The 72089-nt window shown below is 46.4% G+C and overlaps 1 protein-coding gene across 1 annotated transcript; it reads left to right on the forward strand.

The window, feature by feature from the left end:
- The first annotated feature begins 24253 nt into the window (after window positions 1–24253).
- Window positions 24254–53366, forward strand: LOC125756884 (uncharacterized). Its single transcript, XM_049411905.1, has 4 exons — window positions 24254–24622; window positions 25913–27873; window positions 49945–50137; window positions 53133–53366. The coding sequence occupies exons 1-4, from the start codon at window positions 24254–24256 to the stop codon at window positions 53364–53366; spliced, it is 2757 nt and encodes a 918-aa protein (XP_049267862.1).
- The last annotated feature ends 18723 nt before the right edge of the window (window positions 53367–72089 follow it).

A 72089-nucleotide genomic window follows, 5' to 3' on the forward strand; every position in this document is an offset into this window, starting at 1 on the left:
GCGCAAGCACACATAACACACATAGCCCACACGTACCATGCATAACAATACAGCTGTGTAAACACAATTTACGCCACCGCTAAAGGCTTTTGCTTTTTATTTGGAAAGAGGAACTTCGAACTCTTCTTAGATGCAGGTGCGGGCCCTAATGCTCGAAAAGCTATGTTGAGCAGCGTCGTTTCGGCCCGTGGCACTCGAGGCGCAGTCACTTGTGCCACATCAGCGATACAATTTCACTGAAATTGGATCGCGCATCCGGAAATGCGCGCTGACGGTGGGGAGGAAGGCTTCTATGTACGTCCCAGTCATTTTACGGCGCATACCATTTAGCTTTGGCTGAGATTTGGATCAAAAGCAAGAAAATAGTCCCCCAAAATAACGTCACTCGCGATCAGATTATGCATGCTTAGAGGGCAAAACTCCGGGAACGAACGCTGTGCATCATTGTCTGCATAGATTCTGCCTTCGGAAGAACACGCGTGCGACAGACAAAACGGCCTCACCAACGCAAAACGCCCCGAAAACTCCATTTCCTCGCCGTTAAGCAATTTGCAATCCGCTCGCTGCTCTGAGCCAGGCAATGAGAGCAACGCGATCTAGCTCTGAGTATAAGGCACTCAGAAGGCGCGCGAAGTTCACAATGCGGCACTTTTGCGCAGATGGCGCCCGCGTCCTATTGGGGGGGGGGGGGGCTCTGTGGAAGCCACCTTCTATACACATTCAGGTGTTTCGGAAATACCTTTCAAAGAAGGACGGGGCGGGCATAATCCCTATGCGCATCGGCGTACACTGAGTGCGCCGTTGCCTTTGCGTTCCTGTTTTATTCATTTGCTTAGCGCCGTTGTACTTATTCATACTGATACACCGTCCTCGCGTCGTATACATGCAGAGAACAAAGACGTGTCTTCAGTGACTGAATAGTTTTGCTGCGCATACGATGGCTCCGTAAAACGACATACCAGGTGGCGCGAACTTACCTTCTTTGAAGTTACCTCGGGCAAGATAACACTTTGGACAACACCGTGCAGACCCGCTTAAACTGAGGGACGAAGTTTTTAAGTGCTGCTCGTGAAATGCTGGTTGTTGTGGCACCGTCACGTTGCGTGCCAGCATAGGAGAAAGCAGGTCCTTGACTTTTTCGAAATTCAGCACCTTTATTACCGCTGTAAAGCGTGGAAAAATGAGAGAGAAGGGGAGAGAAATCTCTCCATAGATGGTAAGCAGAGTGATTAGCCAGCGTACCTTTGCTTACTTGCTTCTGTACAGGGAACGATATTGACGGATAAAATGGCCTTAGGTGAATGTGTTCCGAATAAAGTAACGAAAAAAAATTAAGTATGTACAATATCGGTACGTTTAAGCTTTCTTTACGCAAATACGCAACAGAAGCTTCAAAATAGACTCTTCATATGGCTGTAGCTTGTGTTGAATCTGTAGATATAAATAAGTGATTCCACTGAGAATGAAACATTCAATCACAGGCCTTCCTTACTAGCGGCCCTTTCTTACTAGCGGTCCCTTTCGTTTCGAAAGCGCCACATGAACACCATGCAAACCGAACGAGTAACAGATCTTAAAAATTTTCTTTTACAATACTTCACTTGTTCGTGGCTTTTGTAGTATCAAAATGCGCGACGGGATGACATCAACAACAGTCATTACAAGAGCATAAATTAGTTGCTTATAATTGCATAAAGTTAACCTGCAAGGAACAGACCACGTCCACAACGCAGTAGCCTCATAATCATCTATATTAAGGCCTTTTAAGAAGTGCCCCCACTTTCGCCCCCCCCCCCTTTTTTTTGTATGAACAAATATGCATTCGGGGATTTTCGCAAAATCTTTCCTTAAGTGATATCTTTAGGTCTGTGTTTCAGGGTGGATATGGATATCAATTTAAATCATATTTTGCCAGAACACGCCTTTCTTCCTTTCTTTCTTTCTTTCTTTCTTTCTTTCTTTCTTTCTTCTTTCTTTCTTTCTTTCTTTCTTTCTTTCTTTCTTTCTTTCTTTCTTTCTTTCTTTCTTTCTTTCTTTTCGTAATGATGATTAGGCACACCAGCGGTGAGAACCGGGACATTTATTAGGCTTTTAAGCTTGGGAAAATTAGCGTAACCGAATGACATGGACGTAAAGGGGCGTTTGGATGGGACAATACTATTCCAGCGGTCGTTCCTCATTGTTTGGGGCCAAAATGCTTCACCGTAGCCACACGTAAGCACAGGCCGTGGCCCATTCGCCACGTCTACTGCCGTGGCCTGCAATCTCCTGCCCGGGAGCAGTTATATCTGGCTGTAATTTGCATTATTGCTAAATTATTACTTTTTTTTTCTTGCGCGCATGTGCACGAGCGCCCTGTTGGGGTGCGTTGCCGCAAGTGCGTTTGTTTATAAGTACTCCCCGTAAGCGACGGCTGCTTTACGTGGGGTGCATGCATAAGCACCTTATATTAGATTAGCATTTCCTAGAAGAACAATATCTTCAGACAAAGGGATGCTGCTGCAAGTAAACAACCGCCTCCTGCATGAGGACGTGCCGAATGCCACGAAAGAGCTTTTTTGCGGCAGAGATTCGGATGCGATGCTCCGAAACGAAGAAGAAGCAAAAGGACCGAATTCAAAGCACGCCGATATAGCGCACTTTCACCACTTCCATGAGCCTCAGTTTTCCCTATGTTTACAACAGCCTCCCGGTGAACCCTGCATGACTGGGGCTGAAGAGGATAGTAATTAGCCTAGGTGGATGCGCCGTTACTGTAGTTCACCTAAGACGAGTTTATGATGGAATATGTGATAATCGTTTGACTTGACCAAGTACTTTAATCAAATGAAAAAAAAAATAATCCCATATGACGAACAACAGGATTCAGTTGTGTGATGCGCATGCGTGTAACGGAACGGAGTCAGCGGTATACCTGACCAGGAGCCGTATTCGGAGTTGGAGATATCGCCATAACAACGCTTTCAATGCGCGTTGATTGGCTGGTTGAGGAAAAGCGGACTAGTAGTCGGTTCATTCATTGCGCACGCAAGATTCTATACGTCACTCAAAGTGACACTATCGTCAAAAGTGATTTAATCAGAGTTCGGACCCAGAGAAACAGGTAGGAACTTAAAGAGTCCATGTCTCGTTAAGCGGCGAACGAAACAGTGCGCTTGCTTCAATAATTTGACGTGAGTCTGTTTTTATTAACATTTATTCAAGTTTTCATATTGCATTAGTCTTAGAAAATTCAAAGAAAGGGAAGTGTTTTTTTTTTCTTGCTGATTCAAGCGTGAAGGACTCAAATGACTTTTTTTTTCTGTAGCTGTCCAGCTTCAAACGAACGCTCTCGTAGCATCCTTTTTTTTTCTTTTTTTTTTGCAGGTCCAGAAACCTCTCAGTTCGAAGCACGCTTCTCCTCTTTGTCCAGTACTACTTTAATGTAGTGCTACACAGATGAACACAGTGGCCATACCCACGACTCTGTCTCATGTAGAATGTATCATTAGTTGGTCATTTTTCTCCTTCCATTCTGCTTACGTATAACTCGCTTGTCATTTTATCTCCCAGAATGTGCACACTAAGTTATTTTGGTTCATTCTGGCATGGCTGCTTGAAGGCCGACTGCAACAAAATCTCGATTTGGCTAAATTAAGTTAGTGCCACACGTTACTTCCAGTTTTTAATCATCCCCTTAGATGACGACGTGTGCATCTGGCGGCTGGCAGATACGACGTAGGGAACCAGCACGGCACCTTGGAGACTTTCCAGCACACCGCGGAAAACCGCCGACAATAGCCAATATTTAATGTGATGCCAAGGAACGACGCTTTCTTATACTAAATTGAATACGTGAGTTCCGGGGAGCGCTAATGACGGCTGTCAAGCGTGCACGACGTAACGTTCGGACAGCGTACCATCTTGCATTCATGTCCGTTCTGTTGCAGACGTCGACTGAGCTATAACCGTGGTGTCACAAGCGAGCGCTTAACCAAGCGCGCGCTGCCACCTTCGAACGACAGCACGAAATCACGGCGCCAACAGTTAGCCTCGACAGAGGGTGCATAGAAAAAACAATTATCAAAAGGTGCCGAAAGCGTGCCTCCTCACCCCCCTCCGGCGAAGACGCCCGCCGAGAGAGCCTAGCTCCCGCGCAAGATGGAGAATTGTAGAATTTGACGCGGCTACCACAGACGCATCAGCCGATGGGGACGAGCATCCAGGAGCTTTCTCTCTCTGTTCCCAGCTTACACTGTGAGCAAATGAGTCATGTCGAAAATTGGCGAACCCGGGCACAGCCCAATATAAGCGCGCGGCGACAATAGTTCAAGTCAGTAAGTCAGTGAAGGAAGAAGTTATGATGTGCAAGTGAGTTCGGTCGGCCAGAGAAGACGTATTGTGTTATGATGTAGTGCTGTCAGTCGGCTTTGGAATAAGTGCGGAGTGATGACGCCGTGCGAGCAGTGAACAGTTTTTTAAGACAATGTCGCCGAGAGGAGACATGTGATCACCGACTGCGAAGGGGAGCCACTGGTCAGCGCTACAGTATATAGGTGGAGGGACTCGTCAAGCCGGTGAATATGAAAGGACTTTAAAGTGTTCTCGAATATTCTCGAGTGATTGTATTTGAGCGCACCGCACTTGATTGATTGTTTCCACATTGTTGTTAAATCCATCTGAGTTGTATTGTGATTGAACCAGGCAAGTGTGCATGTATGTGTGACATTTGTACTGCCTTAACTGAGAATATACTATTTCGTGTTATCAACTATTGGCTCTAACTCGGTCTTTGGAACAAAACCGGCGTTCGCTGGCCCGCTAAAAAGACCTGCTCTTAAACTGTCCTTGCTTTCGTGGTGAGTTTCGGGGGGCTGGTACGTCAGCCCTTGGAATCCTAATGGCGGCGATCGCCTCCCATTAACGGGGTCGTGACACGTGGACTGTTCGGCAAAGTGCAGAACGATCAGTCATATGCGATGGTAGAAGCCTATACATACACGGGGGTCCGCACGCTCTACCACACTTCCAGCAGGGTGCTAGGGTCAAGGCCGGTGATGCTACAAGACAAGGGGGCCGCCGCGCCATTACACAGAATGCATCATCAGCAATAGTGAAGGGCTGGAGTTGCAGAACAGCCATATAACTTGCAACGCACTGTACGTGTGTATTCGCTCTGCTTACGGTTTTTTCGTCAGAAAAGCGTATCTGGCACCAAGAAAGGTGCGCGCTTACCTGGAAGGTATAATGAGTGCTGCTTGTGCAGGCGTCTTCGCCTCCAATAGGCGTCGTTTACGGTAAAGCGATGCTGAAGGGTCGAATCCTCAGAGATGCGCCCCGCACTGATGTCGACTGTTTAACCGATATCTGCAGGTGTGTGCGGGGAAAAGCTATTTGTGCATGCAGGCTCTTGTTTTGAGAACGAACGACAACGCCCGCATACCAGTGGTGACTCTCAGGCCGTGATGCGCCTGTGGGGGCGGACGAAGGAGGTAGCGAACGTCCTACCGGAATTTATAATCGCTTCGGTCGTGCCACGAGAATGAATACTATCAAGTAAAGGACCACGCCTACCGGGAAAGACAAAGGCCGTGGTATATGGAAAACATCGAGACGTATCACTAACTGATTGGATATCACTCTTATCTTTATTCGGAAAATAATATTTCAGGAAAATATCCAATTTTTTTTTTGTGAAATAAACATCTGAACATTGTCTCTTTCTTGCGTGCAGAAATATTTCTTTTGAGCTGGCAGAACAAGAACCAATCCGTTGCAAAGAGGCAGCGTTACGAGCAGTAGTCTGCAAACATAAATGCCGTGACGTGTAGGGTGATCTAATGTCCGGGTTTCAGAACGTAGCTTCGCAAACTGGTATGAGTGAATCTTGGAAACCGCATAAGGGCAGTTATAAATAACCTATCGTAAAGATGCGGGATTGAAATTGCATCTACGCGAGTCTCACCGTAACGAAAAAAAGAAAAAAGCGATTATCGTGAGGATAACTTGTGATCAGCCACTATTTCACGCTCCATTCGGACGATTCCTCTGTCATTGGAGCCTGCATTAAAGGTCATTATCTTCCTGTTGTGCATCTGCGCCCTCTTGTCAACTTCGCGCGAAACCAAGGATAGGCACCGCTTACAAGGCTGGTTCCCCGAGTTCCATTACTTCGGAGGGATAGATCAACCTAATTCTTTATATGAAGCTACGCTTTCAAGGACGGACAGAAGAGACTAAACTGGAGTAGGATACTGTGTAGACACAGGTTGTTTCAAGGAATGCGTCCGAAAATCGTAAATATATAAGGGAAAGGTAATATTTGCAAAGGTGCAAAGCAAAGAACCATACGGCCTCTTTCACTCCTAAGTAATAAGTGACGTTTCTGTATGTATTGCACCAGCTAATCGCTGAAGTGGAGCGTGTAGACATTTTTTGTGTGCATGTGCGTGCGTGCATGTGTCCTTTTTTATTACTACTTAAGTTACAAATAGTTCATGTTGAGATCGCCATATTTGACAGAACCTTACCTCTCACATTTTGACATGTAAATAATGCAAGAAATGCATGCGCCAAAGCAGGAAAGAACATGATGAATAAGTGTGTTCTTAGAACAGATTATGCTAGGAACAGCGGACGCCCACAACTGTAGAAGATTTATGTTTATACGGAGAGCGGCAACCCCGAGGTCATTCTGGTGTTAAGAGCACATGCACGCGCTCGGATTATAGCGACGTACATGAGTGTACTCTATGCTCAGCTGTTGGTCAGACATGTGTCCAGAAACGATAGTACGCGCCAAGCGGAGAGAAACTGAGGAAAAAAAGTTAGTTTGGTCAAGCAGAAGCCGAACACACGTAGAACACCATGGAAGGGAGCGTATCGTAATTGCTCCTTTTTGTTTCGGTGATTCGAAAAAAAATATATATATATTTGCGCTTCAGCTGTCCGTAATTGCTCTTGGTTGTCGGCGTGGCCGCCTTCAAGAAGCGGGCCGCAAGCCTCTAAGGATTATGCAAATGAGGCTGCTGTCACCGAAACTTCGAAGTTCGCCAGAACGGCTTCTCGCTCCAAATGCAAAGCAGCTAACGCTCGTGTATAGTTGGCGACCTGGATCGACGTGTGGGAGGCGTCCTTATACCGAAAGCACCGCACGATGGCTAACTATTTGTATAGGCAACGTTGACAGCCCGCTCAAATGGGAAATGAGATCTAGAAAAGGGCAGGCGGTAAGCAGAAGCAAACTTTTCCCCGAGTGCCACTTTTTTGTCGGCCAGTTTTCCTCCTTTAAATTTGTATATCATTCCTTCAGCTACCATTAGCCGTTTCGCTACAAACGACAGCGCCGTACATTACAACACTGGATGCCCCCCCCCCCCCCCCACACACACACACGTGTGGTTGGAGTAAGCGCAGGTATGGGATAAATATAAATAAACATGCTGATGTTCCCAAGGCTGCCTACCTTTGGGCCTCTAGTACCGAAGCCCGCGGCTCTGACCACTACAAAACAGGCGCACGTTTTGTCTGGCGCAGTATTCCACCTTTAAGAATGTTCGGCCTGCAAGCAACTGCGTTCTGACGCTTTGCTGTTTCTTACAAAACTGATGATTTCCTGAAGAATTTCCCTTGGTGCAGACCAGCGCGCTGATAATTTTGACTCGTTTTCACAAAGCTGACAGAGTGTCCTCGAGTCGCAGTTCAATCGAACGGGGTGCAGATAAGTACTTTAAAGGGGCCCTGCAACACTTTTCCAGGTAATCATCGAATGGCTTCACTGAAGGAGTTTATTGCCTCACGAATCGACTGCCGCAAAAAAAAAAAAAAATTTAGAACATGTCAAGTACGAGCGGAGTTACAGGGATTTGTCGCACGCTTTAAACGTTTTCTCTCGTACCCGCGAGCGCGCTGAGAGCTTCGCAGGGGAGGGGAGGGGGGAGGGATTCTTGACAAGGGGGCCAGAAGGGACGTCCGTTCGTGAGCGCGCGTCATGACCTTGAGCACGTTGTTTTTTGTTTTGAGCGCGCGCGCGTACATGTGGCGGTTCACGAGTCAGCTCACGATGCGCAAATCAGCCAATGTCCGTGGACTTTGTGTTTATGGCGCGGCCATTTGGATTTGTGGTATAATTTGTCGAGATATGAGCGAGTGATTTCTAGCTGACTTTGAGAATTAATCGCGAATTCCAGGCTGCGTGCTGCGCTATAATGTTTGGCTCACGTGTTCTCACCAGTCTCGGCTACCAACCGGCAGCGTTTTTTGATCATGCTGAAAAAGTGTTGCAAGGCCCCTTCAAGAAATACTTCCTCAACGACGACTTCGGCGTGCGGTGTGATTAGCCCTCATTCGTGACAAACGCATGTGCCTTAACGTGCTTATACGCCTTGACTGTTGCAAGCATCATAGAAGATTTCTGCCCTAATTCTTCTTCTCTTGGCGCTCCTGGTGACGTTTATTTATGTTTTGATCACACACAACGCAGTCTGGCCACATTTCCTCATTTTTTTTGTATTGTGTTTCGTCTGCGCTTCTTCAAAAAGGCCTCTGCTATCACAGGAGTCGGCTACTGCTCGGTTTAGAGATGATGAGAAATTATGAGACCCGGATGAAAAGAGTCGTTACAATATACACAAGGCCTGTGGTTCACCTTTCTGTTCACCACAATATACTCTTGAAATCTCATATCACCTTTTCGTGTTTTTATATCATGGGAGAAGGCAATATATAGACTAGGAAGGAACCTTATTGTGCCACGCAGCAAGTCTTGGCAGGCCAAGTCTTTACGTGAGGCCATTTCCTTCGCGTTTTCTTCTCATAATGTCTACCTAAAACGTGACTTCGACGTTTGGGCTGATAATGTTTGTCTCGCGGCAGCTTTTCATCAACGCGACCTGCATGGCTCCGTTTCTCTGCAACGGGAGCACTACAACGTAATGCGCACAATCTGCAAAATGCTCTGCTCAAGAAGAATTACGCCTGTGTTCGAGATCTACATAATCTTTACGTTCTGTAAATACACGAACCGCTCCACGCGAACGCACTTGAAGAGTAGTAGTTTTGTGCCACGTCTTTATTTTCAATTTTTGCCCCAGAACGTTTGAAAGCACGTTTTAGAAGAAACGTATACATGATGTATCTTTGATCGGAAGCTTTATCGCACGCGTTGTAGCTTCTCTGTAGCTAGTCTACATTTTCTAGTCCGATGGTGAATCGGGACCTTTTTATGAGACGAACGTTGACATAAGTACAGCGATAGAAGGGCATACATTAGCCTTTCTGCCTGTGAATTCCTTGTTGTTTGTGTTGTCGGAAGTCGCAGCTTTATTTTTATATAATCTTTACAATGTTCCTCTTGATTTAGACCTTTGCTGTTCTGATGTGTATTGCCTATCAATTCATTTCTTTTTTGTATTTATTAATTGACTCATTTTTTTTTCAGCTCACCTGCTTTCATATGCGGCATAATTTTACGGTGGTATAACATAACTCCGGCAAACAAAAAAAATGAGCATTCGAGACAGCGAAATCACGCCCGGCACATTTGCTCGCGCGCAGAAGATAATGAGCCGAATTTACAACACTCGTGTCATCGGCCTGCTTCTTCACTGCGCTTTTTATTCGCCATCAGAATTTGTGAACGTTCGTCTTTACTTACCTGTCTTGCGCGCGACCAGCTTTTCGATGCCGAGCGCATACGTATGCCATATAAATATCACAAACGCAAGGCCTCTTGGATGATTGATGAAAGGGGGCAAGAATTTACAAATGTGGCATCGCGATTTGACAAGTACATTAGGGCGAGAAAATATGGGGCGTATTCTATAATTGGAATTTGCGTGACCTAGCAATACGGCAATGCTAATCCAAATTGCTTGAAATCGCTCAAATGACTTGTTTGTACCATAAGCACGTCGTAAGACAATTGACCTGGGTGACCATGCGGTCGAACGTCACTTAAGTACCTCAGCACAACTTTCTGTCATTCTTGCAAACGGAAGATGCACGCGCGCACCAGCAGCGGTGCCTGTGTGCCCATTGTCTTTCGCTGCAGGGCAAGATCTCGCGGGTTCGATTTGCTATCATGGTGGTCGCATTCTGATCGGTGCGTTATGTAAGAGTACCTCCTGAATAGTGCTGAAACTCAGAAGGTAAATTCAGAACCAGTCGGAAATTTCGCAATACGGCAGCGCACCCTTCCTCCTCCACCTTCCGTTTCTTCTGCACAATGTAAACATCGCACAACGAATGGCCTAACCCAACAACTGATGCTGAAGCGACAGGTTTGAGCGCCGACTACGATTTGCCCTCGATAATGACTTTCTCATTGATTTACACATTCACTTACTCGCTCGCGCACTCATTCTCTAGACCATTATGGACTTTTTCATCGGGAAACGGTATGGTACCCAGCGCGCGGCGTGTCGTTCCTACTGTCTGGTTTGTACGAGTCAATGCGATGCAGCTTGAATAGCGTTGTTATCGCGTTCTGCGAAACGATTTGGAGATGGCTTAACTCGTTAAATCAAATGGTTGTATGGTGGCAGTTTATATGATGTAGTCGGGGAAGCTCTGCGTAAACTGCGGGCGCAACGTTCAACGCAATATACTGCATCTGCTACTGTCCACTTCCACGGCGAACACCTGCAAGACCTCGCTGTGTGCGAGTCACTAACGGGCGCGATTCGCAACACACTGGCAACTCCATCAGCTCGAAGCGGATTGCGAATTCTGCATACCTTGGAACCAGTCCTCGTACTTCTTCATTAACCGTCGAACAGCAACACAGAGTATGGGAGAAGAGCGCACAAATTCACTTATAACACAGGCGTTGCAGTTGCAGTTCAGCACATGCAAGCGCTGAATTCGAACGACAACGCCTGTGTTGTGCGTAAGTCGCTCTGTTCCTCCTTGGATGAACGAAAGAAGGGGGATTTTTAACGGCTCGTTTTTCTTTGCCAGACACAAATTAATCAGAACTAACAGACAACAAAACCAAGGAAAGTATAGGGGATGTTATTTGTAGTAATAATATGTAAATATGAAGCAAGTACAGTGGACGTAAAGATAACGTGCACGCCTCCGGCAGCGACCGAACCTACGACCTTCGAATAACGCGTCTGACGCTCTACCACGGAGCTACGGCGGCGGTCATCCCCCCGTCCAGCGGCGCTAACACTCCTAGGTTTAAATGCACATATATACCTCATGCACATACATACCCCATCAGCGATTCGCTGATGACATTGCATTGATGAGTAACGCGGGAGACGAATTACAGCTCATGATTACTGAACTGGATACGGAAAGTAGAAGAGTAGGTCTGAAAATTAATATGCATAAAACTAAAGTAATGTGGAACAATCTTGGCAGAGAACAGCGCTTTGCGATAGCTGGCGAGACGCTGGAAGTTGTAAAGGAGAACGTCTACTTAGGACAGGTAGTAACCGCGGAGCCGAACCATGAGAGTGAAATCACTAGAAGAATAAGGATGGGTTGGGGCTCATTCAGCAAGCATTATCAAATCATGAATGGTAGTCTACCACTATCTCTCAAGAGGAAGGTATATAACAGCTGCATCTTACCGGTACTTACCTACGGAGCAGAAACCTGGAGACTTACAAAGAGGGTTCAACTTAAATTGAGGACGACGCAGCGAGCGATGGAAAGGAAAATGATAGGTGTAACCTTAAGAGACAGGAAGAGAGCAGAGTGGGTCAGGGAACAAACGGGAGTAAAGGATATCATAGTTGAAATTAAGAAGAAGAAATGGATATGGGCCGGGCACGTAGCACGTCGGCAGGATAACCGGTGGTCATTAAGGGTAACTGACTGGATTCCAAGAGAGGGTAAACGCGTGAGGGGAAGACAGAAAATTAGGTGGGTAGATGAGATTAAGAAGTTTGCAGGTATAACGTGGCAACAGAAAGCGCAGGACCGGGTTGATTGGCGGAACATGGGAGAGGCCTTTGCCCTGCAGAGGGCGTAGACAGGCTGTTGATGATATACCCCATGAAGTGGACGGTGGGATGACCACCGGCCGCAGCTCAGTGGTACCGCCCCCCCCCCCCCCCGGAAATTTTCAAATTTTCACGTGTATAATATACAAACGCATAAAACGTGCGCACGAACATACATAAAGTATGGTAAAACCTCCACCCGAAAAAAAATTATTAGATTTTGTTTCGACGCGCGTCAGCAGTACGCACTGTCACCAGACTCGCCGGGGTGGTCTAGTATAGTTATGCTGCTCGACTGCTTACCCGAAGGTCGCGGGATCGAATGCCGGCCGCGGCGCCCTTTTTTCGGTGGAGGCGAAATGCTAGAGGCCCGTGTACTTAGATTTAGGTGCACGTTAAAGAACCCCAGGTGGCTAAAATTTCCCGAGCCTTCCACTACGGCGTCCCCCATAATCATATCGTGGTTTCGGAACGTAAAACGTCAACAAATATTATTAATTATTACGTCATCGGTTGGCTGCAGTGCGAGTTCGAAGTGGGCGCCCATCTGATCCAGCGAGATGATTGGAGTTCAAGAGTGCGGTGGGCTGCTTTTCAGGCTCCAGACAGCGTGACATGAAACTATTTCTTGTTTTGTTTCTTTCCGCTATGGGACACACTAAAGAAAACGGTCTCAGAGCACCATAAAATAAGGTCTTAAGAGGCAAATTTAAATCAGAGCGCGCTGACGACTTCACCACTTGCTACTCTCTTGTAATACCGCTCCTTCGTGTCCACAAGAACGCTAAAAAATTAGCGCATGAAAATGCACCCTCGATTGAGCACATGTCGTTAAAACCTTTGCAGAATTTATGATGCCTGTGCCTCTTACAAGAAAGCGAAAAACGGCCAGTATTTTAATTTTGCACATTTGCACCTTGACATTTTTTATGTGGAAGTTGATCAAGACAAGTGGTCCCTGCCGTCATTCGTCTCCGTTTCGCATGTCTCCATTAAACTCCACCCCCGTGTTGGTGGCTCAGAAAGCAACTGACAAAAGGCGTCGCCACCTTGTACTTACAAACAACTCGCATAAGTTCGATGGCAAATGGTGGGAGAACAAGCATTTTCGCGAAAACACGGCGTGTCACAAACGAGGAAAGACAGCCATATTCGAGCTCGAGCGAACGTTGACGAACTATAGTAGTTGTGCTGTGTAATTGCTTCTTTATGATAAAGTGGACTTCCTTATTTTTCGTAAGCGAGAACCTCTGCAATACTATGAATGGTTTTTAATTAAAGCAAGGTTAATCATTATTCATGCCTCATTTAGAGCGCTGCGAAGGCTCCAGCAGCAGCGTGCGCTTGTTCTCTATTGATCATGATACTGTGTGGGCGTCCTCGAATAATGGTATACTGCTTCAATTTGCCCTTAGCCAAGCCGTTGCGTTGAGATTCGCGCAAGCACACAAGCACACCCACACCCACCCACCCACACACACACACACACACACACACACACACACACACACACACACACACACACACACACACACACACACACACACACACACACACACACACACACACACACACACACACACACACACACACACACATATATATATATATATATATGGAGAGAGAGAGAGCAGGCTGCTATACACGAAGCCAGTTTCTACCCACTTCCTGTCTGCCACGCAGGAGCAGGTCCAATTAACTGGAAAGCAATTTTTTTCTCTTTCCCCTCCCCACTTTCTCTCGGCTGCGCGCATAACATACTGGTAATAAAGGGACGTGCAAGTAAAACGCGGGAAATATAAAAGGGTAACTAAAACGAAAGTGGCCGTTGTGTGTTAACGAAGCAGACTTCGGCCGTCAGCTTTGTTCGCATTCACGATCGCGCGTATTACAACGGCGCTCTTCGCAGCCACCGTCCTGCAGAATGTGTCCCGCGAGAGATTTGAAGCCCTTGGATGCAAGCCCCGCGCGAACGTTCTCCCCGCCCGGACATGCACGTCCACGTTACGGCACGCTGCCGGATATGGTCTCGTGCGAACGAAATATATTGCGGATGAAGAAATGGGGATGGCCTCGTCGAGTGCTGTGGAGAAGGAGGCGGCCCACCCAGCTCTAACGAGGCGCCACCAGACTTACTATATAAGAAAAAAACGAAAAAAAACAAGGTGGTGTTAATGTGTTTGCCTAACACTCTGAGCTATACAAGAGCGAAGAAAGACCATTTGGGTGCTATACAGCGGCGCCTTTGAAGCGCTGTCGACAGGCGCTTCGTAAGCTTCCTTTGCCTGCTTGCCCGATATATATGCCGTATGAGCGCACTGACGCGCAAAGGTAGCAGACGCTCCGCGTTAAACCCTGCACGGACAGAACGTCACACGCCGCGCTGCGTATCGAGCATATAATACACGCCATATATTGTGTTCTTGTTTTTGGGACATTCTTTCCTCACCGCTTCTTCACCGGCGACAACGTGTACGGATATGAATTTGGAGCATTTCACCTGTCTCGCTGCAGAAAACACTACCTCATCTCCTCCCTCTTATTGCAATTTCTCTCTTTCTCATCTTCTTGCATATCTCTTTCGAGCATTTGCGCATTTGTTCGCGCCTCTGATTTCTTCCAAAAGCAGCGAACTGCTCTGATTCCTGCAATTGCGTTGGCGACGGTCGACGCGATTTGTCGGAGCAGCTTGTCAGAAAACGGGAACTGGCAAAAGAATTCCACAAACGGACGAGAACCTTCTATTCCACGTTGTGGACGATCTTCATGGCAACTGCATAGCGCGTGGGCGTGCACACACACACTCACACACGTATACACACTGACACAGACGCGCGCGCGTGCGCGCGCACGCACACACACACACACACACACACACACACACACACACACACACACACACACACACACACACACACACACACACACACACACACACACACGCGTACGAACGCCCACAGACACACACATGTGCGCATGCCCACAGACACACACGCGCGCACACATACACGCACACGCACACACTCGCACACACACACGTACGCACGCCCACAGACACACACGCACACACACACACTCACACAAAGGCACACATACACAGTACGGGGGCGCTCGGCGGCTGTGAGCACGTAGAAGACAACGACGATCGCATGTGCGCTCGTGTCACGCGGCAGCCGCTGGCAGCGGGCAGTTGCGGCCAAGGCTTGGACCAGTAAAGATGTGTCTCTTTGGGTCTCGGCCTCATCCCTAAAGGGTGCAGGGCTGGCGGCAGCCGCAGAACCCTACATCTGGCGCCCAACGGGAAGGACCCCACCCCAACATGTTCCGCCCGATCAACGTACGCCGGATCCCACCAGCCCCTGACTTCGGCCCCCTGCACGGCGGTATCGCCTTCGAGGAGCTATGGGTGCTGAAGCGGGCGTTCATGGATATGGCCGCCTACGGGGTCTACGACTTGGGCATAATGGGAAACGAAGACGCAGCCGCCGAAGCTAAAGGAGCCTTGACCAGTGGCCCTGAAGTGCGCACTGCGTTTTCACGGCCAGACACGAACGCCCTGCTTCGGTACGTAATGCGTGACCTCACACTTGGGCACTGGACGAAACCGGAGCGACGACACCGGCGATTACACAAATGGGACCCCGAAATGAGGTTCTGTATGCCTCGTAAATTAAAACGACACAACACAAGTATGATTCACCAAATTCGTCTTGGTGTGGCCTTCACAAGACGTTATGCACATATCATCGGCTGCAGTGACACCGGTCCCAACTGTGATCACTGTCAAGTGCCAGAAACACTTGAGCACATATTTTGTACCTGCCCAGCATACGCACGCGAACGACAGAAACTGATTTCCTCGACTGAAGGAGTGCATAATAGGCCATTAACTGACGACGTTGTGTTGGGCCCATGGCCTGACGCCAACAGCACAACTGTGGTCATAAGAGCGGTTGCAGCTTTCCTACAAGCCACTGGACTGGATGCGCGGCTATAGCACTGCACCATCTAGACGGGACTGTACATACTCACCTCTCTTACTTACCATCATCATCCATCATTCTTTTTTCTCCCCTTTCCCCACCCCCGGTGTAGAGTAGCAGGCTAGAGCATAATATCGCTCAGGCCGACCTCTCTGCCTTTCTATAAATAAGCCTCTCTCTCTCTCTACGACTTGGTCCTCCTACTTCGGCCGGTGGAGACCCTCATGCGCCTCTGCCTTTCCGGGAGAATGACTCCCGACGAGCAGCGGCGTGCCATCATCACCCTCGAGCACCTCGGTGCTTATCTCGGCGTCCAGGTGCCCGCGCAGGCCATGGAGGCTGTGGCGCGCTCGTGCGGCGAGGTGGCACCTGGGGCCGACGACGAAGGCGGCGACGATGCATGCGCTGACGAGGTCGGCGTCGAGGCTCGTGCGGGTTCTTGCGGCTGGACGGCACCGCAGGACGACAAGCTACGTGGTGGCGACGCATCGTCCGACAACGACGGCAAAAAGAACGTGATAGCCGAGGCTTATGCATCGATGGTCGAGGAGGTCGCCGAGAAAGAGGCCGCAAACTCCCAGGACGTCGAAAGAGAGTGCGACGGCGGAAACCTCGAGGTCGGCGTCAAAGAAAACGCGCACGGCGCATGCACTTCTGAGGAAGCGTGTTACGACACGGCACCGAAGGCGGACAAGGAGATTGACAAGGAGATTGGCTGCAGCCGCAGAACCCTACAACACACACAGGCTGGCTCAGGGAGACATTGTTTAGTTTTCTTGCTAGTAGGACTCAAGGTCCGTTATTTCCGCCAAAATCTAGAGGAAAATTGCGCAACAATTAATAGGAACATAAGAAGCGATTCTGATGCTGATATTGTGCCGAGGACTTGCCTGACGTGAAAAACAAACATATAATAATAACTGTTGGGGTTTTACACCCCAAAACCACGATATAATTATGAGAGACGCCGTAGTGGAGGGCTCCGGAGATTTCGACTACGTGGGGTTCTTTATCGTGCGCCTAAATCCATAGTGTTACTAACAGCGCAAAAAAGGACGAAGGACCAGGAAGCAACACAGCCAAACACAAACAATCCAAACCCACGGGCCTCGAGCGTTTCGCCTCCATCGAAATGCGGCCGCCGCTGTCGGGATTCAATCCTGCCACCTTCGGGTCAGCAGTCGAGCACCATAACCGTAGACCACCGCGGCGGGTGAAAAAAAAATCCCGCGCTAATGTTGTCCACGTCCACCAGGCTGATCTCTCGCAGGTGTTCGTAACACCGGCGCCCGAGAAGCGCCGCTGGGAGGAGAAATCGAACGCTTGCTGAGGCGGTCACGCCCTCTCTTGCATCTTGCACGGCGCGAGAATCAGCTGCATGTTTCCGAAGAATTTTTAGCAATTTTAAGGTAATTATTGCCATCACTGTTAACATATTATTTTAGACCTTGTTTGTTTATTTGAACCCGGTGGTGAGCATTGGTAGTCTTGTTTTAGGCCTGTATTGACCACTTGATTTTGAACGTGGTCACGCCACATGATATCTATCAATGGACAAAAAGCCGGGCGTCAAAAGTGCATCGCCCTTCAAACAAACAAATAATTAATATTGCAGGGCATTTGTACTGAGGAACAACTATCTCACTGCGATGACTTATTTTGCGATTTCAGAACGAGTGTGGGAATTCCTTCAGCTGCTTGTATGGATGTGTTTCTGCGAGTACGCCACAAGTACATTTGTCATTACTATACTACTCTCCTTAAAAAAAAGTAATTTTTCTGAACAAGGAAACTGGTAGAGGAAAAATTTAATTACTTGCTTGCGCATTTCTTCATTCCGCCATTGCTCGTATTTATAAACGAAAAGCCCCCTTGAAGATAACTTCTTCGCAACAAGAAACAACGGCTAAAAAGTATAAAAAAAACTTCAGGATTGGTCATTCAAGTCTTTGTAGATTCCTCTTTGCAGCAAAACTAACCCCATTAAATTTAATTTCTCATTACTGGAACAGGATGGAACAAAAAAAAAAAGATCAGGCGTAGCTTGCAATAAGCCGCATAAGGCTTGGAACAGCGAAACTGGACGATTCTGTAAGCCAATCTGGTTGCTTCTAGGTTGTTTTTAGGCCTTTGCTAAGTGATGCAGGTTGTTTTTAGGTTGTGTCTAGGTCGTAGCTAGGCTTTAGCCTAGGCGATGCTAGGTTGTCTCTTCGTTAATTCTCAGCGCAGAGAGGTTCCAGTTAAACCACACACTGTCACAGACACGACACGGATGTCCAAACTCCAGAGACAGAACCTCGTGCTAAAAACCAAGCGTTCGCACCTCTCATAGGTCTACAGGCACGTCTTCGTTGGCGTAGGCCTTTCATCGCTCCGGGGTCTTCTCGTACCCGTCGTTGCCGTTACTGTTCCCTAGTAGTATGCTCTCCTTGTATGTACTCGGGGTCTTCAGCTCACCGCCGTCGCTTCGCAGACATTTGTTGGGCTAACTGCTGCCTTCTTTTTGTGTGGAAGTTGTGTGTAGTGGGACATACCTAATTTATGTGGCACATAGCCATTTATGATGATGATAGTTTTCTCATAGGCCGCACAGTGGCACACACCCGTTTCATGACGATAGTTTTCTTCTTCAGTTTTGGTGAACCAGTGGGGAGTAGTGGGACTTACCCAATTTCTGTGGAAAATACCTGTTTATGTCGATGATAGCTTTTTGGTACGAGGTGAACGAGGAACGATTTGCTAACCAGCTTCGCGGTTAAAATTCACCCTAAAATGTGAAGAATGGGTCTGACATGCAGTATGCCACTTCTTTGTGCGCACATAGCCCGAGCGGGCCTTTATTATTTATGATAAAAAAGGTATATGCACACCCATGCAGTTGAACCTCAATATAATGAAATCGCGCACGTGAAGCTAAAAACTTCGTTACGTTCCGAACTGGGCTGCACCGGCGTTTCTCTCTTTCATTTGAGGAAATGTTTGTCGCACATATCTGAAACACCCTCCTCCCTATACGTTCAGCGCACGCAAGTTCATGAAGATGTTACCAGCGATGTTATAAGTGACGCTAAAGAAATTAGCCGTGAGCGCTCTGCATACAAAGAAAAAATATCAGGAGCTTCGCGTGACGCTGCAATAACAACAATACTAATTTCTGGCGTTTTACATGCCAAAACAGGAAATGGTTATGAGGCAGGCCGTAGTGAGGGACTCCGGATTAATTTCGACCACCTGGATTTCCTTAACGTGCCCTTATATCAAAGAACTCGGGTGTTAGTGCATTTCACCCCCACCGAATATTGCGGCTAACTTGTCATACGCATTGCCGACACCGACTACTTTCTAGGTGAAGAAATCGGCAAGCCATTTTGCTTGATCGCAGCGGACCGCATGGCGACTACCCCCTTCTGCTCACTGCTGCTGCCGATCGATGGATACTGCACTGCCGTCAGTTATGCGCACGTTACACTGGGACAGCTTCTGTGATTACTGGCTCTGCTAGGGAAGTTGCTTGCTTCATTCTTCAATCCATAATTGTGCTCCACGCTCGCTGACCGTGGAAAGGCACTCCTTCACAACTGCTACACGATGTACTGCCCGCCTTCGGCAGGACCCGCAACACTGCACCTATAGCAAACACCATCAGAACAGCTTGATCGAGCGATTTCGTCGTACGTTTGTTAGCATGATCGCCATATATATATATATATATATATATATATATATATATATATATATATATATATATATATATATATATATATATGTATATATATATATATATAAACAGACCACAAACACTGGGCCGCATTTCTACCATACGTCATTTTCGCGTATACACATGGCCGTTTAGCACACAACTAATTGCTCGCCGTTTGACCTCGTTGACAGGCGCTCGCCCACTTCCTTCCACGAGAAAGTTAGAGAAAGAGATGAAAAAGAAAAGCAGGGAGGGAAACTGCTACTGGTAATCGGTTTATTACCCTGCAAAGGGGTGGGAAATTAGAGGTTGTAAAGAGGACGGAGAGAGAGCTAAATTAAAATGCACATGAAGAAAAATGCCCGCACGCAGAGACAAGAAAGGCGTTCCCCCAGTCAGAGTCAACATTTCTTTCTTCATCTCCCATGTCAATTTATATCCATCCTGTTGCGCAGAATGTGTTTTCACGATTGAGTCGCCAGCGTGCTCGCATGAACACAGAAGCCAGACAGCAAGACCGCAAGATTCTTTAGGACACACTCCGTGGCGTTGCATCCTTCCGGCCTGGCGGCGAGGTGCTGCTCTTGACGCCTGTTCACAACCCAGGTTTTTGTGACAAGTTCCAGCCGCGGTTCATCGGACCATACACATAGTTCCGGCGCAGACTTCGCCTGTCAATTACTGCGTGGTTCCAGTTGTCGCCGCAACAGACCGCAGTTGCCGCAGAATCGAGGTCGTCCACGCCTCACGCATGAAGCCCTTTACGCGGCGTTCCTCGATGGCCGCTCTTACCTGGGGGGAAGTTAGTGTTGGCGTTTATTATGCACATCTTCCTAATCCGTATACGCTCATCGTCATCGTGTGCGCTGCGCTTGCTCGCTGCTGAATTCTCTGGCCGAATAAACGTCGTCTCAACTGAGACGTCGTATAATGTACGCGACATATACCGAATACAGGCGGCCAACGTTCGCGTATAATCACTCTCTTTAGACATTTCCTTTATCGCGTTAAATGATTTCCTAACGGGACAGCAATCAATTAAGTGAATACTTTTCAAATGAGTTCTGCGTAAGGCCGCGAGGTGGAGGAAGGTTTGTGAAAAGGATAAAAAAATTACCACACACCCGTTTGCAGAATGAGACTGCATACGAAATCCATAGGAGTATCACAGAAAGCTTCCTAGACGAAAAAGTTTGTCCCCAACCAGAACGAGTTCGTAGTCAACGACAAAGCTTTCCTCCCCTAAAATCTGTAGGAATTGCCCTTGGAGCCTCATTTTGCAAACGGGCGGATGGTAATTTTTCTCCTACATATGTGAAAATTTGTCAAGCCGAGACATATGTAGTGCTAGGAGCTGTGCACATAGGCTGAAAAGAGCATCGAATGGTTTGTCGAAAGACAATCGAGGTAACTCGGTGCTTCGGACTTGTTCCGTTCAATTTTTTTTCCCCATCGTGGCTACCAACCGCAAATTCCAAAGAAGATAGGCAACCAGCATGCGCCTGACAGAAGCCATACAAGCGTGACTGTTCACTGTATAGCTCTCTTAATCCTAATTTTCACCTCCAATATATGAAGTGTTACACGTTATAAAAGCGTGATCTATATGTGAAGTGTTTTTTCGCGTTCGTGTCCGCTGCAATGTCCACTGCATTCTGGACAAAAAGGGTCTACAAGATAATGTTATTTCACTACTGAACAGGTGATTTACCTCGCGTACCTTGTTTGGTAAAGTAGCCATTGAAAAGCCGTGGCGCCTATTGCTGGAAATTCTATTTTAATGGCATAGATTCCTTCGCGCCTGCCACGGGTACACATATAGCTAACTGGAGTTTCTTGGTCGCGCAAGATGAGAGGGGTATTTTAGAACGCAATGACGTTCTAAAACACTGCTGTCTGGTTTGTTTTTCTCGTCACGGCAAATATTCGGGACAGTCTTAGAATTAGAGTCGCTTCTCACCTTCCTATCTATTGCTCTGTCGCGGATTGGAGCGTCGCCACAAACTTGTTGTGGACTTGCACGGGTCTACAATTAAGTCGTCGTCGTCACCACCCTGCAACAGGCCTCAGGCCTGGCCGACCACCCGACCTTGACCATTGGACCTCACCACCGCTCATTACTTGACTTCATGCACGAAGCAAAATGTATTCTTGAATCAATAATTATTATGCCTTAGGGCAGATTTTCGATAATAAAAAAAATATATATTGCTCTATGTTTTCTTTAAAAATATTAGGCAAATGCAAAGCAAACGAAAGGTGTGCCTGCGGTGACGAATTTAGCAAAGAGTGTCATAGTCATTGAACGTTCATGTATGCGTATAGGCTGCACGCACATATGTTTGCTACGTTGTCCGCACTGTTTCTGAAAGCACCGCTATCTAAATGATTTCTTCTTAAAGAATGTTACGGACGTCACGAAAATATTGGTGAGTGAAAGTGGCGCCTCCCGAGGTTCATCTGATAAAAACGCTGTGGACGTGCGTTCCATTAACAACAACATCGTCATTCTTTGTTAAGAATAGGGTGTCCTAGTGATACGTACTTGCAGTGCTGTTATGTACCAAGCAAACATGTGATGCGTCTGTAATTTTTTTAAGTGTTTGCTTGTACCGTGGAGTACAGCGTCGCTCTTGAATATATGACGACCATTACACCCTTGTTTCAGCTCCCTGCTTTCCATCTCTCAATTCAATTACGCCTACACTTTTATGTTCCATTTTACGCCGATTCGACCTTTGGGCTTCTTCCTCTTCTAGGCAGGCGAACTGTAAAAAAAAAAAGAAAGAAAAAAGCCATTGCGTTTAGGTTTCGACGCACATTAAACAACCCAAACATTAAACAGGCCCAAGTTATCATAGTCAGTCAGGCTTCCTCGCTACGGCGCGTCTCATAACCTCATTGTGATTTTGGCTCGTAAAACCCCGAATTTATATCTTACTTTATTCCAGTTTTCTTGCTATCATACAACTTTCGGCTCCCCACAGGCTACATATAGCATAGGTGTACTTTCAGAACAAAGCGATCCATTGCTTTATTTATCAACGATATAAATAAAGTGGTGTTCATGACCTCAGGATTACGATTGATGTTTATCCACCAATATTCTACATTTATTTCTCTTTCAGAGACCGCCTCACAGTTCGATTTCCTTTCGAGTGCATGTTGAAAAAGGAAGTGTTCCTAGTCTGTTTCTCTGGTGGAGGGGAGAGCAAGGGGCGTATTTAGGCGCTCATCGACGCCGGTAATTCCTCTGTCTGAGCGTTGCTTACGACATACCTGGTTCAGCGGTTGAACAAGATTTCGTGATTGGCATGCTGCTGAGGCAGTAATTCGCGTAATATTTTTCACTAATTTCCAGCTGTCATGTATGTGCATATTCAAATGGACTTCGTTTAATAATCAGATGCCAAGTGAATTTGCGCCAAAAGAAGACGTCGCCAGACAGTGCGAATTCGAAGCCGCCCCCGTGAGCGGGCCCCCCGTATCTTACAGCAGAACGTGAAGTTGCCCCCTGCGCGGGCCCCACGGTCCCGGCGCCGCGCAAAGTTCAATGTAAACACCGTGCGCACCGGCGCGGCAGGAGGAAAGGCTCCTCTCCCACAATTGACCCCAAGGAATCTCGGGAGAGGGATTTCGAAGACGACGACCTAGAGCTCGGGGCAGTCGAACCTTGGCTTGGGCGAAAGGAAGACGTACGCGACTCGAACTGGACAGAACCAACATCGGCTACGCTCCGGTCCCTGGTTCTAAGTCGTTCCCCCGGCTATGCTACGAGGGCTCCAGCAAGTGTCAAGTGCAACACCGGACGCCAACTGCCACCAAAGAAGTAAATTCGGACTTTATTGTCTTTTACGTGCAGAAGCGAAATTAGTTTGTGATTTGGACTCTTACTTAGCGATGTTGAATATCGAATAAGCCATTAGCGATGTAATATTGATGACAGTACCTTTTGTGTGTATTCTATTTTTTATGTATGTTCGAAAAGTAAATAGCCGAAGCGAAAAGTGTGCATGTGCATCCCTCTGGTTTCCTTCACTTAACTGACGGTGACGACAATTTGGCGAGCCTGCCAGGATACAATCTAACCAGTCCCTTTGTCTTTACGTGAATGTCGGTACGCTTGCGCTCGTACTGAAACCAGAGCGATGGACTTGGAAAAGTTGATGATGATGTCTGGGAATTTAGGGCTAAGCAAAGAAGAGATGCTTAAGCTATATGAGCAGAAATCACAGAGGCTTAGAGATGAGAGAGCAGCAGCGCGCGAAGCGGCCCGAGAGGCAGAGGAGAGAGCCGTACGAATGGCGGCGTTAGAAAAAGAAAAAGCGGCCTTGCAAATAGAAAAGGCGGTTCAGGAAAAAGAATTGCTAGAGCTGCGATTGCGTGCAGCGGAGGCAGAGGTACGAGCAGGGAGCGAAGAGAGACCCTCATCGACAGCCCGCGAAGAGGTGCCGAGAGCGACAAAAATATGTCCAAGGAAGTTGATGGCCACGTTTGACGATAAGCGCGATGATCTGGATGCGTATTTGCATCGCTTTGAAAGAATAGCCTCGGGGCAAGGATGGGCACAAAGCGAATGGGCGACAGCTCTCAGTCTTTGTTTGGTTGGCGAGGCACTGACAGTGTTTGGAAGGATGCCCGCGACGGAGTCGACGGACTATGATAAAGTGAAGGTCACCCTGCTACAGAGGTTTCGGTTAACGGCCGAGGGATTCCGAGAAAGGTTTCGAGGCAGCAAGCCCAATGATTCAGAGACAGGGAAACAGTTTGCATCCCGCTTGTCAGGTTATCTCGACCGATGGATCGAGATGTCAGGTACGGAGAAATCGTACGAAGAAATCAAAGCTCTAATGGTGAAGGAGCAGTTCTTGTCCTGCTGCCACCCGAAGCTGGCCATATTCCTAAAGGAGCGGAGGCTTAAGACAGTGGAGGAGTTGACGGACTTCTCTGACCAGTTCATGGAAGCACAGGACCTGAGAAACCTGGGAAAAGCGAAAGAAGAGGCACCGAAATCGCTAAGCACCGATACGACGAAGCAGAGATCGCAGGAAAATACGCACAGACCGGCTCCTAGATGCTTTATTTGTAACAGAACAGGACACCGTATGGTAGATTGTCGGTTTGGAGGAGCAATGGGGAAGGCCCAGCTCGTTTGCCAGAATTGCAATAGGAGGGGTCACAGTACCGAAGAATGCAGGATTAGGACCCAAGAAAAGGCTGCATGCGTCGTGAGCCCTAGGCAGGAATGGATGGCAGGCAATGACGTCACAAATGCGGATAAGACTGAATGTGACACGATCAAAGGAACCGAAATGGCGAAGCCAGTGATCGGCTGTGGACTCAGCATGCCAGTGGTAGACGGAGATATTCGCGGGGAGCGTGTCTCAGTTTTGAGGGACAGCGGAACGAATACCGTCCTTGTAAAAAGAAATCTCGTCAAGGATGAAGAGCTCACAGGTGAGCAAACGCCGGTGACGCTGGTTGACGGTACCGTGAGGTGGCTGCCCGAGGCCATCATAAGCGTGTCTACACCGTACTATTCAGGAGCAGTGGCAGCGAAGTGCGTGGAAGAGCCCTTGTACGACTTAATTCTTGGAAATATCCCTGGCGTAAGACAGGTAGATGACCCAGATCCGGAATGGAAGGCGACATACGAAACCGGACAAAATACGCAGGGATGCGGGCAACAGGAAAAAACGAAGGAACGGCCCCCTCAAGAAAACTCGAAGGAGGGAAAAAGTAAGGAGACAACAGAGGTTAAGGAGCTGGAAATAAGCAACCCCCTGGTTTCATCGGCGGTGCAAACTAGAGCGGCCACTGCGAACAGAGAAAAAACACCGAAGCTGAAGGTGCCTGCGGCGGAGGCGCTGAAAGTTACACCTGCGGAGGTAGCAAAACAGCAGAAAGAGGACGGATCACTCGCCGACTGTTTCAAAACGGTGGGGGAAGTTCAGAAGAGGAAGAGGGGTCGAACAACGTTTGAGTACCTCATTCGAGATAACTTGTTGTACAGAAAGTGCACTTTTTGCACAGGGAGAGAAATTCTGCAACTTGTTGTACCGGAGGGTTTGAGAGCCGCTGTGATGAGTCTCGGGCATGACGCAGTCATGGCTGGACACCAAGGTGCGAAAAGTACAACGACCAGGATAACAAAAGAATTTTTCTGGCCTGGCGTGCAGAGCGACGTAAAACGTTACGTCAAATCTTGCGACATATGTCAACGAACTATACCGAAAGGACGAGTGGGAAAAGCGCCCCTCGGAAGCATGCCCACCATCGAACTTCCATTCCAGAGAGTAGCGATCGATGTCATCGGACCCATCTCCCCGTCATCGAGGAAAGGCAACCGCTACGTACTAACTTTGGTGGATATGGCCACTAGATACCCGGATGCCGTGGCTCTGAAGACTATCAATACTGTGGAGATTGCAGAGGCACTGCTGGAGGTGTTCGCTCGGTATGGAGTTCCCAAGGGGATACTCAGCGACCGAGGGTCGAACTTTACATCAGACCTAATGAGGGAAATCAACCGGCTGATGTCCATTCAGCAACTGCTAACCACGCCTTACCACCCCATGTGTAACGGTTTGGTAGAAAGATTCAATGGGACTATTAAGCATATGGTGAAGAAGATGTGTCAAGAAAGGCCCGCTGATTGGGACCGGTACCTACCTGCACTGTTATTTGCCTATCGAGAGGTCCCACAATCAAGCTTAGGATTTTCACCGTTCGAGATGTTATACGGCAGAACCGTGAGAGGGCCACTAGCCATTCTTCACGAACTTTGGACCAACCAAGAGCTCGAAGCTGAACTGAAGACAACGTATGCCTATGTGCTGGAACTTCGAGAGAGATTAGAGGAGACCTGCAAGATGGTGCATGAGAATCTGGATAAAGCCCGGGAAAAGTACAAGAAGTTCTACGACCGCAAGGCGGTAGACAGACAGCTTAAGCCAGGAGAAAGAGCGCTTATCTTACTCCCAAGTGACAGAAATAAACTGACCATGCAATGGAAAGGACCGTTTCCGGTGACACGGAAGAAGAATGACGTCGACTACGAGCTACAGTTAAATGGAAACAAAAAGATTTTTCACATAAACATGCTGAAGAAATACGAAGAGAGAAGCCCCCCTAACAATCAGAAAATTGCCTGTATGGTAATCAGCGAAGAGGAAGAGGTCGCAGAAAGGCCCACGTGCAACCTTGCAAAGAGCATGGGATCGGAGAAAGTGATTATCAGTCCCGAACTCAATGCCAACAAAACATCGCAAGTTAAAGCCCTCCTAGGAAAGTATGAAGAAGTCTTTTCTGATGTACCTGGCAAGACAACAGTTCTCAGTTGCAAAATACGGCTGACGACCGAACAGCCGGTACACGTCCGGCAGTATCCACTGCCCTTATCGGCTCAAGATCCACTCGAAACAGAAGTAAAGGAGATGCTCCGCATGGGGATCATAGAGCGTACAGAGTCCGCTTACAACTCGCCATTGGTGGCGGTCAGAAAGGCTGATGGCTCATACCGGATATGTGTGGACTTTAGGCGCCTAAACGGCATTCTAATCGCAGACGCAGAACCCATCCCGAGAACAGATGTTGTTTTCGCGCGAGTTGCACACAGGAAGTTCTTCTCAAAGTTCGACCTGGCCAAGGGGTATTGGCAAATACCAATAGAGGAGGAATCCAAAGACAAAACGGCGTTCTCCTGCGCGAGCGGATTGTTCCAGTTCAGATACATGCCGTTCGGACTCAAGACAGCGGCAGCGACGTTCACTAAGCTTATGAGGCGGGTTCTTGAAGGAATCGAACACGTGGAGCACTATATAGATGACATTGTGGTGGCTACAGACACGTGGGAAGAGCACCTACAGGTCCTCGAGAAATTGTTCCAGAGACTTAGAGTGGCTAACTTCACAGTCAAGCCCACTAAATGCGAAGTCGGCTTCGAGGCAGTCTCGTTTCTCGGCCACAAGATCGGCATGGGTCACATTGCAACAAAAGACGATATCCTAGAAAGGATCCAAGCAGCAGAAATACCTAAAACAAAGAAGCAAGTGCAATCGTTTTTGGGTTTAACCGGATATTACCGGGAGTTCATCCCGCGATACGCAGAGGTAGCTAACCCGCTGGTGGAGCTAACCAAGAAAGGAGCCCCGAACACCGTTAAGTGGACAGAAAAGGAGGAGGCGGCGTTTCGACAACTAAAGAAGCGAATGGAAGAGCCGCCCGTCTTACTTGCACCGAACATGAGCAAGGAGTTTGTCCCGCGTACGGACGCCTCAGACAACGCTCTAGGAGCTGTACTTATGCAGGAAGAGAAGGGAGTGCTGCATTCAGTTTTCTATGCAAGCAAAAAACTGAACGCATGCGAGAGAAACTACTCCACCATAGAGAAAGAATGCTTGGCTCTCGTGTGGGCAATCAAAAGATTTCACATATATCTGTACGGCACGCACTTCACCGTGCAAACCGATCATCAGCCGCTACAGTATTTAGCCAAGAGCAAATTGGCGAATAGCCGCCTGATGAGATGGAGCTTGGTACTCCAGGAGTACGAATTCCACATCCAGTATTTCAAAGGCAAGGAAAACGTAGGAGCTGACTTCATGAGCAGGCTAGCCTAAACTGCTCAGCGTCTTTCTTTTTGTCATTTTTGTGTTTTGTGAGTGAATATCTATACTTATTGGAGCAATGTGTAATTTGAGTGATGTTCCATGTTTGAAGTGTTGCTGCATATGCATTGTATTAGTTGTATTGGCAGTGAGCAGTTTTTCCTCACGGTAAAACTCTTAAGAGGGGGGATATTGTCATGTATGTGCATATTCAAATGGACTTCGTTTAATAATCAGATGCCAAGTGAATTTGCGCCAAAAGAAGACGTCGCCAGACAGTGCGAATTCGAAGCCGCCCCCGTGAGCGGGCCCCCCGTATCTTACAGCAGAACGTGAAGTTGCCCCCTGCGCGGGCCCCACGGTCCCGGCGCCGCGCAAAGTTCAATGTAAACACCGTGCGCACCGGCGCGGCAGGAGGAAAGGCTCCTCTCCCACAATTGACCCCAAGGAATCTCGGGAGAGGGATTTCGAAGACGACGACCTAGAGCTCGGGGCAGTCGAACCTTGGCTTGGGCGAAAGGAAGACGTACGCGACTCGAACTGGACAGAACCAACATCGGCTACGCTCCGGTCCCTGGTTCTAAGTCGTTCCCCTGGCTATGCTACGAGGGCTCCAGCAAGTGTCAAGTGCAACACCGGACGCCAACTGCCACCAAAGAAGTAAATTCGGACTTTATTGTCTTTTACGTGCAGAAGCGAAATTAGTTTGTGATTTGGACTCTTACTTAGCGATGTTGAATATCGAATAAGCCATTAGCGATGTAATATTGATGACAGTACCTTTTGTGTGTATTCTATTTTTTATGTATGTTCGAAAAGTAAATAGCCGAAGCGAAAAGTGTACATGTGCATCCCTCTGGTTTCCTTCACTTAACTGACGGTGACGACACCAGCATACCTATACAGGACAGTGTTACCTGCAAATGCCCGGTATCAGTCAATTTCGGATCCTGTTCTCTCCCAATGTTGGCGTCTCAAAACAGTTCTTACGGACTCATAGAACCATCAGGGGAATAAGGCCATCGCGCTCATACATTAAAGCTTCCTGCTGACGTGGATACTTAGACATTAACAATTGCATTTCCTGATGCATTTTCTATCGCGCAGACACTGACTTTTGTTTTTATAATGATCTCATACGTTTACATGCGGGTGGTGGTGAACAACTTTCATATGGTCATGCACGGCTTAACGCGATGGGGCCGAGATCTCTCACAAGGGTATACGGCGAGGTTTTGCCGCCTCACTCCAAGCTTAACAGTGCGCAGGCCGTCGCTTGGCACCAGCTACGAACGAACTCTTACCCCAGTCCAGTCCAATTAAGCAGGATCTTCCCAGAGGTACACATACCAAACATATGCGAGATCTGCAGATCGCCCCGACCATGCTGAATCACTTGTTATGGGAAATTATAGGCGATAAGACAGACAGTTCATTCGAAATTTATTTTTTTCTTCACGAAGTAAAATCGCTAAAGTATTGCTCAATGCGTTCGCCACGGGTTTAATTCACATGCCTAATTATCGTTTTCAATGTTCGTTGCCGACTGAAACAGAAGCCAACCGCCACGGTGGTGGTCTAGTGGTTGTGGTGCTGGACTTCTGACCGAAGGTCGCGAGATCAAATCCCGGTTGCGGCGGCAGCCTTTCGATGGAGGCCAAATGCTCGAGGCCCGTGTACCTGAACTTAGGCGCGCGTTAAAGAACACCGGATGGTCAAAATTTCCCGAGCTCCGCACTACGGCGTTCCTCATGATCACATCGTGGTTTTGGGACGTAAAACCCTAACAGTTATCATACTATTATTGAAACAAAAATTAAGCTGTTCCCAAACAATCACGCCCCTTTTGTTTTGTTACGTAGATACGTGTGAGGAGTTATGGGGGGGGGGGGTTGCAGGATCTTTTATGCAATCTGTCTTGTTTACGGAGCTGTAGGAGGATTTTATGTACACGAACGCGGAACTCTGCAAATTTCTCAGACTGCCCTCTGTGCTTTGCTATATTTTCAATCTTTTTTTTTTTTGCTCTTTGTTATGCATGTCATGGGAGGAGGAGACGCCGGTGCCAGTAAGGCGGAATCGTCTCCTATAAATCATATCAATAAAAAAATTGAACATCGTAAACCACTGCTATGTGAGAGTATGTGTAAATGCTCTCTATAGAACGTTATCCCTGTGCCATTAAGTGCCATTACTGCATTAGCGATGATGTCCGTAGTCTATAAATTGTTGAAATGCAGTTGAATTTGGCGTATGCCGGCTTCACATTCAGAGCTTGTCAGGAATTTAATATAAAAGTACACTCAGCGTCGAAAGTTTGCGGATCACAGGGAACGAGAAAATGCTTAATATCCCTTCGGCTTGCGCGGGCAGCCTTGAATTTAGATTTCCGGCCTGTTCTAAAACGCGCCAACATCATCTGCTGAGCCACTCGAACGAACAGTCCCAAATTGCTGGGACATTCAGAGTTTTCTCAGTCGCAGTGGTCTCAAAACTTCTGATGCCGATTGTACATAGCAATATAATGCCGCCAGGGTTGGCTGTCATGATAAAATATCACCACGGGAATCAGAAAATAGCCGAGACGGCAAAGTAGAGTCAAGTTTGGACTTTCGATCACTATAGATAAGTGAAGTCATCCATGATAGCTTTCCGAAATCTACAGATCGCTTGCCAGGCAGACACAAACCGCGAAGAAACATCTCGAGCCAACCACTGCGTACACATACAAAGTATGCAATAGAAACAGACAAATAGAAGTCGCCAAAGGCCCGCTCCAGGTTTTCTCGCACTGTTGCTGAATGCTGAATAACTAGGCGTGAGAGTGGCGTCATATAACAACTGAGGTTTTGAATCGAGGTTCAGCCTGAACAGCTATATAGGGCCGCTATATGGAACACAAAGTGCACAAACAAGGAGCAGATATGTGGAATGGTAGACGGCGGCGCGGATCTAACGAACCTTGGTAGTTTCGCGTGTACACGATCGGTTCTGCTTTGTTTACAAGGCGATGACTGACTCACTTGTCGAGTTCTCGCTCTGAGAAGATGTTTGCGAAAAAAAAAACGTTCACGCCGTCAGTTGTGGTGCATAAACATGGCTAGCTGATTGAAAACTGACAAAGTCCCACAACGGACACAGAAGAAAACTTAAAAAGGTGCGATTTTCAGTGCATATACGTGTTCGCTGCGACAGTTGCGAGAGTTCGTGGCATTTATTCTCTGGCTCGTTACTCATCGTTAACCAACCTCCCATAAAGTTTCTGTGCTGTCCGTGCAAAGGGATGCCGACGTACTGGAACTTTTTGCATTGTGCAGCAATCAGTATCTGCCGGGGGCGGCTCTTACTTCCTGGCGTGAACTCTCCTTATGTTTGCTGCCCGCGGCTTCGCAACGCCCGTCTGTACCAGCATTTATTTATTTTTGCTTTCAACAAGGAACTTACGCTTCACGAAACAGCTGCTCTTGCGCACACGGTAACGAAGTCGGATCGCTTTCTGTACCACCGGCCATATAGATCCCGTTTCTTTTTGTTCGAAAGTACAGAACACGAGAAAAAGGAAGGGAACCGCACTTCCCGTTCTTATAGTCAACAAAGGAGAGGCTCATGGATTCTTGTTAGCGGCCCGCTCCAGCATCGTTGCAAGAGGAAGGCGCAGATCAGCTTCGGCGCAAGATCGCTCGAGCTTCTTTCGCAGGTTTCGGCACCTCAGTGTGAAATGAATGGCGATGATTCAGCCCCGCAGTAACAGCCTGACCAGGGAGCTTCTCTGAGGGCTGGCATGATCGAGTGGCTCGAGCTGAGTAAGGATTTAAGCAGCGGTGACTTCGCAGCGCAATGCTTCCGTACCTGCAATTACGCAACAAAATCGTTTCCTCCCGCAGCACGCCAGGACATCTCTGTACCGTACATTTCAAAGATCGGTTAATTCAAACAGGTGCGCTGTCTGGAATAGAGGCGCTCTCGGATTCCTTCTCGAGCCACGGCCATGTGCGCCAGAATTTAACACAAATCGCGACTGCATCCTTGCATATTTATGTGCTCCGCAGCGCTTGACCATACGGACGAGAAATGTCGTACTAAAAGGGCCAGCTAATGCTGCTGAAAGAAAAAAAAAGTGGTATTAATGTGAGTCTGAGATATAACGGCGGGGACGATAGCGCATATATAGTAACATATTAGGGGACTCGCTAGGTAAAGTGGTACATAATGCTGTATATTTTGAGTACCTCAATTTTCTTTCCATTACTATGGCTCGCCTACTTACACTTTTAATTACAAAGCACTTAGCTGCAAACCTTCATCACGCCTTCTTCCATTTTATGTTCACCATGCTTTTAAAGGACACCAAAGTGAAGCAATGAATAGCTTTAGATTGATAAATTGCACTGTGAAATCTCTAACGTCGTTAATTTCACTATCATAAGTTTCTTATTAGAGAAGAAAATCAAGGCCAAAGTTTCATTTTTTAAATTTCGCGCCGAAATCTTCGTCCATGACGTCACGGATTTCAAAGTATTTTTTGTATTTTGGCGACTTAGGCTCAACGAGATTTCCTGAAACTTGGACTATGTACTTCATTTTTTACCGATTAGGAACTACATATATATGGCCTAGTAGACGCGGCAAAATTCTATGAAACCATGACGATCGGTGCGGCAACTTCAAGGTGGCGTCGTCACCCGCACATTCTTTTTGCGCGTTTTCTCACTTAACAGACTCGTCCTTGCGGCAAGCGCGGTGACTTTGGTATGTGAAAGAGTAATTTACTAATAGGAGAAAGATCGTTTTTCTCTTTAGTGTCCCTTGAAGTTACGAATATTTGTGCATCCAAGTCTCTGAGGCTTTCTTCAAATCTAATTTTGCTCGGCACTTCTCTCATTTGAAAAGACGCCCAACCCAATTTTACCCGGCAATATCTCATTGGTATTGTTACCACTGGCCCCTAAATGTCAATCAATGCAATGACCTTTGGTCAATTCCAACCCCGGTAAGATCCCTGATGTTAGGCAAGTACCTGCATTTGCGAAAGGTAGCTCCAGTAGCATTACCGTTATTCAAAAGCGCCGGTACCGTTGTATCTCCCTTTGTCCTTGTGTTGCTGCGCTGTTTTCAAGATGAATCCTCGCACCACGTCTTATATACAACGGCCTCTAAGTTCTAAGGTTATCTTGGTTGATATTTAGTAGATTTCCCTTTGCTTGATGTATGCATATCCATATAGCTTGGCTACTTGTGTGACTTGCTGTTGAACTTATGGAGCTTCGTTACTTGTCTTTACGTTAAACATCGTACTGTATTATTTATCTGAGCAAAACCAAGGTCTATATATACTCATGGCTTTGTTGCAGCACGTATAATTTTTATTTAATTGTGAAGTTGTGGGTGTCAGAACCATCACACGATTTACGACTCATGCCACAATGTAGTCCACGCATTCATGTTAGCCACCTAGGGTTCCGTAGTGGGCACCAGGGGCTCCGGAAGTGTGCATGATGTGTGGGGGAGACGTCCGTGGGTTGGTTGTATATATATATATATATATATATATATATATATATATATATATATATATATATATATATATATATATATGAGGAAGGAAGTGTCCTTGGATCCAGTCGAATCAATGCTTTGCGAAGTAGAGGACGTGCAACACGAAAACTTTTTATTAATCCGACGTTTCAGCCGGGGACCGGCCTTCATCAGGGAACACAGAAAACAGAAATGCGCTCTTTTTAAGTAGACACGTGGTATAAGGGGCCCCTAACATGTGATCTAGCTATCACTATCACACAGTAATCACTGCAGTAAGGCGAGTTATGCACTGTGAAAGCAACAGGTCATTGCAAAGGCGTGTAAACGTATCTGAAGAATAGGTGCTTCCATGAAACAGATTGCGTGACTAATAATTTGAAAGCCGTAACAAGATCTACAAACAGAAATACAATTCTGCAAACGCATATAGGAAAAAAAGAGAAAGAGAGAAAAAGCGCTTGAACATGACAAGATGCGTCACTAAACAATTGAAGGGGTGCGAACATTGACAACAAAAAGCAAAGAAAAGGGATGCTACGAAAGCGTGCAGAAAAAATCTGCGTGTACAGTGATTATTATTAGATTGTGATGATACTAGAACTTAGTTCCGCGCCGTAAGAAACGTCAGCTTGCCTGGATTTTCATCTATGCCAGATGAGACAGCGTTGAACTTGTGGATGAGGAATGACTCGCGAATTTCTCTATCATGGTGCGAAGGGAAACCGGATTCCAGTATAGTTGCTGCGAGTTTATCGAAAGAGTGGCCAGGAATATTAACGTGCTTGGACAGAGGTAGATTAGGTAGGCTTATAGCATGTGCTTTATGGTTATTGAAACGCAGTCTAAAAGCGGTTTCAGTTTGCCCGATATACTGAGGTTTGCACACAGAGCATTCAAGCATGTACACAACGTTGCTTGTGCCACAGTCAAAATCCCCTTTTATCTTCAGATGAAAGTTTGAAGCTGTGCTCTTAACATAACTTGTGTTACTCATGTGGCTGCATACCTTGCAACGGGGCTTGTGGCAAGGATGACAACCAGGATAAGTTGCGGGGGTAATTTTTGACGACGTTAGTAAGTCGCGTAAGTTCCTCGATCTACGATACACCACACGTTGGGGATCAGGAAAGATATTTTTAAGGTGATTGCTCTGCAATAATAAGTTGTGATGCTTCTGAAGAATGCTGTTTATGTTTGGTGCCGATGCGGAGTGTGTTAAAACCAGGTTAGTGTTTGAGTGCGCAGCGTTTTTCTTTCGAACAAAAAGTTCTTTGCGGTAAACACCGTCAGCCCGTTTAATAGCATCGTCAATAATTTGGGGTAGATATTTTTGTTTCTTCAGCGCCTCCCGAAGTTTGGTGCAGCTTTCGGTGAAGTCGGAATCCGCGGAACATATCTTTTTAAAACGGAGCGCTTGACCGTAAGGGATCGCCGTTTTGCAGTGCTTTGGATGAGAGCTTTCGAAATGCAGGTAGGATTGCCTATCCGTGGGTTTCCTAAAGAGTTTAGGCGTAAGTTTATTAGCACGTATCGTAACCGTGACGTCAAGAAAATTGATTGATGTGCTTGAGTATGATTCTGAGAAAGAGATGGCTGGATGAGCATTGTTCAAGTCTGCAATGAATGACAAAAGTTCCCTCTCCCCATGGTGCCAGATCAGAAATACATCATCAATGTACCGCCTATAATGAAATGGTTTGAATATATATATATATATATATATATATATATATATATATATATATATATATATATATATATATATGTGTGTGTGTGTGTGTGTGTGTGTGTGTGTGTGTGTGTGTGTGTGCACTAAGTTAACAAGAAAACGATGCTTTGTGGGAAATTTAGCACGAATGAGGACGCGGTTTCCGATTACCAATGTGATGCGACTGCCAGGTGAAATATTTTCTGAAGATTTTTCGGCTGCTGGGAGAATAGACACCGCCTTTCTAGGGCGCTGACAGCCTATTTCTTGTGTTTTTTGCTTCACCCGGAGTTTATATCGACCAGATGACGCTGATGCCACCTCATGTAGCCACAAATAACACGTTTACATGAAACATCAAACGCGAAATCTAGAGCTGTATCAGCAGAAAAGGAAGTCTGGTTGTAGCTTACCGCAAGCCGGCAGTGAGGTCGATGGTCTTGATCGTTCTTTCCCTACTTGGGAGTCTGATACGCACAGCTAGTTAGGGAAAACGAACACTAATGAGAAATATGAAGTTCAGCTGGAATAAACAGGGGCACTGAAGAATGCGTGCAGTTTCAGTTGGGTGAAAAGATGACTTATTATTGGTGTTATTTGTAAGCAAAGGCCGAATATCTTTTACTCAATTTCTCTCGTCCCAGACTCGGTGCTGAAGCGATGTCGTCACGAATCTCATTGCTCTCAGTGAATTAGAAGGCATAATGATACGTCACCACGTGTACAAACGACCGCTGCATGGCAGCGGCTTTCGTGACTGCCGCTATCGATGTCGTTGCAGACGTTGAAAATCACAGGGGAGATCTCGCAGTGGAAGCAGGATTGCATATTAGTGAGTCTGCAATGATCCCCCGTGGTCTCGCGGTGGCGGCAGCTCTTTCTGCGTACGAAGCCAGACTCAAACCGACGGAAAGTGAAGCATCGTTTTTGTCGACGGCATGCGAGGCGCCCAATCGACAAATACTGTTTATGTACACGCGTATTTCATTTTGCGTTTTTATTTATGGCGATTTCCTTCTGGAGAACTAGAGCAGAGGGGCCATGCAGTGAAGAGAGTCGCGGCAGAGCTGCTGAGAGCAGGTCTATGCCCGTGGAATGCGGCACGCATCCGAAGAGCAGGTGGGAGAGTGCCAGTGAGGAGAAATGTACCATGTGATCAAAACCATCCAAGCGCCATAGTTCTCTGCGGGACAGCGGCAGCACACGTGTGAAATCCGACGAAGGATCGCGGTGAAGCTCGCTCGTAAAAACGACGTCAACATCACTGTGGTAAAACTACACCTTGGCTGCTGTTTTAATATCCTGTCGCGTATGTCGTCAAACCCTTTCCACTATACACGTGTGGCACATACCCGTTTACCATGGGCCGCGGTGTACGGGTATGCGCCACAGGTGATTGACAGTTTATATCTACCCAGGAATGGCGAGAACAGACATTGGTTACTTGAATGCTAAAGCGTTAAGGAAAACCAGCATCGGCAGCGTTCACTCAACGAATGGAAATAATGAAAATTAGGATCCCAGCAGGAATCGAACCCAAGCATTCTGCGTGGCAATCAGGTATTCTACCACTGAGCCACGCAAGGTCTATAAACTGATATGGAAAAACAGCCTACGCAGGCTTAATATCGGCGCAACGTCAATTGTGGTTGTCTACGATGTGTACTCCTACGATACACGCGTCATACCAGATTAACGGCTGTTGTTCCAGTGTTGGCTCCCCTTTTATAGCTGTCTAATCAGCATTGCATTCGTATACCTATCATTCAGCAAGCTATATTGAAGGATTGCTCGACCCCGGAGGAATACATTAACGAAAGTTACATACGATATCCACATCACCGCACCGTAAAGTGCACTTCGTCCACCAGAACGGCGCAGTGTCCTCTTCATTTCTTACGAGGTTGGGCGATGGCCTCATGGTGGCCGAGGATGATGCCAGATTGCTTGACAGCCGCTTTGTAGACTAGGCTACGTAGGCCATATACGCCCAGGTAGTCTACGAATACGACAAACACCATCCACTCATGTTGGTCTACGAAGCACTATCCAGGCCTACCAGTCTCGAAGGCCTATACCTTACCAACGCGATGGGCGGCTTCAGGTTCCGACATGTCGCCGGCTCTGTCGACAGACAATTTGTCGACGAAATGACCGCGGTACCCACGAATTCCAACAGCTCTACTATACCACATACTTGACTACACATGGACCCCTCGTCACCACGATCACGACCGGATCCCTAACACAAGTCATGACCAGCTGCTGGTGCTCACTGATCACAGTGATGATGCCCTTGTTCAAGAACTTACCACCGCGCTCACCGGCAGAAGCAAAATAAAAAACGCATGAGCAGGATATCACGATGAATAGCGCTCGACAAATCCCGACCGGACTTCGTTTGTGATCCCTACGAGAAACATGAAGAGGCGTTATTATATATCCTTAAGTTTTTCGATATTTTCTCACTTGTTAAACCTCAGTTCACAGTAAGGATGGCATGAATGTGACCGTAATAAGATAATTTGCCACTACTGTTCTACTTTCTGCATCTCTTTAGTGTTATTGTATACGAGGCCCACCACTGGAGACACGGGTGCTGGAGTCGTTGTGACGTGCTAAGTTGGATCACGTGACGCCACCTTGCTTCACGGAACTTTACTCTTACAACAGGATGCCGGTGGCCCCAGCGCGTCTTTTTTTTGTTTCCCACTTCAATCAGCCTCATTTCACAACCAGTTCGTGTGCACTGGCATCTAGAAACAACAAGAGCTTGGAAAGCGTGACCAATGTTTTCGGGGGCACGGGGCTCTGGTTCTGTGTGCCAGAGCACCATGCTTTACATGGTGCTCTGGCACCATGTGACATGTTTAAATGTAAAGTTGATCGTTCAGTGGCGAAACCTTGTTTCAGGGGACGCATTACTTAATCATAACGTAAAATTACCGCAGACGCCGAAAGTAAAACGTTTACACACACACACACACACACACACAAACACACACACACCCACACACCCACATATATATCATATAATATATATATATCCACTTGAGTCCCGGCTATATATATATATATATATATATATATATATATATATATATATATATATATATATATATATATATATATATATACATATATATCCACTTGAGTCCCGGCTATGCATTGTCCAATATAGTGGACAACTCATTGTCGCCTGCTCCAACCCAACCACCCACCATTTGCCGTTTAAAACTATTTTTTTAGTTTTTTTCAACGTCTACTAGCGCCCTCTGTCAAGTGTGGGCAAAATCAATGCAGCGGCGCGCCTGGAATACTAGTCCGAAATGGCAGTGGTCAGCAGTGGCGTGTTCTACGGCCGCACGCGTCAAACTATGTAATTTGGCTTGCATTTCTGAAATTTGTTTGCTCGCTTATCATTTTTCAGTACCTTATCATTTTGAAAGTACCTTTTAAGTACGCTATTTTCGCCTTGTTATTTGGTCCTGATGTCCAATATATTGGACATTGCACCACATACAAACCCCAACTTTAACTAAGCTAAGCTTTAACACTTTTTCCTATGTGGTCTGTTCGAGCTATATTGAACTTTCTGAAAAAATTCCTGCACCTAACTGTAACCCGGGACTCAGGAGGATATATATATATATATATATATATATATATATATATATATATATGAACCAGCCATACTATATATACGCGAACACAAAGACGAATGCACGTACTCGGCAACATGGAGACTCCACGAAACCAGCGACAGATCGTATGAGGTGCTATGATGTAGCAACTCATCCTCGTCGGAACAGCGTATACATTCAGGCTGTGCCAACGCTGTGACCCAGCTGTGTGAGCTAGCGTAGGTGCACAAAACATGCATGAAATTCATGCGCTGGTGACATTACACCTCACACAAGCGGATAGGGTGATTTATTTCTACTGGAAAAGAGTGCCGATGACAGGATAGTATCGTTAACCGAAAGAAACAACTAAGAACCGAAGCGCCCGCTTTTTTGCTCGGGCCGCTGTGCCGATACGTTCTGATAGATTTTGTGTGCTGCGATCAGTGTAAGGTATGCATGGGATGCGTCGTTCACCCTCGTTCTCTTCAGCACTTTGGAAAGCAAGAGCGCTGTGGTGGCATCCGAATGTAAGTTTGAAATAATTGCAGGGCGACAACATATCTTGGCGCTACTATATAGACCAGGAAAAGTGTGGTCATACAGGAAGAAACGCCAGTCGCTGTTGCACCCCCTCTCCACCCCCGCACCCCCACCCCCTTCGCTTTATCGTCATCTGTTCTTTTGTTGTCCCAGTGCCATGGCCCAGCTGATCTTGCTTCTTCTGTGCCTCCATTGAAACTCGAGCCACGAGCAGCCTGGCATTCGGCCCTATATATATATATATATATATATATATATATATATATATATATATATATATATATATATATATAACGCGCGCACAGGAACAAAGGCCGGAGTCGGGTCACATTACGCAGCTCCGGTGTCCCGGACTGGCATGGTGGAGGCTGAGCAGCAAATAGAGGTGCCCGCAATCAGCAGCTTTTCCATGGGCGTCCTACTGCTTTGAAAGCGGAGGCACGCGCTAGGCCCGACCTCCCATTTGACACCCAGTGCGTGGAACAAAGGCCTGTTGTTTCTGAAAGACGCAGTAACATTTCTCTGTAGTAGTATAAATATAATCATGCAAAATACTATACCCTTTATCGAAGCTCTACCCGTTCACGCAGACTTCTTTTTTTTTTTCGCATGCTGAACAGTTCGTACTCGTAAGGGACAGACTGTTTTTGTACGTCCGCTTATTCGAACTCGTCGTTTGTAGCGTTTTTGACCATACAAAAGTGAAATCAGGCAGCAGGAATTACAAGTTTCTGAATGCCCAGTGATCGCAACGCGCATGCCATGTGTCAGGTGCTTCAGCGTATATAACTTATGCTCCCCTCGTTCTCGAATAAACAAGTTGAAAGTTGCGCTGTGTGTGTCTCGTCTAGTCTCTGCGTCCTCGAAGTGCATGCTCTTCGTCTACATGTTTCGTCTCGCCCGCTTAAACCTCACGGCATATAAAGGCTGGAAGATGGTCTGGTGGCAGAAGTGCGTGAACGTCGTCTGTGGTGTCGCAACAAAGACGACATAGACAAAATGGACGCAATGGTGATGCGAACGCACACTGACAGGACCTTCGCGAAGATGAAGACGACGAAGGGCTGCTACATGAGGCCGTGCACGAGGTAAAAAAAAAAAAAACAGCAGCGGGTCTAGTGACAAAATTCGAGTTCGGCGCGAAAAGCGTGCACGTGAGCCGCCAGGCGGATGCGACGGTTCCTGGCATTCCAGCGACGTGGACGAGGGCGGAGCTTCTTGCCAGCATCCCTGTCGGGCGTAGTGCTGAATGCCTGGAGAGTGGACTGCTTCGCTTGGCTTTAAGCCTCCACGTCAAATGTATGGAACGCCCGGGAAGTTACAGAAGTTCGTCGCTGCCAGTAACAGTGTTGTTCTGCGTCGTCAGAGCCACGAATCATAGTGCAAGCCTCTGCGTTAATTGGGGGCTCGTGGTCTCCGTCACCGGCCGACACCGTGGCATCAGCCACGGTGTCGGTATTCCTCGCCGAGCTACTTCGACGACGGCCTTCTCCTGCCGATGCTCTATCCAGGCAGGCACATTCCGCATCAGCCGGTCGTATTCCCCGGTGAGAGTTGCGATCCGAGATGAAACTTGTGTATTTTTCATTTCTTGTCCTGTGTTGTGAAGCATCCCTTTATTATATAGTATCGTTTGTTCTGTTCCTATGCTTGTGGGTTTCTGCATAAAGGAGGAAAGAGCCTCGCCAGTTACCCGAGAACGTTGTTTACATCAACGCAACATATCTTTTTTTTTTTCTTCGTAAGACTCCCATCAAGGATGGATCTATTTCGTGTGGGACTTCGTATTGGTTGCTGGCGTCGTACCACAAAGGTGGCTGCAGATTCCAAGCGCGAATGCATACACCACAGTCACAGAACCTTTTCTTTACAGTTGTATAGCGATTGTTTCTGCAGCATTTTCATGCGATGGTCTGGCAGAAGATCCAGTGCGAACATTGTCTTGTATTGCCTTGACCTTGGCCGCGCAGCTATCATGAGCGTATATCCCTTGCATGTGTGATCCCTCTACAGCCAATTCAATTTTGGGTGTGCATCTGAGGAGGGTAGTTTATTTCCATTCTGCACGTGTCAAGAGTCGATAATACTGTTATATGATCCGGAAGAGCCTTATGAATTTCTTTGTTGCTTCTTTTCCTGCATAAAAAAAAAGCTAATTTTGATTGAGTGTTCTTCTTGCAATAAACCTCAACAGGCGTTTCTGCAAGTTTCAACAGTTATCATAACTGAGAAAAGCGGATCACGGGCTTCGGCTATAAAAAAGACGACTCGAGGTTGCTCCATCTTTGACGTCAAGCACGGGGAGAAGTAATTAATCAGTCAGAACATAAGTATTTGTTCTAGTGGCAGAAATATACATTCTGCTTTTCATTTGTAAAGTCGCTTCTAGCACTAACGTTGCAATAAATAAGTAAAACCAAAAGAAATAATGCACAAAAATTTAGAATCACCTTGAGGTTTCATATGTTGAAAAAGTACTTCGCATTTAGAAAAAAGCATGCTACGACATTTTGTAAGCGCATATGCCTGCGAACCGTGAAGTCGTATATATCATTAGCGAAATTTGGCCTGATGTTTTAACCTTTAAGAGCGGATCAGCTTATAAAGACTTGTTATTTTTCATCTACTTACCCTTGTCGTACGCAGACCTCGTGGGGATTACCAAGAAGAATAACAAACAAACAAAAAGAAGCCACAAGCTCTTCTTTGATCCTGGCCTACTGACAACAGCAATTAGTACACTTCAGTGAGCGCAGATAGCATAATTAGCTGCGGTCTAGGCGCAAGATAAAGTAAGCTCCATGGCACGTGTTCATAAGAGCAGTAAAGCTCCTGAGCTAATTAACGTATTCTTCAACACATATAGCAGGGCTGCGCGAAGAAACACGGACGAAGAAAGGCAAGTACACAAGACGGGCGCAAACTTAAACTGTAATTCAGAAAGCCAATGCAAGCCATCAAGAATGTACATCATTTTCACGCGTGCTTCTAAAAAACGATACAGAATTTAAAGGCTTACATGAATAGTCAAGGACGCAGCCTTGATTGGAAATTGTATTTTTTTTTTTCATGCCACCCAAATGACGGAAATGGCAAGCGCGGAAACATATCGAGGTCGATAGCATGACAGAAGGAAAACCACACAAAACAAACAAGAAACCAATATGATCGGCATATGCTGAACAACAGTAATGGGCTATTTTTTACATACCAAACATAACTCGGCATAAGCATGCGCAGATACCAGAAGCTGGTAAAAGGCGCTGTCAACCAAGAACACTGGGTGTGGTTAAACAAAATCGTTTGAAAACTGCAGTTGCTTAGGAAGAAAAGTCGGAGAAGGCATGCTTAAGCAGTTGTCAGTACTAACAATTAGGGAGGCTTCTACTACTTCCCTTTCCAGTCTTTCCTTAGATCTGTACAAGATGGCCGTATCCTTAAAATTCGGCTCACACTCACATCCCCTTCAGTGCATATCTTCAGTGCATATCTTCAATGCATATCCCTTCAGTGCATATCGTTAGCACGAACAGCTATGTTCCCGCGCCCTCTCATTAAGACAGCAGAGTCCCGTCTGTCCTATGTAGCAACCACCACAGGACAGGGCCATTTTGTAAACAACACCCGATACACTCTCAGGGGGGCATCAACGTGTTGCTTACCACAGGACATGCGCCTTTTATTGTGCATCACTGCACAAACTTTGGCCTAATTGCACGGAAGGGAAAAAACTGTTCTTATCCTGAAATGACTGGCAACTTTTTCACCTTGTGCTACACGCGGTGAGTGTACGGCACTACGTGCACTGGTCATTTTTCCGCTACTCGCTGGTCTTGAGGTCTTGAAGTTAATGAGGTGAATATTGCGAGGCCTTGAATGTGAGGTCTTCATTATCAACGAGGCGTTAGCGTTAGATGTGGACGACCCTGTACATTCACCATGGCTTGCATTGGCTTCTTGAATTGCAGTTGAACTTTGCGCCGATCCTGTGTTTACTTGTCTTTCTTGCAGCTCTGCTCTATGTGCTCGTAAGACATTTATACTCATTCGGTAGCGGTATACCCGCGGCGAAATTCAATCTAAAGAGCAGTCCATACAGCGAGTTCAAACCGACATCGTAGGCGGTGTCCTTGGAAAGTAGCAGCTTGCGTGCGCGCTTGATAGATGCGTGTGCAAGTCAAAGCAGCACTTCCGCCTAAAATGGCGAATGAGTGGTAATGATTTGTGTATATCTATCGCGCGCATTCGTGCTTATCGAACAGTCTGGGCGACAGTTTAGCGACAACTGCACGCCTGCTCCACATTCTTTGTCAGGGATATCTCGAACGAGGCTTTCGGCAATTGCGGTAAAACTTGCTGAAAGCATCACAGTTCGTTCCGCAGAACTCTGCGGATGTCATTCCCGTGCCTCAGCACTTTGAGAATGCTGCACCGTTTTAGTGAAGTTGCCCTACAACGTATTATCCGAGGCTTTCTCGGACGCTATTAATGCCTGAGCATTATAAGCATCATTGTGAATGAAGAGGCCGGGAAAACCATGCGTCAGGGGTCCGCCTTAGGGCTCCCTAGTCCGCCTGCAATGGCAGCGACCCCTAACGTGAAAAGAAAGAAACGTAAAACAAAAGAAAAATAAACAACTAAACTCTAACACAGTCTTACAGACAATTCGAACGTTACACCTCTAGCGCAGAAACCTAATACTTCAAACCCATAAGCCATGGACGTTCTTCTTTTCAACTTCTGAGCTCCAATACAAATACAAATACAAGGAAATCACTTGATGCTAAAGAAAGCCATCCATCATTTCTCTAAATTGCACTTGTTTGCAAAGTCTTTCAAGAAGAGCATGCACCGTCAAGGCAAATAGAACATTCCTAAGACTTTTCCGCGCACAACGCGCCCGAACGTTGAGACGCTCGGGCGCGTTGTCGTCTCGACATAAACGTCTACGTCTTGTAGTGCGCGCAACAACTCGTGCAATGCTTCGCCTGTTGACAACGCTGCTGATATAAATTGCGCATGTCAAAATTCAGCTATATGCTCAGGCATTCCAAGTTATTTCACCATGAAGCACCCCTAATTTTTCTTTTACGGTTACCTGCCTCACTCAAGTGTGAGAGTGAGATTAAGAGGGGCTGTTTAAGGACACGGCTGACACTGGCTGCATGCTGTCGTTCGCTGCACCGCTAAAGCGTCTGGTAAGCCTACTTAGAGGTATAAGCTTAGTTAAAGGGTCGCTGTGGTTACCACAAGATCGGAAATGCTTGCCACATGCGTTATGGCGTTTGTATGAGCGCTCTTGGTAGAAGTCTCATTAGTGGTGTTTACCAGATATAGATCACAGCCTGAAGCTCACCTCAGCTAGCGGGCCGCACTCAAGAAAATGAATGAATGAATGAACCCTCAGTATCTATCCATTATGAATCGTGCATCTTAAAGCACTTTTTGCGCATAATCCAACTTAAACAAACTTTTATCATTAAATGGCCTTTCGATGAAACACTGCTTCCTCCGAAAGGCTGTGGTCAGGGTATGCAACGGAGGCGTGCTTAATCTGGAGTACATGTTTCGACTAGCTTTAAGAGATTTGCGAAGCGAATGGCTGATGAAATTCCGCTTTTTGTCGCATTCACATAATCTGCATTCGGGTTCTCATTTTGTTTTCTTGCGGTGGCACATTTCTCTGAGAATCTGAGGTTTTCAGTGTCCTTCACTTCGCTTTCACTAACGAGAGAGTCTTTCGCAAATGAAGCTATTCGCGATAAACTTCTTCGCTGGTGAAATAACGCTCTGTTGCCATATGCTCTTCACGCAGAGGTTCGCGCTTGATCAGGTTGAGTTCCATCCAGCGCATCCCATGCACCTGCTGCGTATATAGATTAGAATAGAGAAGGTTGCATCATCCACGCCGAGAGCATATTCGCGTGATTATGAGAATATATCACAAACTCCTTGCATAAGCTAACACTGAGTCATATAATAGTGACTGAATCATTTGAGCTTCCCGAGTTCCCCGAATTAACGGAGTTATGGTCTTTCCATTTAACTATGGCGCAATTTTTAGCCATTGTTGTCTTTTTTATAGTAGAGTGTCAGCAGCCTCCCTCGATACACCGAAAAACGACCGATTTCTACCTCGCCACGTGCTAAATAAATAATAACGCTTTCGGCATGGCAGTTTGTGAAAAACATTTGTACAGGCACGCGTACGGCTTCGCAACTACACGTTCACTTGAACAGAGTACGAGCCATTTCGCTTCGCACTTTGCAAATGGAATCCATCTGTCAAGCTACATAGAACCCCAACACAGCTCCTCACCGGGTTCGAAGTCGCTGTGTAGTAGTTTATCCAATTCTCCCCATGGACGAATAACGCCGCGAAAACGCCCAAAACAAGCAAGACAGCGGCACGCAAACAGGAAGCGTTCTATGGGCGAACTACTGTGCGCGGCCCTCGATCGAAGTGGCCGCACGCGCTGGTCTCAAATGACTGCCGCAGTCAGTGCCATAAACACGATCGTTCGCCCGTTTCCCATTGACGGCCTGAGGGAGTTTGTCGGTACATCAGTACGTCCACCGTCTGTCGCACTTGCTCTTATACAATGCGAGCTTCTAATCGTGTAGTTCTGTTGACATCCCGCGTTACGGCACTCGTTAAAGTTATAGTGGAGGTAACCCTTCCGTGCTTGCTTATCGATTCTTCTCTCTTGCTACATTAACATGCACCGTCACTGCTCGATAAGCATCGACGATGACCAGTTATGGAACTTCGAGATTGAACGCGAACAACTTAAAAGAGAAAAAAAATATCTGCCCCATCGTAAAATAACGAATGTACTCGGAAGAATGGTTAAGGATAAGCTTTCCCACCGGGAATAAGAAAAACGAAGTTATAAAGGTCTCATATCTGATGATCTCTTCTTCTTCATCTTTTCTTTTTTCAGCCTTGTCGAGGGTTGCCATTTCATTGGCGTGGGTATATTCAATGTAAAAGATTTGTTATTACATTCCGCGGCCCTCTTGCCCGTCAAGTGTCACTAAAATATGTCTATATATATATTCAAACACCATATGAAATAAGGGAGCTGCTGTGCCGGCTCTTTATGCTATCCAACCGATATATCAAGAAGTTATAAAAAAAAACTGCAGGCTCTGGATGCATAAGAGTTCTGTAAGCGAGAGTCACAACAGAAATTAACTATCCACCTCAAATGCCTAACTATCCATCTCAAATACAATGGTAGTACACTTTCAGCTTTAGGGAAAGCAGCAGATCGCCTGTCATGATTTGGGAATATCCTGCCGCAAGCGCTCCTGCCCATTCTTACTTTTTGGTGAACTTCGCTGTCATGGGTAGTCTCCCCTGTTAGTATAGACCGTTTTCACGGAGAGGAGGAGCGTAGCCTCGAACCAGTGCATTTTCACCACTTTCTCCCTCTCCACCGCGTGTCCGACCGCCCGGCCACTGCCGTTGATGTGGACGGATTCCGGCGTTTTGCATTGCGTGGCGCGTGAGAGGTCAGTGTGTTTTCATTTTTCAACGCACTAAAGCAATTGTGCTGCCGAAAATCAAAATGTCGGACGATAACAGGTTGACAGGCTACCACTGCGCTGTGTTTGGCTGCGACAACAGTTATCGGAATCGTAAAAGGCTGGCAGCCGAGGCATACGAAGTGCACCATACTTTTAAACGACTTCGCTTCTTTTAGCTCGCACGCCTTCTTATCCAACAGATAGTATATCATATGTGGGATCTGCACTTATGGGCATTTCTTCAAGTCATCACACCAGCTTGTAATTTTGCCTGGGTGCTGGTACACTTTATCATCTGCACCAAGAAGAACCAATGTCAAAGCTGACAATTAATACACAAAATGTTTGGCCAAGATTTGTTCTCTCATAACATCATCTCTGATTTCTATGCTACAGCACATGATTTACAGGGCCTGCGGCTCGAAAATGTTCCACCTTATATAGTGCGTGCAATTTCGAGATTATCAAAGTAGCAATTTCCAATCGACATGACAGAAAGGCCCACATGACATAAGTTCTTTGGCGCAGGTACGCACCTCTAACATTTCGTCGAGAGTACGTTCTTTCTCGACTTGTCAATTTTGTGGCGATAACTGGGGTAGCGTAATGACAACCGCACCTTTTTTTTTTTTGTTTTTTGCGCGGCAACCGGGCTGTCGTGAATAATCGACTCACGTTCGTTAAAGCCAGGTCGTTATCTCAACACGTGCGCTCGTCGTAATTAATGCTTCTCAAATACTCGCCAAAACTAACAAAAATGTTACCAAAAATAGGAGCCCTTTCGGCTAGTGGCGCCTGCTCGCGCCGAAGCGAACTTACGCCATGCCGTGCTTCCAGATGTGCAACAGGCTTGTTTTTATTTTATCATCGTATTGTTTCTACGCCGAATATTGAGCTCACTCGCCGTACATCCGTTTCTTATTCTGCGCAGCGATCAGATGCCACAAGCTTTTAACTACGACGACGACACGAATCAGCACAGGCATCGGTGTTTGTGCTCCCTTCGTTCCATGAACTTTGTATTGCAATGTGCCAAGCGGAACCAAATAGTCTTTTAGGGATTACAGTTACGTTGGACTTGAATGATCACGGTAAAGAAACCCGAGAGTCACCTTAAACACTAATGCACGCACCCAGCGTGCAGGCGGAAAATGCTTTACGTGTTCGCTCGTCTCCATTTACGTTTCACCGATTACTTCGAGAGTTGTCCTAATGGTTAACGCTATCTTATAGTGCATATTCCAAGAACCCCATAAGGCCAGCTATAACAAAACAGACAAAACAATATAGCAATTTACACGTGCTGCTTAAGAACTGCATTGGCATTCTACTCATCGTCGGCGCTACTGCGGGAGCGTCTCGTGGGCCGCCGCTGCTTGCCGTTTTCAGCCATTTTGAAGCTGACAGCTTAGCGAATACTTACTGGTGCCTTTACACTCGCGAAACGTTGCTGCGTTTTGCCCGTGTACCGCGAAGAACAGCACTGACTTGTGAACTGAGCGTGTACGCTGCATACACCGCTGCGGAACCCCACACACCGGAAGGGCGGCGAAACATCGCAGACGCTAGACGGCAGTGCGGCGGGGAAGTGCTTTAAAAATGGCAGCCCCCTGTGAAATTGGTGTATAGTTTACCTAGGTATAGATACACTCTTTTGTACAAAATCCAATGGTTAGTTGCCAATCACAAACTTTTTCTCTTTCGACAGTCTATTGAGCATTATCTTTGTCTTCGGCATGTTCATATTTCGCCCTACTTTATTGCTTTCATGGTTTAAGTCTGAATTGCTTTTTTGCAATGAGTCACCATCATTGTTCAAGAGCACAACGTCATCTGCCAATCGTAGGTTTCTAAGATATTCTCAGTGAACCTATATTACCATTTCTTTCCAATACGGTCGTTTGACTACTTCTTCTAAACATGCAGTGAACAAGATTGGGGAGATCGTATTTCTTTGTCTGAGCCCTTTCTCTATCGCAATTATATTGCCTCTTTTGTGGTGACGCAATGTAGCTCTGGAGTCCTTGCACGTGTTCACTGAGGTATTTATGAAATGTTTACGTACTCCTTAGCAACGCAAGTCTTCTAAGGCTGCTGGTATCTCTACTCAGTCGAATGCCTTTTCGTAGTCTATGAAGGCTATAGTGGGGTTTGTTGTAACTCAGCAGCTTTCTCAATTACCCGGTTGATCACATGACCGGGATCCATCGTAGAGCATCCCTCCCTTATTAAGCAGGCTTGCTCTCTAAGTTGGAGAAAGTCAAGCGTATCTCTTATCCTGTTTGAAATTACCTTCGTCGATACTTTGTAAAATACTCAATGCAAGCTCATCTGTCTCTGATTATTTAAGTCTTTTATGTCTCCTTTCTTTTGCATTTATATAATGTATAAAGAAATGTAAGTGCACTATTTGCGCTTTTTTTAAAGCGCATTCGTCACGTGTAATTCGCATTCAAACTTGTTACACCATACTCTATGCCGGTTATATAGGCATTGTTTTGTACACTGTTCAATTTATTGATTAAGGACTTACATGTATAAAAAATAGTGCCGTCGTTCTTTCTGTTGCTTTTTTTGTCTTTGTCGTCTTTCTTCCCGACTTATGACAATGCATTACCCGTGTATAACGGCGGCGCAACGTCTATGTCATTTAATAGTGCGTGAAAATGAATAGGACAGTGTACAAAATTGGCCAAGATGAGGCAGCCTTAAAATTCTAATTTCATCACGTCGTCTTCTTTTTTCCTTTTCTTCTTTTTGATGTGGCGCAGGTATTACGCCATCATGTATCCACTCAGCTTCCGGTGGACTCGGCGTCGGGGACCGCACATCATCCTTGTCATCTGGGTGGTGGCAGGCATGCTGTCCAGCGTGCAGCTTGTGTACGGTCGCGCCAAAGAGTTCACGTGGGCCGAGGAAACCTACTACGACTGCACTGAGGACTGGGAGGCCAACGCCGGCAAGGTGCGTGTTGATGCTTTCACTAGCCTCGCTGCACATGTGTGCAGCATCACTGACGGCGGCATGCTTTGGGTAAATCAGCCAATAGCGCTTGTTTCGAGCTAAACCCTTCAGTGGTGACAAACGTCAGCGAAAGCAACGACTATAGATGGCGCGCACTGACGTCACTCAAACAGCCACGTTGGAGCGGCAACATGGTGAAACGCGAAGTTTCTGATGTCACTTCAGTGCAATCAGTACGTCTCACGCTGGTTCCTTCGTTATTCACCCACAGAGGCCCAACAACGTTACAGAGACGTCGTTATCATACTGAATCAGGCTTATCGCCGAGTGATTATACTGCCTTGACGTAATCTAAGACGCCACGTTGGAGCCATGTTGCGTGTCCATGACGTCACGTGCAAGCTACCAATAAAATAGGTGCAGCGGGGAAGAGCTCTGCTTTTGTTCTTGTATTGTGAATGAGCGCTGTTAAGCAAGGAACGTCAGTATTGATGACCAACCAGGGTGTGTTTGTACTCACAGACATTGAAAGCCACTTACAACGGCCATTTAATAAAAAAAAGAACAGAAAAAGAGGCGTACTTTCTGCAGCCCGTCATCGAAATCAAGAAGGAAGTTCGTTCCATAGAACTATGAGGCTGAGTAATATGCGTTCCAGTTACGGGGGACGTATTATTCTTCTCTAACACGTACCTGAAAATCATAACCTATGTTTTCTCTTGCATATTGACACAATATAAACGTGAATATATGAATAATCGACGTTAGATCAATGATTGCAATGTACATACCTGTGTGTCGAAATCTGCTTTCTTGATATTTTGTTGAGTAGTCATTGGGTGCAAAAATGCGGCCCGTGACAGGACTTTTATTACAGAGACAAAAAAAAAGCGTTAGCGCAGTTCTTCTTGATGCCCTGTTATAAGGTGATTCCCTCGTGAAAGGGAACGCTTCAACGGACGACTCTATTTTTTCTGGCGCTCTGTCAGCAAGCACCGACTAAAGCGTAGAATAACAGCGAGCTGAGGTGTTTGGTAGGCATTCATGTTTAAAGGACAAGGCGTGCGAACATAGACGCAAGAGAGAAGACGAGACTCCTCTCTTGTGTCTGTGTTTGCACCCCTTGTCCTTTTACGGCTAAAGCTATCTCAGTTCACTGCGCAGGTATGTAGAAAAACTTTGGAGGACGCTTCAGCTTCGTCTTCAAGAGTAGAACTCGATAGCTTAGCCGGACCCCGTTTGCATCGCCTTCTCAATCGCTAGCCAGGATTCGCTTCTCGGTGGACACCGCGCCACAACGATAAGAACGTCTGTGCGCGTAACATTGGCCGTGTCAAACTATCTTAGAATGCCTACTGCAAGTACAGTTGCGAAGGGCCCAGTACACCATAATTCTTCCGCTTGCGAATAGGTGAAATACCCGCTACGCGTCCGTAGGGCAACACGCGCACCCGCGCAGCTGCACACTTGGTTGATGCCGTTGTTGATAATGATGCCCGCGCACTTAGTAATTATGCCCGTGCGCTTTGTAATTGGTGTGCCTTTATACCAACCACTCGTTGAGCAATTCATATATTTAGATGTCTGGTGCGATTCTACGCTTCTGCCACTCAGTATTGTATGTAGGAGACTCCTTCCACTACATTGCATTCGTATAGCTTTTTTTGTTTTTGTTTTTTTTTTTCGAAACAGTTTAAAGCAATGGCACGGCTCCGTAGTAGACCACCTGATTGCCGCGTAGAAGTACTGGGCTCTATTCCTACTTTTTTTTTAGAAGTATTGGGCTCTATTTCCATTTATTTTATTCGCCTCTATTTCAAATTTTAGCTCGTGGACAACGCTGAGTTTTCGCTCACAACGAGCGGCGCCGACGCTGACCCCAAAATTTCTGCGAAACGAGCTCTTTAACGCTCTCGCGTTAAATATAACAGTCATCCTAACACGAATACCAAGCAACATATTGTGCAGCCGGGTGCACAGCCGCATGCATTCTATACTTGCCGGAAAAAAAAAAATTGCACGCGGTCGAAACATCTCAATATCTCTTTTTATAATATCATAGTCCATATTTCAAGAGTAATGCTATTGAGGGTGATCGCATTCTTAAGACGTATTTAGCTTACGGCAGCGCTCATCAAAAAGAAGTACTAAACGGACGTCTGCGCTTATGTCTTTGTCTATCTTTGTGTGTCCGTTTCGTCCTCGTTTTTGATGTGCGCTGCCATAAGCTAAGTCAGGGGTCTCCAACACGCGGCCCACGGACGTTTCGCTTGCGGCCCGCGGCTTAACAAGGAAATAAAGTGTTTGTGACTTTGCTAAATGATACTCGCATTATTTACTCGCCTATTGCGACCAATAATGCTTCGTTCAGGTATGCTGGAGAGAGGGAACTCTTCTCAAGCATTTTTTTTCCGTTAGGAACCCCACTCTGTCACCATGTTTTAAAACATAACCGCAGAAGAAAAAAATCTATATTTCACGGTCGGCGTCCAGATTTGAGTCATTTTGAAGATCAGTATCGATATATGTTTCTCGAATCCTGATTCTAAATCAAATCCCCTTCAGAAATGATCCATATATATGAGATATGGGAAATATGCTCTTTGAAATGGCAGACTGCGCAAACAGGACAGCGACTGAACGAAAAAACGACGACGCACAGAGCAAAAACTACGAACAGAAGTTTATTTCCTTCAACACACATTTTTATATGCAACCACACATCGGCACCACGCATGCACTAACAACCAACTTCTTAGAAAAGGAAGTTCTTTGCTAGAAATGTTAGCAGACAGCCGTGACATGCTGTTCATCATTTCTACGCCCCCCCCCCCCCCCCCCCCGCTCTACTAGCTGAGTTGAGTATATGAGAGCCCTGAGGGATCGTATGGTTAGTAGCTTTAACACGGCATTCCGTAGTGCAATTGTTATCAAGCACTATCATGATGTAACCTATGCCTTCACGCATACCGATTCCTCTTTTTCCCGCACGCAGGTGTACACGGCTGTAATATTCACGGTGACCTTCCTGACCCCGATGCTGGCATTGACCTTCACCTACTCGTCCATCGGTTGGAAGATGTGGCGCCACACTTCACCGGGTAACGCTGACGCCCAGAGGGACCAGCAGCAGCTCTCGGCAAAAATGAAGGCGAGTGGCCAGCTGCACATGATCGTCGATGGCATTGTTGCTCTTTCAATATCGACCTATATACGGTCGAGTGTGTAGGTGACCTTGTAGGTGAGCTTGTCGTCCGAGCTTTTAGGCGTACTGTAAGCAGTTGACTGTCATCTAATAAATTTAGCGAGAAGTCCCTAAATGCTGTTGTTTAACGATAGAGATATGGTCGCCACACCAGTGCGATCAAACCCTGTGGAAGTAACTATATATAATGTAGACGCATCAAGGAAAAAAGTCAGCAAACCAAAAGAGACGAAAGCCTTACAGTGGCACATGACACAGGTGTGCTGGGGGTTATGCGATGAGCAGGAAATACATTATCATCTCGGCTATGGCCGGTGCAAATTTTAATAATAATATCTGGGGTTTAACGTCCCAAAACCACGATATGATTATGAGAGACGCCGTAGTGGAGGGCTCCGGAAATTTCGACCACCTGGGGTTCTTTAACGTGCATCTAAATCTAAGCACACGGGCCTCAAACATTTTCGCCTCCATCGAAAATGCAGCCGCCGCAGCCGGGATTCGATCCCGCGACCTTTGGGTCAGCAGTCGAGCGCCATAATCACTAGACCACCGTGGCGGGGCAACCGCCGGTGCAAATTTTAAACACGAGTACACATTCGTACACATGGACGTGGTCCCTGTGTACGCCGTGCTTATGTAGTTTATTTCCCATGTGTTATCTAGACGACGCAACACTGAGTCCTGTTGGACATCAGACGTAACAGCAAAAGCATTAGAGAAAGTTTCACTGAAAACAAATCATCTTGTTGTAGACATCAAATTAGTATTTGATAAAATGTAAAATACTCAATTTAGTCTGTGTGCTAGGAAGCTTTTGTAACAAACAAGAGCGAGACACCGCGTCGTTTTTCTGATATCGAGGAATACACAGTTTTATCGGGCTCTCACAAACGTACCTCATCTAGACAGTGGATAAGCCATGGTTAGATTCAGGGGCGTAGCCAAAGGGGGGCTTGGGGGGGTTCAAACCCCCCCCCCCCCCGAAATTTTTCAATTTTGCATGTTTATATATATACGCACACATACAAACACACGCACGAACATAAAGTATGTTTGAACCCCCCCCCCCCCCCGAAAAAAATTTCTGGCTACGCCCCTGGTTAGATTAAACTGTGTAGTTCAAACGAGGCACTTTCTAAATATGTGCTGTCGTTCAGTTGCATAAACGACAGAGTAAATCGTGGAATAATGCCGAATTGTAAGCGAAATTGGTCTATTATTCGAGACATCGCTCTTAGAACCCCTCTTAAATATGTACCCAACATTACCTACCTTCCGGTAGTCAGGAAGCTCACTCTATTCGAGCCATTTATTTTAAATAACATAGAGCCACTGCGCTAGCACACTTTGTCTTAATACAGTAGAACCTCACTGCTGCGTTTTTCGTGATGTTATTTCGCTCTCCGACTGTACCGGCTTAGCTCCCATTGGATCCAATGTATTGGGAACCCCGCCGTTACTTCGCAATTGCTGGACTGTTCCCATTTGATACGTCGCAGAGTGCGCTCCGAGCCGGCCGAACGACCATGGAACGGCCGAACGACCGTATTGGAAAGATGGTGTCTTTGACGTAATTGGTTTTAAACATGTTTTAGCACTCGTGAAAGTAAGGCCTTCGAGATCGAGATTTGCGTTTGTTTCTGCCGTCGCGTTAGCGTGGGCTCATCATCATCGTTACTTGTCGGAGGAGTTCGCCCGGTTCGCGGTCGGACTCTGGTCCTGTTGCGTGTGCTTAGTTCTTCCACGCTTACAATTGTTGTTGCTAAAAGAATCGCATACGTACGTTGATTACATTTCTGTCGATGACGCCGTTCTCAGCTCCGCGGTTCTATCTGTCGAGTAGATTGTGGCTGAGTGCACCAATGCGTACACCAGTGGCGAAGTTTAGAAGTTGGTGGAGCAGGGGTCATTTTCTTCGACGATCGCTTTCGAGGGTGCTCTCACTTTTGCGAGACGTTCGATCGTCTACTACGAATCACGGCGGTCCGATACTATGCCAACAGTGTTGCATTATCGCTCGGAGACGCCGACTCACCCGGTGACAATCTCGCGAAGGTATCGCCAAAAGTGATCGCTTGCAAGTTGTCGACCGTGGTGGCAATATATTTGTGAAAACGATATGACACAGCAGATGCTCGAAAAACTTTTCGTGCTGCTCGGGCAACGTTGCACCAGACAACGTTGCACGTTTTTTTCAAGCGTAAGCATTGAAATAGTCTGTGCCACAATTCTTTTTGCATTTTTCCTGTTTCCCGGCTCTTGAGTTTCTCGGCTCTTACGTTTATTTCTAACAGTCCCTTCAAAAACGTATCAGCGGGGTTCTACTGTACCCTTGGAGAAATTACATCGGGCCCTGTAGGCTTTGACACATCCGCATAGTTTCGCTATGCCGTCAAATGACAATATAACTTCTTGCTTAGTAGGGTATTATTCATAATTAGGCTGTTGCCGAGTAGACTCCTTGTGATGGAATGCTCTTTTCAAGACTTCAGTGAACATTATCTCCAGTGCATTGAATCTTGAGCCCCAGGATTCTTCTTGTCAGATCACCTCATGACTTTACAAAAGCTGCTTCCTCGACGTTAACTAAATATTTTCTAGCTTATTCTTTTCCGCTTTGAATGTAATAGCTAAGCGTAGAAGGAACATTTGTTGACCTTTTTCGCCGCCTGGAAAGACGCCGGAGCTTCTGCGCTAAACACATCTAAGCGACTTTCTCCCCAGCCCTCTCCACTTGGTTATTATTTTCTATAAGGCACCCAACCCCAACCCTAACTTCTTCCTTTTTTCTTTTTTTCTGAAAACCTTGATGCATTCCTGAGACAGAGGCGTACGTTTTTTCGCCCTTGACAAATGCTTTTTCTCTATCGGTAGTTCATATAAAAAAAAGAAGCCCACAAAGTCTGTTTCTTGTTGACCTCCTTGCTGATATGGACAAGAAGTCGGTCAGCATTCGCGCCACATTTCTGTAGAGCTGCAGAGTGAAGATCACTGAAGGCACCTGTACTCTTCGTGCTCTATTGGCGTGGGCTGTTTTCTGCTATCTCTGCATCCCGATCACAGTCCATATACACTTCCTTTGTTGAGCAGGCAAAAGCAACTCACGGTTCTCGTCCCAAATAGGTTTTATTATTATTATTATTTGTCGTTTCAAGCACGACATGGAGCCCTGGTTCGCTAGTTTGTTGTATGCTGGGGGTCCAAGAACGCATATTTTTTTCGTCTGTTTATTTATGAACTTGTGTAAACGTCTTTGAGCCATGCAGCATCACTTGTAAAAAAATGTCCCTTGACATTGGCCTTCCAAGGCCGAGGCACTCAATGTGCGTTCCGGGTACATGAATCCTGCCTGCTCTGTAAGATTTTTCCAGTGAAGAGCATTAAGTGGTCGACGGACGTCATCGTTGCTGTTGTCAGAGCTGCAACGAATATATACGTGCCGTACATCACGTTTTCTACGAAGACTCTCCATCCTTCCCACAAAGTGCCCTGGTCAGAGCACTGGCAAATGTCACAGGGGTACCCGTATAAGATGCACATCTGACTTTAGTTCGTTCAAGCCGGTTGGCTTGATTCAGAAGCAGGAGGCTATGTCGCTCAGTTTGTTGTTCCTCTAATCGTCTTGTTATAAGCTGTGATGGATGAAAAGCCTGGGATTTTGAAAATAACGGCCATTCCAAAATATCAGCCAAGTAAAACATCAAGAAAATCAAGAGGTAAAGAAATAACGAATTCTTATCAAAACAATTCCTTCAATCGATCACTAGAGAGAGAAAATAATTTGTCCGGTTGTCTTTAGGAGTGAAAGAGAAATAAATTTCATCCTTCCATGCCTCGCTGTCATGTAATATATAGTGATACGCACATTCAGGGCATTTCCGTGTGTTGCACTGTTACGGTGTGTTTCAGCTTTATTTGCGCATAGCGGTGGTTTCAGAGAAGGTAGACGAGGATGAAGAAGACGTCCCGCTCGATCGGAGTTGTTCGGCTGTGCGCCCGGTTGTTGTTCAGTTATTACAATGATAAACTGTTGGAGGCGCTGGGTAACATCCTTATGCGCTAACTTGTTTCCGAGAGACAGCGGCGTATTCAAATTAATTTCTACGCCGGGTGTCGTCTAGCAGTACGTATTCCGAAGTCATTGCATTTCGATGCGTTCGAGGACGCGGAAGATTGGCTAGACCATTTCGGCGGAGTCGCAGAAATCAGCGAATGGCGTGACACCAGGAAACTGCGCAACGTCTATTTTGCCCTCGAAGACTATGCGCGCGCGCACGTTTGCGAACCATGAGGCCTGTATTACTAGCCGGAGGCACTCGCGTAGTCAGGTGAAAGGGGAGGGGGGGGTATTCAAACCCCTTAAAAATTTTCAATTCTGCGTGCGTATAATAAACGCGCACACACATAAACGCACGCACGAACATACGCAAATTATGGTTGAACGCCCTCCCCCCCCCCCTTCCCCGAAAAGAATTTCTGGCTACGCCCCTGCTGGAAAGAATTCCACCCACAGCTGTGTGAAACCTACAGCAGTCCTGAATGAAAAGAGAAACAGCGTCATACGCTGCTGTCGGCATAAGCACTGCGAAATAGTAATACCGCTAAACAATAACGTGCAAGTTTTAGATGCCTAAGCGTCTCTATGCCGACTCATCGAGGAAACTGCCCGTTCATCCGTCCGTCTGTCCCTATGTCGCCAAAGACGATCATCGCCATAAAAAAATGAATGAAACAAAATAAATAATTTTGGCGTGTCTAAGTTTATATCCGCAACCCCACGCCCTAAAGGCAAGTGTCCTAACCACTGGGCTACATTTTTTCTTCTTTAGTATCGGGTTTTGTTTCTGACTTTACGAAAGAGACAAATAAACATAACATAAAGACGCAACAGAAAAGCACTGATAACAATGATGATATGGTGTAACAGCGCTCAATCCATCTTGGCTGGTATCACTGATAGTTGGGCGAGTTGGTAAGGAATCATGATTATGCAACGGCGCAACGAAAGGACGCGCAACACGGACGAAGATGACACGAAGACAAGCACCGGCGCTTGTCGTCTTCTTCGTCTGTGTTGCGTGCCCTTTCGTTGCGCCGTTTTATAATCTTGGCTGGTATATGTTAAAGGTTTATAAACGCTTCAATGAAACCAGGTCATCTGGCAAAGACATCCATGTTGGTTGTTTCAATATGTTTGCATTCAATATGTTTGTGTTATACGTGTTGCATATTCTATCAAATACTCTGTAGCAGATCGAACGTCAGGATGAGCATTTTGTACCGCTATTCTCGTTTTCTATATGTTGTGCATGCATAACATCGCAACCATGTCGTAGGGGAAACACGTTCTATCTGTAGGAAGGAAGCGAATGCTATAGGGAGTAACCGGCTATTCTTTCTTTAGAATGCGTTGGAGAATCGCCCATAAAAATAATGCACCCCAGCAATCCGAAAATATAGGGTCTATCGTTTCTGGTTTGTTGCAAATATTACAATTTATGATCCATGGAACGAAGAGTGAGTCCTTTTTTCTCGAGGCACGGCTTGACAGGAAGCGTAACACTATGAAGCTGAAATAATAATGACTGTGTTGACGCTCTGACTGGCATCTTCGTTACCCTCTTTAGGACTGGTTTCATATACACAGCACGATACACTGATTCCGCTAGCATAACGTCTATAAGGTACTGATATATTTCTTGCGTGTAACTCCACCTAAATATTCCAATGAAAATTGTGCATTCAAGCTATCAAAGGAAGACACAGCTTCACGGACGGAGGAAACCACGAACACTTGGTCGAGTTAAGGTACGAGAAAACAGGACAAATAATCGCGCAGTCTTGTTTGTACGATTATTCCCAAGAAGTCATTGCTTGGATCTCGCACGAATAGAAATCTACTCACAATCTGTTTTAGGGTCAAGTGCCATCGTCCTGGACCACGACTTCCGAGTGAATGAAAAAGATTTGTTCGACATGTGTGCTTCCAAAATGAACACCACACGTGCACCGCGAAAACTCCGCGTAACGTTCGCACATTTACTGGCGACACGCACAACACTTGCAGCACATAAAACAACTTTGCAACAAGAAATAAATAACTTACAGTTGCGCAAGCCAACAGGGTCAGGTCATATCCGCCCCATTTCCGCGTTTGCGAACGAACAAGTTCTGTTCTGCTTTCCGTGCTCATTTGTGTCACGGTAATGTTCCAACGGGACACCCAAATATTATGCGGGAGTAAAAGTCCACTGAAAAATTTCGGGCTTCGTTTCATAATTTTCATCCCAGAATCCTATAAATTTATCCTAATTTATTGCGCTACCTGACAGTACACAAAATAGTTTCGCAACTTTAACAGCTTCTTCGACACTTTCTTTGTCAACGCAGAATGCTGCAATGTCGCCAGCGCAGGAAAGAATTTTAACTTCAGTTGCCTTCACAAATATATCTTCACTGCCCGGATTTTTTGGGATACGAATCTCTGAGCGCAGCGACCCGTTAACGCGCAGCTCTGAAACCCTTCCAATTTGAAAGCGTTGCCTGTAAGTAGTAGCGCATTCATGGCCGTACATTAGCGGCACTGTTACAACCGCTGTCACACAACGCGAGGCGCGCAGACGCGTCAGCAGGGGTGTGAGATGGGAGACTCAGGCGGAACTCACTGAAGATCTAAGACAGAGTGCAACAGGAACTGTGGCCTCTTTGTCCCGAAGTCTCGTATGCTTGAATTTCTGCTTTCAGTTCTTCAAAGGTCGCGCAGAAATGATGGCACGTTTTTCAACGTATATCTGCTGCCGCAGTACGCAGTGCTGCACTCATTTGTCGCCGTTTTAGATCAGCCAGCCCGAAATTAGCAAGTCGCGCGAGTTCATTTGCAATGCAAAGCTTCGAGTATTCGGCTCGGTGATCACTGCGGCTATGTAATGTTGCAGGCTATATGCTAGATTTGGAAAAAAAAGAGACGCAAAAGAAATGCTAAACGGAAGACAAACATCCGATTTGTCATCCTGCGCAGCAAAAGAGCAAAGGAAGCACAAACGCACAAAAAAGAAAGAACATGCCAGTAAATTAAAAGAGAGAAGAACGCGCACACATACACGCGTTAAAACACACACACGCACACAAGAAAACTCGCGAGTGTTATACTCATTCAAATTAACCACTTGAACGAAGGAACTTCAGTAATGCGTTTATCGCTTTCTAGCTGCTGCGATTACCTTGCGAGTCTGCGCTCCAACATAGCTTAACTGCAATCTAAGAGGACAAAAAAAGTGTATTTTGACTCTTTTTTACGAGTCCCGACTGGCAATGTATATGACTCTCTTTAATGAGAAAAGTCAACTCTCTTGGCCGGAGATCATTATACTCTCGTCGGAGAATTGTGGGACACAAAGGGGAGTTAACGTGTCTCATTAAAGAGAGTCATGTACGTGGCAAGTCAGGACTCACCAAAAAGAGTAGCATATACTCTTTCTTGCCGTCGCCGTCATGTCCCATATAACTATATGTATGTATACATAAATAAAACAACAAATAAAAATAATTCAGAAGAAAAAAATTCTGACCCGCTCGACCAGGGATTCAAACCTGCAACCCCTCGCTCCGCAGCGCGCTGCCTTAGACAATTACGCCATGCGCTATTCGTTCTCAAGAATACTAGACACTTTTAGTTGGGCGTACGTAACGAGCCCACGTACGCGGCACGATACGTTGCGTACGCTGCATGCGAAGCGCTCAACGACACTTTTAGTTCCCCGTATTGCCGTACCGAGATACGTTTGGTTCAACTGGACGTATGTTATTAGAAAAAACATGGCTGATCCCTCCGTCATAGGAATCGGTATAACACCAAAGTGAAACGTGTCTTCACAGAAGTAGTGCTTATTGTGTAGTGATATATGAGAGCTCGTACAATGTCTATTCGTGTTTGGGCAGCTATAGCACCGTTTGACGTGTATGCACCCATGTTGACAGCATGTCGCTATCGCGGTGACTAACGCCCATGATCATGATTAAACCGTTGTGGTAGCTGACGGTGTGAACATATATTTGGACACAGCGAATCGTGAATCCCGCGTTAGGATGATATCAGCAAGCTCATAATCAACACTGGTACCCGGTAGGCACTTCTTCAAAGCGTCGTCAATTAAGGAGAGAAACGGCACGGTGTGCGCTTTCTAGTAATGGGTAGCCGACGCCTGTGCTCATGCATACACTAACACGCCCTGCGCTTCAGCAACACGGGAGGTAGAGTTTCGTAGCCTGAGCCGCAAACGCGTGTGTCCCGCTGGCCTCTGTCTCGCAGGCGCTGCTCTCGCTGCACCAAGGCACGATATTCGCCCGTCGAAATCGCGTCCTTTCTGCAACGCGTATTGAAGCAGTTTTGTTAATCGGTGCCCTCGCAATTGAAGCAGTCGGCGGCGGAGAAATCCAGTTGGTGCACGTGGAAGCTGCACTACTCCGATGAGCCGACGCACGCTAACACGAAGCCAAAGGCAAAGAACGTAACTGCGTCTACGGTGCCTCGGCGACGCCAGCGCGGCCAGTCTACCTCTCTGGTATCGAGACGCTTTAACCATGACCTCCGATATCGCGTGCAATCTCGGAGTAAGCTCTAGTAAGTGTCCATCGCGAAGCATTACTTCTTTTCACATCTCACAGGTGGCGCCACCGCGCCGCTCCGCCCGCCGCGAAAGAGAATGTGTGAAAGATATAAGGCGCGTTCGCGCCGTGTCTAGCACTCCCGAGTTATCTTAGTCGGTAGGGCGTCGGGCGCTTGCCGTCGCGGCCGCAACGTCGTGGGTTCGATTCCCAGCGCGGTATCTTTCTCTTTGTTTTTTTCTTTCTCCCGCGTTGGCGTCCATCTTATTACCGTCATATCCGTGACGGATGTACTCGCTGGACCCCGGCATAAAACACTTTCGTGTTAATAAAACAGCTTTTGGGTGCTTTTTAGCGCCCTCGCGTAGTAGCGGCCGTCATAATGGCCACTAGCATCCAAGCCAAGGCGAATCGTTTTTTGGATCCATGGTCTACGTCGGTTTGTTCAGTTACGCGAGGTTTTGCATGTGCGTGCGCTTTTACCGTGTGTTTGGTCGCACAACGACTAACGCACCCTATTTTGTACCGTGCTCGGAAACAACCATCCAGACTTACTTTTTTTGGTTTCGCTGATCATTCTCCGAGTACCGTGCCAGCAACAGGTTCAGGCGCTCGCGCACACAGCGCGCTGTAAAAGGTTTTTTTCAGGGCTTCCCTGAGGCGCCAAGCTATCTCTTCCCACTGCTCCGGGTGCCTAAACGGATCGCTAGTTTGTATTTCCGCTAGCAGCGCAATATCGTCGCTCAAAGTAAAATAAACTCGATTTGGGCCGGCTTTGTTGCTCTCTGCGTTCGACGCCATCGCTGCCGTTTTGCTATCTGGTTCCTATATCAATCGAGATATCGCGAGAGCGTCACGCCGCGTACGCTTCGCCTGGTCACATTTACGCACGCCGCGTTTTTTATCGGGCGTACGCGCGCATCTCGGAATCGATGCGTTACGTACTGCAAATGCGCAGTTCTCTCCCGTGGCAGTGCTGCGTACGTGCGCTCGATACGTACGCCCAACTAAAAGTGTCTACTAACAGCAGAATACAAACGCACGCGGCGTTGGGTGAAACGCACGGGATGCCATATGTAGCGAAATTAAAATTATGTGACACGCGGGCCATGCTGCATCATTGCCCGCGCTGCGTTTGCATCGTATCGCTGGCGAGTCATGCTAGTTTCCCATTTTGGGGTTGTAGCGCCGCGCGTGGCCAGTCGGCCAGGTAAAAAGAAGAGCGTCCCGTGGCTCGTGGTGGCGCGAGCTAGTGGGAACGTATTGCTCTTGTGCTTATGCCCCAGGATGGAAGAAACGAGATGGCTGGACCAGAGTCACAGTATATATGTTACACCGTGACCAGAATCCTCAGGCTAAAATTACAGCGCAAACGCACAAGACACCTACGAAGAAAAGAGACGTAAGACACAAGCGCTACTAACAGGTGCTTTATTCTTTCATACGCCAATGCATATAGGTATAAGCCAAAGGCAAACTTACCGCATATGCGCACGCAATAGCTCTAAGCGAAAGCGTCTAACAAGGATGATAGTGTATTACATACGCGAAGACATGAAATCATATTCAGATGGGTGCAGGGACAAAGAATTAAGAAAGACAAATAAATGCGTTTGTGCTGTAATTTTAGCCTCAGGAATACGCACCAACTAGAGCCAAATGAAGCTTTATTTTAGTGACGGGAATCGATGGCCGCAGGGAACGCCAGCCGCGGGTTTACGTGCCACTGCCAAGCGCCATCTTTATTTTCTTCTCCTGAGGTAGCGCGCTCTCCGGTTTTGTTGGCCGCCCAAAGGAAGGCGCTACAGGGTCTTGGGACTACGCGAGAGCAAGAGTCCGAGAGTGGCTTGCGTTCTGCGCATGCCTCCTGGCGGCTGGCAAATTTCTTGGGTCCCCAATTCTAAAACCATCTAGTGTTTCGCCGGAGTTGGGACGTGCGCCTCCGACTTGTACTTTGACACAGAGGGCGTAATCGACCGCGCTCGCACGATTATATCTTGAGGTGAAGTTTTGTACCGCTTGTGCTTTCACCGCGAAGTTTGCGTTGAAGCTATGCATTGTACGTAGGTCACTTTGCTCGCTGCAGCGGCCTCGTTTGCGAAAGGAGTGAGCTGCTAGCTAGAAGAGCCAAAGCAGGGGCTGTTGAAGTAACAACTTTGACAGTTCGCACTTGTCCTATATATACCTGGGCGTTCTTTTCGCGCGTCATTCTTTGTGTTTGAGCAGCGCGCTGCAAGTGCCGATCTATGACAATTGTTAGTTCGCACTCGCCTTGTGTGTTTTCTTTTTCTGCGTCCTTTGTGGTTGATCAGCACGCAGCAAGTTTCTAGCTACTTGCCATTCTTCCAGTAGGATTCCAATTTCTTGCTGTAGCATTCGTTGCTTCACCCTTGAGGCGAAACTGCGACTTTTTTTCCTTAGCATGTAGAAAGGAGAGGTCGGCACGCGCACTCGGGACTTGTCACGAGTGACTGGCTTGTAAGCTGTAGCGAGGGCAACGATAGACAACGTGTTCGACGGTTAAACTTCCTCGCTGCCGCAGTTGTCACAGAAGTAGAACGGTTAGCCGTACCAACGTGACAAGTAATGTTATTCGTAAAAGCTACACCAAGCCATAGCCGGCGGAGAAGAGTTGCATAAGTTGGAGAAGATATATAGTCTAAAGCAATACGAAGTCCGTTGAAATGGATCTAGTCCATGCAGACTGGTATGCAGGAAGGATGGAGCAGAAATGAATACAAGGTAGCGATAACAGTGCACCCATACGTAGTTACGCTGCAGAAAGTTGGTTGCAAAGCTTTGTGTTACTTGCGCATCGGTATAAATATCAGCAAAGAATGGACCCAAAAGCAAGGCGTGACTGTACGCTTCACTGCCGCATTAGAACACTAAAAAACATACACGCCAGCGCTATCTTAGAGATGAGTGACGCCTCAATTGATGTACATGGTAGAACACATATAAAGTGAACACTTCATTAGTGTTCAAGACGGTAAAACTAGAACGTGTATTCTACTTCACGCGGGAAATGTTTGTTATATGACGTGCAACGGTGTCGATAAACGCAATAATAATTTTCCGATTTATGTACGAAATATCAGTTTCTATGAGGTCCTGAATACTAATGCGGTGTTTACCTCAGATGTGGACTATTCTGTACATTGGCGCACTTCGCAGACGTGACGGTGTGAAGTTTGCGTGAGGCGGCAGCAGCGAATGTTTTCCCTGTATGTAATACGTACAAACGCCAGATATTTTACTAAAAGAAAAGAAAATGTGGCAGGCGCTTTCCCTAAGCAAACTTTGACGAGTGCGTCCGAAGTATTTTGATAAGAACATTAGCGAACATGTCCGGTTCACCATTCGACAGACCAGTCGACAGACCAATAGAGAAAACATCCGGAACCCGTGCTGTTGTGCCGTACGCAAATTTTAGCGGGCACATAAGCGCGTTTACCAGATGCGCTTGAGTCGAGACTTGTGCAACGAGGTTCAAGTTTTTGCTGAGTTAAGGGCTGCGCGCGTTAACCTGAAGGTAAAGATGAGGGCATTACCATGCGAAAGAAAGGGAAGATGACAGTTCTGCAAGCGCTGTAACGTTTGAATGCTTTTGTAATTGCCATTCCTGCAGTTTTGTTTGTCTGCCACTGCACTGTCGTCCATATAGGCAACTACTGCGTGTAGCTGTTGGCATGTCTGAGCTTCCGACTTTCAAGGCAACATGATTGTAGTTCTGATAGCCTATGCGCAAAATTTAGATGAAATCGAATCTGTTGGTGAATATAAAAGACTGCGTGCCTATGCCTGTATTCACAAAAAAAGGTGATACGCTCGAACTGCTCGTAAAGAGAAAATTTCAACTAATGTTGATGCTGGGCATATCATTATCGAGGGCAGCTGGCCAATGGCAAGGAGCATTTACGAACGAAAACTTTTGCGAGTTCGGCCCATGTCCTTGACAAGTATAACATTCTCTGAAAGCATTTGAATAATGGTTTACCTTCAAGCTGCACTCATGAGGCCGTTCACAAGTACTTCTATTACTTCAACTGCAATATTAACAGTGCTCTTTGTGCAACTTTAGTCACTAAGCTGGCGATAATTTAAAGAAGCAATTTCTGCTAAATACACGTCCTTCCTCCTAACACGTATACAGTACGGTGTTAAGCGTCTAGGCTGAACACTTTTTTTTCTATGTGCACAACATGTAATGGCATACTAACCGCATATGAATTGCCTGCCCAAGCGAACCATCCTTACCGAAAAAAAAATAAAAACGAAACGTTCTCTCTAAGCTAAATGCTTGAAATGCCTTCACGATTAAAAACTTTATGCAGACAAACATGCCCTGGGCGCAGATCGGGGTCCTGTTCTTGCTTACAGCGTATATTTCGTGATCGCAGTGCGTTGGTAATGCCCACGGTTTCTGAAGACTGTTTCTTTCCTACTGTTATTTCGCTCTGCTAAGCATTTACCGCTGCGCCACAAAGACAGGCTCACTTTGCTTCGCATCAGTTTTGAATATGAATGGTCGCTGTCTCTCTCTTATTTTCGTTTCTTGCGCACGAGGCGAAATTTAGCCAAAGTTGCCTTCTTCGCTGGAAAGACAGTTTATACCGCTTGCTAGCAGTTCACGTGGTGTGATGAATGCATGCTGCAGACTCGTCGAGCTAAAGTTGTTTCCGCGTGATTGCGGACGCGGTGTTCCTTGTGTTCAGTTGGCGTCAAACCATGTGAAACGAGCACGAATATATATATATATATATATATATATATATATATATATATATATATATATATATATATATATATATAATATATATATATATATATATATATATATATATATATATATATATATATATATATATAGTCAAGTAGATCCTCCGTGAGAAGTCACAACGTTGTTTATTTCGACGTTTCAGCCAGAGTCTGGCCTCTGGCTGAAACGTCGAAATAAACAACGTTGTGACTTCTCACGCAGGATCTACTTTACTTGCAACGCTACGGCCACTCCACCACCATGCCTGCCTATATATATATATATATATATATATATATATATATATATAATATATATATATTATATATATATATATATATATATATATATATATATATAACTATGCGTGTTTCTCTCCAAAATAAGGGGAGGGGGGTGCGAAATTCCTCCCACAGTGTCTAGCACGCCGGCGCTGGCTTGAGCTGCTTCGTAGCGATGCATCACGTACTAATGTCATGGCGCAATCCCACACGCACGACACACCTTTACTGAGAATTTTTCTCTACACGCGCTCGTGTCGACATAAAAAGAAAGTTCCCCCCTCTCAGCGAAATGCAAAAAGGCACTTATATATAAATCGAGTTCGAACGCTCTATAGTTACTTCTAATAAGTAATCTACCGGACGCAAATTTCGCAGCCTGGCAAGGTATATAAAGCATTCAAATGTTTCCATGATCGCAACGTATTTTATCCGGCTTTCATTTCATCTTCATGTGCGAATCAATATATATAGTGGCGAAATGAAATTCAGGTTAATTCTATCGTCCATGTTTATGTGTTGTTTGTCTAACAGCGCAATCTGGTCAGCTCGTTCTGTATTCTCGACGACCGATGTCGCGAAAGGCAACGATACAGCGATTGCTCGTCTCCGTGTGTGTTCATTGCGTGCAGAGTAAAGAGCCAGCGAAATAAGCGTATGTTACGAGTTCGATTAAAATAATTCGAACATCCTCAGGCCGGGACTGATATACTTTCCGTGAAGTTCGCGTGCTATGCGCTTATTCATATAATTGCGCTGTCCGTGGTGCAAAGACGAAAGGCGGAGAAAGGCACAACGTATCATTGCTCGCCTACGGCATACAGCGCACAGGCTATCGAGGTGTTTTCGCACTTCTCTTTTCGTTCGTACTGCGGCGACGTTCGCACCCTGCAACAAGCAATATTATTTTCCTCGTATAGACGTAGTATACGGACGAATATAGGAAACCGAAAGTAGGAGTACAAGCTAAAATCCTTGAAACGACCGATTCAGTGCCCTCCAGTCTCCTTTCCTTGACTAAAAGGTTCGCGCACAACACAGACACGGCATACATGCGCTTCGCTCTTCCTACCTTTCAGTAATTTTTCTTACGTAATATTCAGTGAGCTTGAGCATGCCTGTGGTGTGTCAAATGAAAATGCGTTAAGTTGAGCTTTTAGGAAGGTAAAGAATGCAGTAATAAATATTCACTGATTATTCCATTCCATATACCTGGAAGGAGGTGGGCGAGGGAGGGAGGGACCCTAAGAAGTGAGTGAGAGAATAATAATAATTAATATAGACAGGAGTGATTCGAACGGATGACAGTGAAACTATATCTCTGTGTAGCTTTGTGACCTAATCGCAGCAGCCGAATATACATCGTGATAAAGCAGTCGGGCGTCATTCCTTGCACACTGTACCCTCTGACTGAGCATCCGTGAATTTGAGTTTTTCGTATTCTTTATGATGCGAAGTAAACAAAATGTCAGAAAAACTCGGAAGCGGTTACGCAAATTAGATTAACTTTGGGCTTCGTACTCATGCTTATCAATATTTTGGACAAGAAGTGACTCCACATCGAACAGACTTCTCTGTTATGGTAGCGACCCCGCACTTAGATGCTGATACCCATAACCCGAAGACGCTGTCTCCTATGCGCATTTGCGCGTGGGAAGCCAAATCCAATATGTCTAAGCGCACTGTCGCCCCACTTTTGAAACCGCTACGATGTGGTCTAAAGGTAAGTGCCTCAGGCCGGAAGGAGGACCTATGTGCCGAGCATATATACCACGCGCCTTGATCTCGCCGGCAGATTTCGAGTTCTCCGTGGGTACGGGTCACAAGCTTGAACTCGTGATTCTACTTCTGCATGGCTTTTCTTTGAAGTCCCGCAAAAAAGGAGGGCATGCATGCAATATGCAAAGTGGATTAACGTTCTCCGGAAGCCGAAATCTGAGCGAATGGGGGTGCAGTGGTAGCCTATATATGCCATCCATATCGATCCTTGTTTAATGTTGAAGGCATCCGCTACCCTGTAGCCTGAGGCAATTGTTTTTTGTTTTTTTCTATATGACTGCGTTATAGAAATATGCAGCACAACAACGACAGGAAAGCAGAGAAACAGACTGGATGCGTTTTATTGCGCTTGCATCCCTAGTTTCTCAAAGTGTAAATAACCTGCAGTACTAAGGGGCTTTGAGTGGTAGCTGCAGAAAGACATGCGTGTTCCGATATTCTTTTAGGGGCGAAGCTCCTAAAGCCGTGGGTCTGTCCTTCCTCTGTGACCGGTTTGTAACCATCTAGTTGGGGCCACCTCTAGCTCGTGAGAAGCGCGCGTTCTGGTATGCAGTAGAAGAAGACGACGACGTTGGCGAGTGAGACTCTCGTGCGTGTTGACGTCACTCGTCAACGTCGTCTTCTTCTTCTACTGCATACCAGAACGCGCGCTTCTCACGAGCTAGAGGTGGCCCCAACTAGGTCGTTACAAAACGGTCACAGAGGAAGGACCTCTCTCGCTTCATTTCACGGACCATAAAGCCGTCGTAATGAAGGGACCTCGCAATCCAGCTGCCATGACAACGAAGAAATGAAAAGAACAAAACGAACAAGAACAAAATGAAAGTTGATTTGTATAATATACGCACAGTCTTACGTCTTTCTTAATGATGTAATGGGCTAACTTTCACGGGAGAGTTACGGTTTACCGATGATCTCCCCCTCTCGAGCTTCGCCCACTTATCATCATTCATTCCGTGGATATGGCGTGATTTTTTTTCTTTTTATTTTTTTTTTGGGGGGGGGGGCGGAGAGGCAAGGGGGTGGGGGCTGTTGGCGCATCGCAGGAAACAGTGAGAAGACAGATTCAAAAATCCTGTATTGAGCTTAAGGTGGGATGCGGGGCTGAAGGGTCAACTTTCGAACTACAGCACTAATTTTAAATGAAAATTTCAGAGAGGTTTACCTTCTGGTTAGTAGAACGTATTTTAAGTTTCAGCATGCTAGCAGGAAACCAAAAAAAAAACACAGCTGTTATAATGATTAATCATGTATGCCAACTTAGGAAAACTATTATTTCAAAAAGAATGAAAATGTACTAATTATTTATCATTAGATGCTTTCTAGATGGTTTGTAGTGCAGGATAAGGCCAGTCACGTATTTTTATTACGTTTCTGTAAAAATGTCATCGCTCTAAAACCGAAGATCATTTTTTCGCTTGTCACTGCATGTCAAACATCTGAATATCGTGTTAGAAAATACGTAGGCACTAGAAAAGTACTTTATCTTGTTGCCGAAAAAATTTCAGCCTACAAACAATCTTGTACGCAGCTATTGGCGAAGCAGTTTGGAAACGATAGTTTTCCAAACAGGCTCGTTCTCTCCAAAAGTGCAAACTGAGAAAAATGAGTTCAAAGATTTCGCAAAAATCTATTTATTTTAATGGTTAAAATAAATAATGAAGGTGTCCTGCTGCATAGGTGGGGCCTTCCTCATCAACGCGACGCTGTTCTGTGACAATCGCATCCAATCGTCTTCATTTTTTTTTTGCAGCTTTCGAGCTCTGAATATTGCTCACAACACTTGTTGGTCACAAGACAGACCACCCGCTGATCGCAATGAACTCGCAGGAGAAAGAACAGAAATATGCCAGGAGTAACAGTAAGAGATTGGAGGACCGCAGAGTGGGTCAGGGAACAAACAGATGTAATGTATGTTCTGGTTAACATCAAGCGAAAGAAATTGATCTGGGCTGGCCACGTGATGCGTAGGGCATACAAAAGGTGGACAGTACGAGCAACAGAATGGTTACCAACGGATGGGATGCGCAGTCGAGAACGGCAGATAGTTAGATGGAGTGATGGAATTAGGAAGCTTGCAGGGATAAAATGGAATCAGCTCGCACAGGATAGGGTAATCCGGAGATTACTGGGAGAGGCGTTCTTCCGAAAGTACATCATTGGTGCGATCTTGTACGAGTTACAAAATAAACATGGAGGCGTGGCATGACAACCAGCCGCACGTGACCGCACGTGACCGCACGCGATTGGTCAATGCAGAGCCGTGACGTCTGTCGCGGTTCAAATGGGCCATTCGCGTGCGGCTGGATGTAACGCCACGCCTCCGTGTATTTGGAATGCGTACAAGATCGCACCACATACAGGCTGAAAATGATGATGATGATGTAGCCTGGGAACGCCCTGGCCCTAGATGGGTGCTGCGGCGTGCGTTCATGAGCGCGCTATGCTTGTTCGACATATATTAAAGGGGGCCCGCAACACTCTTTAAATATGTTCAGAAAATGCTTGCGATCGGTAGTCGAGGCTCCTGCGAACATGTGAGCCAAACATTGTACCTCAGCACGCGACATGGAATTTACAATTAGGTTACTGAGTGAACTAGAAAACCCTCGCTCTTCTCTCGACAAATGATGCCATAAGCACTATTTGATTTATTACATGACTTTGACATACTATGAATTGACTTACTTTGAACTTGACATCACTTTGAATTAGCTGACTTGAGCATCGTGACCTGCATAGCTGCCGCGGCCGCCGCGGGGTGCCGCGGCGTGCCCGCGCAGAGCTCTATACTGCTAGAAAACACACGACATAGAATTACTCCAGCGCACTTGTGATCCCACTCAAAGGGAGGCACGAGTTTGAAGAAAAAAAATAAAAAGCTCAAGGTCATGACGCGCGCTGACGTACGGACGTCGCTTCTTGCCCCTTTATCATTCCCCCTGTGTGGATTTAAGCGCGCTCGCTGGGTCGAAAGAAGAGAGAAAACGCTTAAATACGTGTGTCAAATTCGTGTAGCTCCACTCGTACTTGACAGACTGTAAAGATTTTCTTTTTTGTGCCAGTCGATTCGTGAGCGAATAAACTTGGATATTAAGGTCATTGGATGATTACTTGAAAAAGTGTTGCAGGGCCTCTTTGAGGTGAAAGTCTTAGATGCCTCATCAAACGCGAAAAAGTGATCGTCGGCGTCAACACGAGTGGCGCAAAAAATCATCATGCCATGACGTCACAGGTCACCACATATTCTGACATCATCACATGACATCGTCGCTTGGTCAAAGGTTGGCCGATCCCGGAGGCATTGTATAACCACGT

The sequence above is a fragment of the Rhipicephalus sanguineus genome, chromosome 1, assembly GCF_013339695.2.
Source record: "Rhipicephalus sanguineus isolate Rsan-2018 chromosome 1, BIME_Rsan_1.4, whole genome shotgun sequence".
Classification (NCBI taxonomy): domain Eukaryota; kingdom Metazoa; phylum Arthropoda; class Arachnida; order Ixodida; family Ixodidae; genus Rhipicephalus; species Rhipicephalus sanguineus.

Coding starts and splice junctions, on each gene's coding strand:
- LOC125756884 (XM_049411905.1), top strand. CDS start 24,254: ATGCCCGCGACGGAGTCGACGGACTATGATAAAGTGAAGGTCACCCTG. Junction 24,623..25,912: donor TGGGAAAAGCGAAAGAAGAG/GCACCGAAATCG, acceptor CTTCCATTCCAG/AGAGTAGCGATCGATGTCAT. Junction 27,874..49,944: donor GCACCGAACATGAGCAAGGA/GTTTGTCCCGCG, acceptor GATGTGGCGCAG/GTATTACGCCATCATGTATC.